The sequence below is a fragment of the Hyla sarda genome, chromosome 1, assembly GCF_029499605.1.
Source record: "Hyla sarda isolate aHylSar1 chromosome 1, aHylSar1.hap1, whole genome shotgun sequence".
Classification (NCBI taxonomy): domain Eukaryota; kingdom Metazoa; phylum Chordata; class Amphibia; order Anura; family Hylidae; genus Hyla; species Hyla sarda.
The window spans coordinates 375,405,496-375,477,584 of NC_079189.1; the positions used below are offsets into that span (position 1 = coordinate 375,405,496).

Sequence of the window (72,089 nt, forward strand, 5' to 3'; positions counted from 1 at the left end):
CTTTTAAAAATCATAACCCTTTAAATTTTCCACCTAAAAATCCATATTATGGCTTATTTTTTTGCGTCGCCAATTCTACTTTGCAGTGACATTAGTCATTTTACCCAAAAATGCACGGCGAAACAGAAAAAATAATCATTGTGCGACAAAATCGAAGAAAAACGCCATTTTGTAACTTTTGGGGGATTCCGTTTCTACGCAGTGCATATTTCGGTAAAAATTACACCTTACCATTATTCTGTAGGTCCATACGGTTAAAATGATACCCTACTTATATAGGTTTGATTTTGTCGCACTTCTGGAAAAAATCATAACTACATGCAGGAAAATTTATACGTTTAAAAATGTCATCTTCTGACCCCTATAACTTTTTTATTTTTCCACGTACAGGGCGGTATGAGGACTAATTTTTTGCGCCGTGATCTGAAGTTTTTAACGGTATGATTTTTGTTTTGATCGGACTTTTTGATCACTTTTTATTCATTTTTTTTAATGGTATAAAAAGTGACCAAAATACGCCATTGACCGTGCGGTTTAATTAATTATATATTTTTATAGTTCGGACATTTACGCACGCGGCGATACCACATATGTTTATTTATTTTTTTTTTTTTACACTGTTTTATTTTTTTTATAGGAAAAGGGGGGTGATTCAAACTTTTATTAGGGAAGGGGTTAAATTACCTTTATTAACACTTTTTTTAAACATTTTTTTTGCAGTGTTATAGGTCCCATAGGGACCTATAACACTGCACACACTGATCTCCTATGCTGATCACTGGCGTGTATTAACACGCCTGTGATCAGCATTATCGGCGCTTGACTGCTCCTGCCTGGATCTCAGGCACGGAGCAGTCATTCGTCGATCGGACACCGAGGAGGCAGGTAAGGGCCCTCCCGGTGTCCGATCAGCTGTTCGGGACGCCGCGATTTCACCGCGGCGGTCCCGAACAGCCCGACTGAGCAGCCGGGATACTTTCAGTTTCACTTTAGAAGCGTTAATCGGCGATGTGTGGTATTAGCCGCGGGTCCCGGCCGTTGATGAGCGCCGGGACCGAAGCGATACGATGCAGGATCGCGGCGCGATCCCGCTTCATATCGCGGGAGCCGGCGCAGGACGTAAATTTACGTCCTGCGTCGTTGAGGGGTTAAAGAGTGTTTCACCAAGCCTCCATTAGCAGCATAGCCAGCATGTTAGCAGCTAGACATCAGGAAGTCCATCAGTAAATGAAGTCAGGATGAAATGAAGTCAATCACCAGCACTGAAGCTGGTCAGTGCTGAACTTAAATAGACACACCCTAAAGGCAATTGGACAACAGAGGCTGAAAAGCCAGAGACATTAACTATTCCCTTACCAGGAAACATAAAAAACTGTTCACACACAGCAATCCAACAGCTGTGTGTGTGAACACAGACCAGTACAGACATGACAGCATGGAGGCAAAACTGAAGAGATGCAGTTCATAGGCCTTGCTCGTATGGATGCGGTTGTGGGTGGAGGGGATCGTAACTCTTGCCTGTTACATAAAAAGTCATCTCTGATTATATAAACTCAAGCTATGGGGCCATTGGGACTCAATTAACGGAGCAAAAGGAATGCAGTCAGCAGATAAGAATAACTGCTGAATATTTTCATCTTGTGTCACAATGCCGCTATTTTTATGTGTAACTATATACTGTATGTCTTTTTGTATTGCTCCAGTAAGAGTTAATGGAATGTTCAGTAGGTTTGTGAATTGGTATCAATAAAGTTAAGTGGTTTTAAGGGTGTTAACTGTGCACTGGACCAGTTGAAGGGACCAGTTGAAGGAGCAGAAGGCTGTGAAACAGACATTGTCTTGCCAGTCTGTCCCTGCTGTATGTGACCTGTCAACGTGGTCTCAATAAATATAGATAGATTCTATATACAAGAAGTGAGTATCGATATATTTTCAGTTCTGCATTTTCATCAATATTAAAAGTATTATAAATGTTGAGTAGATATACTGTCGGAAAGCAAGTTTAAAGTTTTTTCATTATTTTTTCTTTATTTTGAAGATTGCAAGGTTAAGGTAAAAGAAATACCATTTTCTACTTGTTGTGCGTCCCCAAAAATGCATGGTGTAGCCTAACTAGGTATATTTTTTTGTAAGTATTCTTAATGCCATTTTGATAGCATTAAGCCTGTTTTATGTATGTATTTATTTGTATTAAAGGGGAACTCCTATAGCTGGGACCCCCGTTATCTCAGCTGCAGTACTCCAGACATCTGGCGCACAGAGTGAACTTCGCTACGTGCCAGATGACTGGCGATGTCGGGCGGAGGTTCGTGATGTCACGGTCACGCACCGCTGTTGACGTCACGGCCATGCCCCCTCAATGTAAGTCTATGGGAAGGAAGGGGCGTGACGGCTGTCACGCACCTCCCATAGATTTGCATTGAGGGGGCATGGCCATGACATCACAAGCGGGGCATGCCCGTGATGTCACAAGCCTCCGGCACTGCAGCAGAGAGATTGTGGGGGTCTTTTGATCGGGTATAAGATGCCTAGGTGTGGAGTACCCCTTTAAACACATTAACCATTATAGGTAAAAGAACAATTGCCATGTTAGAAACATGAAAACATTGCACTATAAATAACAGCAGGCATGAGACAATTATTATACAATTGAGCCAACTCATAATCTGAAAAGATTTATAATTGTAGTAAGTAATGCTGAAGTGTACATAATAAAAGCTCTGAGTATTTAGCATTATCGCTTTGATAATTTCAATGTTAATATACAAAAAATCCTCTCAAAAAGCATGCACTCCATGAAAAATGTTGTTTTTCTATAAGACATGTTACATTTTAAAGCTGTACAAATCAGTCAGATTAATGCTACAGCATTGGTCAGCATATAAAATAACGTGTCAGCAGAGGACGTGATGTACAGTGTATTGCAGTAACTTGATATTCATAGCACTTTAACACGTTTCCATAGCTACTGTTTTATCCAGATATTGGAGAGGCCGATCTACTTCTTATAAATCTGTCATTCCATGGAAATAAATAAAGAAAGCTAATGATAAGTTCTGGATTATATAATTTTCCTTTTAAATGTATCTGAAACATTAAGCTTAATTGTGAACAAATGCATTCAACTAGATCTTAAAAGCTTTGTTGAAGACATTTTAAAATATTAAAGAACGCTAGTATATTTGTCTTTCTTTGAATCCATTTTTATCATATTTAGAGATGAGCAACTTTTCGAAATCTGTTCAACTAGCAATTATAACTCCATCTGCGCAGTACAATGTGTGCCGAATAATTGAGTAGACTTTTTCATACTATACTTCATAGTTTTTTATATTTTAAAAGTCAAAACTGGGACCATCCAAAATGCAACAAAATTGTCTTTTTTACACCAAACAACATATAAAAAACCTCACATATGAGCAAAGTACTTTGTAAAATATTATGCCCTGTGCAATAAACATTTATAATATCTGATTGGGGTATGCTGTGGACTCCTCAGATGCACCCCCCACAACCTCGACATGTATTTTGACTCTTTGTCCTGAGTCAGTCTTTTGTAGGTTTATGGGTTTACACAAATCCACCTTTTATGCAAACTGGATCCCGAAATTGTCACAGTATGATTAGGACATTAGGAGGAATTTATCATTATTTTTAAAACAGGTTTTTAGGGTGAAAAATGTTTAAAGAATTGCAAAATTATGTGATTGTTTTACATATTTACACCTCCCTCGGCACTGCCCTTGGCAAATGGATGAAGCTTACTGTAAAAGTGGGTGGAACTTCTACAGCCCAGTAGATTTACTATAGTTCACACCAGTAACTGGCATAAACTATAGCGTAGATTTCAACATGCATAGAAAGCAGCTGCAGTGGCAGGTTCTTTTATCCCTTAACGACGCAGGACATATATTTACGTCCTGCGCCGGCTCCTGCGATATGAAGCGGGGTCGCGCTGCGACCCCACATCACATCGCGTCGGTCCCGGCGCTCATCAACGGCCGGGACCCGCGGCCAATACCACACATCGCCACCAAAAATGTGCGGTGTTAACCCTTTAGAAGCGGCGGTCAAAGCTGACCGCCGCTTCTAAAGCGAAAGTGAAACTATCCCGGCTAGTCAGTCGGGCTGTTTGGGACCGCCGCGGTGAAATCGCGGCATCCCGAACAGCTTACAGGACACCGGGAGGGCCCTTACCTGCCTCCTCGGTGTCCGATCGACAAATGACTGCTCTGTGCCTGAGATCCAGGCAAGAGCAGTCAAGCGCTGATAACACTGATCACAGGCATGTTAATACACGCCAGTGATCAGCATGAGAGATCAGTGTGTGCAGTGTTATAGGTCCCTATGGGACCTATAACACTGCAAAAAAAAGGGGAAAAAAAGTGTTAATAAAGGCCATTTAACCCCTTCCCTAATAAAAGTTTGAATCACCCCCCTTTTCCCATAAAAAAAATAAAACAGTGTAAATAAAAATAAAAATAAACATATGTGGTATAGCCGCGTGCGTAAATGTCCGAACTATAAAAATATATCATTAATTAAGCACGGTCAATGGCGTACGCGCAAAAAAATTCCAAATTCCAAAAAAGCTTATTTTTGGTCACTTTTTATACCATTAAAAATGCATAAAAAGTGATCAAAAAGTCCGATCAAAACAAAAATCATACCGATAAAAACTTCAGATCACGGCGCAAAAAATGAGTCCTCATACCGCCCTGTACGTGGAAAAATAAAAAGTTACAGGGGTCAGAAGATGACATTTTTTAACGTATACATTTTCCTGCATGTAGTTATGATTTTTTCCAAAAGTACGACAAAATCAAACCTATATAAGTAGGGTATCATTTTAACTGTATGGACCTACAGAATAATGATAAGGTGTCATTCTTACCTAAATATGCACTGCATAGAAAAGGAAGCCCCCAAAATTTACAAAATGGCGTTTTTTTCTTCGATTTTGTCGCACAATGATTTTTTTTCCATTTCGCCGTGAATTTTTGGGTAAAATGACTAATGTCACTGCAAAGTAGAATTGGTGACACAAAAAATAAGCCATAATATGGATTTTTAGGTGGACAATTGAAAGGGTTATGATTTTTAAAAGGTAAGGAGGAAAAAACGAAAGTGCAAAAACTGAAAAACCCTGAGTCCTTAAGGGGTTAAGAGGTGTAGGTCTCTTCATTAATTCTCCTAATCCAATTGCATCATTACAAAGTCTGCAGTTGCATGGAAATCGTGTCGCTGCAGGAGAGAGTCAGCTGTTCTGGGCTCACCATAGAGAAGGCAGATGTGTTTTTTTTTTTTTTTTTGTTTTTTTTACTGGACTTGACTTCCTAATCATTATATTTACAGCACTCAATGGGGGATATTTATCAAAGTTGTCTATGTCCCGCATCAATATAGACCAAACTACAGAGGGTTAGTCTGGTCTATTGTGCACCTAATTTATCAAATGGCGCACAGCTCTTGATAAATTCTGTGCACAGACTGCATGATCTATGCTTTAGTCTATATTTAAACCTACTCCAACATGGTCTGACATTTTGGCGTACTCTCAGCCTATGCGACTTGTCGCTGAAAAGTCGCTTTTGATAAATTCAGCACCAATGCATTTTTCAATGCATTTCAGTCTAAAATAGACTAGCATGCATCATGTTCTAAAAATCCTCTAGAGCAAAAGTCGCAGAAAAGTCACACATATTTAGACTGCGACTTTCTGTGCGACAAATATAGACAAGAAAAACCAGTCTAAATCCTTTGATAAATCTCCCCCAATGAGCCATAAAGGCCTCCTGATTCCCAGCCTGATGATCATGTGATCTTTTATGACCTTATGGAGAGCACAATATGTAACAAGTAAAAAAACATACCAAATGTAAAAACACAATTAAAAAACAAAATAAATATAATAAGAATAATAATAAAATAAATAAATATAAATAAATAATAATAATAAAAAATATACTATATATCAAAATGAGCATAACAGAAAGGGTATACATTAACAAAGGAGTATTTCAGCACCTAGCACTTTTGGATATTAAGTATATACCGTATTTATCGGGGTATACCACGCACCGGCCTATAACACGCACCCTCATTTTACCAAGGATATTTGGGTAAAAAAAGTTTTTTACCCAAATATCCAAGATAAAATGAGGGTGCGTGTGTGCGCGTGTATACCCCGATATACCCCCAGGAAAGGCAGGGGGAGAGAGGCCGTCGCTGCCCGCTTCTCTCCCCCTGCCTTTCCTGGGGTCTATAGCGCTGCTGTCGGCCCTTTTCACCCCCTGGTTATCGGCGCCGCTGCCCGTTCTGTCCCCCTGACTATCGGTGCCGGCGCCGATAGCCAGGGGGAGAGAAGCGGCGCCGACAGCCAGGGGGAGAGAAGGGGCAGCGGCACCCATTGCCGGCGCCGCTGCCCCGTTGCCTCCCCCCATCCCCGGTGGCATAATTATCTGAGTCGGGTCCGCGCTACTCCAGGCCTCCGTCGTGCGTCCCCAGCGTCGTTGCTATGCACGGCGCGGCGCTCTGACGTCATGCGCCGCGCCGTTCAGCGCATAGCAACGACGGAGGCCTGGAGCAGTGGAGCAGCGCGGACCGACTCAGGTAATTATGCCACCGGGGATGGGGGGAGGCAACGGGGCAGCGGCGTCGGCAATGGGTGCCGCTGCCCCTTCTCTCCCCCTGGCTGTCGGCGCCGCTTCTCTCCCCCTGGCTATCGGCGCCGGCACCGATAGTCATCGGGACAGAACGGGCAGCGGCGCCGATAACCAGGGGGTGAGAAGGGCCGGCAGCAGCGCACTAGACCCCAGGAAAGGCAGGGGGAGAGAAGCGGGCAGCGACGGCCTCTCTCCCCCTGCCTTTCCTGGGGATGTATCGGCGTATAACACGCACACAGACTTTAGGCTAAAAATTTTAGCCTAAAAAGTGCGTGTTATACGCCGATAAATACGGTATATAAATATTTAGATATAAGAATCATATTGACAGTAAGAATCATATTGTCTGTGAACCCGCATCCTATTACTGTCCTCCTTATTGCCATAATACCAAAAATAATTTTAAAAAAATTAAAAAAACACCACGTAGATTATATGATTCTACCAACAATTTTTATTGTTTAAAATACAAAAGCAACACTTAGTAAAATATTACAGGCAGGAATTCCCACTAATTGTGGGGCGTTGTTGCACAGACACAATTGGGTGATATGCATACAATACCTCATATACAACATGGAGATCACAAAAAACTACATTCAGTTTAACAGTGCTATCAAGTATAGCCGGGAGATATAACTATTGTTGTGGCTCAATGCATGTAGTGTACCACAGTTAGTTTATATCCCTGACATTCTAAGGCCAGCATAAACAGGATGTGGTCCCCTGTATAATATTACCATACATTTAGGGCATCATGCATATAATAGTATCTTACCCATGTTAGGTCTGTGCAGTCATGCCTCGCTACCCCTACAGCTGTTTTGGCTCCTGAGGCACGTGAGATGCCAGAGAATCACACCTTAGTCTCCCGGGGTCATCGCACTTCTGCCTCTCATGTGATGCATGCCGCATCATGTGATCAACATGATGTGGGCGGAAGTTACAGTGGCATCCCAAAAGTGACTAGGGGAGAGTAGCGGTGTATAAATGAGCCCCCTGAGGAAGGAGCCAAAACAGCTGTAGGGGTAGAGATGCGAGACAGCACAGACCTAACATGGGTAAGATATTATTATATGCATGATGCCCTAAATGTGTGGTAATATTATACAGGGCACCACATCCTGTTTATGCTGGACTTAGAATGTCATTCCCCATGCTCTACAGGTACAGATGACATGCTCTGTAAATCATACATGTGCAAGCATGTTTTTGCATCTGGCCAATGTAGATGCCTCCTCCCATGGGCTTGCATTGAGGAAGTGGGGCGTGATGTCATGAGGGGGTGGGGCTATGACGTCTCAAGCTCCTGGCGCCGGCTCCAGCGTTCTGAACAATTTGTTTCAAACGCTGATCAGCGGAGTACCCCTTTAAGACAAAACCCCTATCCTTCACTTAAGGGGGTAGGTTAGGGTTAATTTAACTATCATATATTTTTATTTGACATAAAAGTAAAATGTGTACTAAGTTTCATCAAAATATCTCCAGCCATTTAAAAGTTATGCTGGAACATACATTTCCCAAAGACTTGCATGGGACTTTAAATAAAAACACTGACCCTCGCAAATGAGGGTTGGTAAGGGTTAATTTTTCTATCCTATGCTTGTAGTTGACATATAAGTAACGTGTACCAAATTTTATCGAAATATCTTTAACTGTTTGGAAGTGATGCTGGAACATACACACACACATTGGGGACATTTATCGTTTTTCTACACCTTTTTTTGTGTGCTGATAATGTGTTGGAGCACCAGATTTATTACATGGTAAAAGAGCATTTGATAAATTTTGTGCAGGTCACATTTTCTGAAATTTCACTCTTCACACCAAAAAGCTAAGCTAAGTCTGAGCTGGTGTAGTTTAAAGACTTTTTGGTGGTTTTACGCCTAAAAGTCTCAGTTGATAAATTCATTACCACTGCATAAGAGTAACCTTAACAGCTGGTCTGTATGTATGTATAGATTAAATGATACAATCATCATTATGCAAAAATCAAACCATTATAGAACTATTTTAATGGAGAAGTTTTGTCTCTTAACCTCTTAAGGACGCAGGGCGTATGGATACGCCCTGCATTCCAAGTCCTTAAGGACGCAGGGCGTATCCATACGCCCGTGGGAATTCCGGTCCCCACCGCTAGCCGGTTGGGGACCGGAGCCGGATGCCTGCTGAAATCATTCAGCAGGCATCCCGGCATATCGCCCAGGGGGGTCATTATGCCCCCCCATGTCGGCGATGGCCGCAGATCGCTGGACAATTCAGTCCAGCGATCTGCGGCGATTCCGGGTCAATCGGGTCTCCAGTGACCCGGTGACCCGGAATTATTGGCTGATCGGGGCCGAACTGCCAGAGCCTGCAGGGGTGAGGTGGCACTGGTACCACCTCACGATCCCCCTGATTCATCGGCCGGATTACTGGCCGACCAATCAGGGCGCCTGCTGCGGGTATCACTCCCGCACCCGCTCCGCCCCCCTTCCGGAGGACGTGATCGGGTGCGGGAAGACGACCCCGGGTGCTGGGGACCCCGATCCCCGGCGTCCATGTTGGGATCGGGGCCCCAGGAGCGACGGCCGCGGCGAGGGACTGACCTGCGACGGAGCAGCAGCAGGAGGTGAGTGACAGCCTCCTGCTGTTGCTTAGCAACAGCTCCCAGCATGCAAAAAGGGCATGCTGGGAGCTGTAGTTATGCAACAGCAGGAGGCAGACCACCACAACTCCCAACATTCCCTTATGGGCATGCTGGGACTTATGGTTTTGCAACAGCTGGAGGCACATTTTTTCTATGGAAAAGTGTACCTTCAGCTGTTGTATAACTACAACTCCCAGCTTGCACAAACAGCGCATGCTGGGAGTTGTAGTGGTGCATCTGCTGGTGGCATAACTACAACTCCCAGCATGCCCATTGGCTGTCGGTGACTGCTGAGAGTTGTAGTTTTGCAACAGCTGAAGGCACACTGGTTGTGAAACTCAGTTTTTTTTTTACCTAACTGAGTGTTTCACGACCGGTGTGCCTCCAGCTGTTGCAAACTACAACTCCCAGCAGTCACCTTACACCATGCACCGTACATGCTGGGAGTTGTAGTTTTGCAACAGCTGGAAGCACACTGGTTTTGAAACACTGAGTAAGGTCACAAACTCAGTGATACATAACCAGTGTGCCTACAGCTGTTGCAAAACTAAAACTCTCAGCTTGTACAGTCTGTCAGCGCATGCTGGGAGTTGTAGTTTTGCAACAGCTGGATGTCCCCCCCCCCCCCCAATGTGAATGTACAGGGTACACTCATATGGGCGGAGGTTTACAGTAAGTATCGGGCTGCAAGTTTGAGCTGCGGCAAATTTTCTGCAACAGCTCAAACTGCCAGCGAGAAGCTACTGTGAACCCCCGCCCGTGTCACTGTGCCCTAAAAACACTACACTATCCTACCAAAAAAAAAAAAATAAAAAGTAAAAAACACTACGTATACACATACCCCTACACAGCCCCCCTCCCCTCCCCAATAAAAATGAAAAACCTCTGGTACGCCACGGTTTCCAAAACGGAGCCTCCAGCTGTTGCAAAACAACTACTCCCAGTATTGCCAGATAGCCACTGACTGTCCAGGCATGCTGGTAGTTTTACAACAGCTGGAAGCACCCTGTTTGGGAATCACTGGCGTAGAATTCCCCTATGTCCACCCCTATGCAATCCCTAATTTAGGCCTCAAATTCGCATGGCGCTCTCACTTTGGAGCCCTGTCGTATTTCAAGGTAACAGTTAAGGGTCACATATGGGGTATCGCCGTACTCGGGAGAAATTGTGTTACAAATTTTGGGGGGTATTTTCTGCTTTTACCCTTTTGAAAAATGTAAAATTTTTGGGAAAAGAAGCATTTTAGGCAAAAAAAAATTTTTTTTTACATATGCAAAAGTCGTGAATCACCTGTGGGGTATTAAGGTTCACTTTACCCCTTGTTACATTCCCCGAGGGCTCTAGTTTCCAAAATGGTAAGCCATGTGGGGTTTTTTGCTGTTCTGGCACCATAGGGGCTTCCTAAAGGTGACATGCCCCCCAAAAACCATTTGACGCTCCTTCCCTTCTGAGCCCTCTACTGCGCCCGCCGAACAATTAAAATAGACATATGAGGTATGTACTTACTCGAGAGAAATTGGGTTTCAAATACAAGTAAAAATTTTCTCCTTTTTACCCCTTGCAAAAATTCAAAAATTGGGTCTACAAGAACATGCGAGTGTAAAAAATGAAGATTGTGAATTTTCTCCTTCACTTTGCTGCTATTCCTGTGAAATTTATGGGGTACTTCTAATATGAAGACCCTTCAAATCCACTTCAAATCTGAACTGGTCCCTGAAAAAAAGCGAGTTTCAAAATTTTGTGAAAAATTTTAAAATTGCTGCGGAACTTTGAAGCCCTCTGATGTCTTCCAAAAGTAAAAACTCATTAATTTTATGATGCAAACATAAAGTAGACATATTGTATATGTAAATAAAAAAAAAATTATTTTGAATATCCATTTTCCTTACAAGCAGAGAGCTTCAAAGTTGGAAAAACGCAAAATTTTCAAATTTTTCATCAAATTTTGGGATTTTTCACCAAGAAAGGATGCAAGTTACCACAAAATTTTACCACTATAATAAATAAGAATATGTCATGAAAAAACAATCTCGGAATCAGAATGATAACTAAAAGCATTCCAGAGTTATTAATGTTTAAAGTGACAGTGGTCAGATTTGCAAAAAATGGCCGAGTCCTTAAGGTGAAAAAGGGCTCTGTCCTTAAGGGGTTAAAAAGGGAGAATTAAAATAATAATAATAATAATAACAACAAAAATTGCTGTGGCATGAAGGTTGTGAAGAACATAAATGAGAAAAACTTGTAAATTCTAATATTGAATTGAATATACACTGTTTACATGCATTGAGTAAATATTTGAATCAAACAGTATTCATTATAACAAATACAGTATATATGTGAGAATATTGATGAAGATTATTATCTTTTTTTCATTTTGTTTATAAAGGGTTAAAGAACTGTATTTTGTAATAAGAATAAAACAGACAGCAATGTCTCTTCATCCCTCCCACATGTGTAGAAACATCATCTGAACAGTAATTATACTGAACAAAAGCATACACTATTTCCCATAGCTTCTGAAGTCAAGACCCTAATGATAGTTTGGAGATAGCAAAATAAATTTTCTGCACTTACCAGATGTCAGGGGTGTCATCTGAAAAAATACAGGGAGGTGAAATCAGGTTTATGCTTTGTTAGCTCATTTTTCCAAACCATAGGACATAGACTTCCAAAAATCAAGAGACAGGCTTAGACTCCAGATGAGACAGCTAGTGCTAGTTGTATGTAGAATCTGTTTAATGTTTAATTATAAAAACAAATACTTTATATATTTTGTATATTAGATCTGAGTATAGGTGCAGGTCTCCAAGGTGCCATCTGCATCAGATACTTATAGAATTTACCATAGATCGATCAAAATAAGAATGTCAGAATGGAAATACACCTTTAGGGCTAGGGTTACACAGGGCCCATCCGCAGCTTATTTTGTGTTGCGTCTGTGCTAATAGCAGTCATAAGAGGGACTGCAGAGTGAGCAGATTTCGCACTGTAGAAAGCCACGGCTATGAGCAGATACACAAAACTTCCCTCCGCACCTGAAAGCTCGCTCTGCAGTCCTTCCTGCTCTGCCCTGCCCTAAAAGTCTCATAGTTTTATTAAAAGCATAGATGATGGTCTGGCGGAAACTTTATAGGCCAAAAATAAAGCATAACCCTGCAGGGCACTTCAGGCAAATCTGAGTCCTGATCACTTTAGTCTTGGGCAAATCTTGGGCTAGTAAGTTGTGGAGCGATTTTAAAAGATATCCTGCCAATGAACTATCATAAGAGTTACACTTTAAATGATATGGTTGTTAATTTTTTTTGAATATTTAATAAAGAAAACAGCTCCTGAAAATACCACCACTAGGTGTCCCTATACCTACTGGGACACTAACCAGTCCTGCAGCAACATCAGGCTTGTCCATGAGTCATGGATAAGAGAGGAGTCATGGACAAGGTGCCTGAGTAGGTACACCAATCACTTTCTAACACTATGATGAAAAGAGGTATTTTTGTAATAAATATACCGTAGGTGATAGAGGCATAAAAATTAGATGTACATGGTCAGGATTAGGTACTACATATATATTTTTTTTTTTTGGGGGGGGGGGGGATCTTACAGTTATGCTTTAAACAGTTATTTTGGAGACCTCTGCAAATAAAAATAAAAAAAATATATAAAATCATATGTCAATCAATTGCATGCCAAGCCACACATCCTTAGAAAATATTATGAAAATTCTAATTTCCATTCAGATTTTTTCTGTGTGTGAATTGAATTTTATTGAACTCTCAATTATAAAAATTCCAAAAGTCCTCCAGGATCTCAGCCAATACCTGTTTTGGTTAAACTGATATGATTGTGGGCCAGAGGAACAATTTGTATGGAAAGAAGGAAAAGAGCAGATGTTACAGTATATCAACTCTATGACTGATATTTAGCTGATTTATTAAAGTGTTTCTATCAAATTAGGAGCTAATTTTGTGGTATTAAAAATAGAGCCAAAATAGACTTTACTTTGCCTTGCTATTCCCAGCAAGTGGGTTATTTGCAGGAGTACACAGTAGGGTAATTTCTGATAACCCTAGTAAGTGTTATGAAGAATGAGCTCCAAATAATTAAAAAATAAACATGTGCATGATGTGTATTTGATAGAGTTACTCATAAATTGTTTTAATATATGAAAATGTTTAATGTAATGTATAAAAATGTCTCTAAAGATTCCACTTAAAACTTTGGAAGTGTCTCTGAGACAAAGTTTTAACCAGCTGGGGTCTGGGTGAACCCCCACCAATTAGACAGAGCCAGGAGAAGGATGCAGCTAAGCACTTCACTCCCCTGCTTTCTGTGCTCCCCATCCCTCTTCTGGGGACGGGCTCTATAAACTTAGATAGAGATCATCTCCCCACTTTCTGAGTGATGACAAGATGATTTAAGTGTTCTCACTGCTGTTATTAATCGCTGGGCTGATTGCCAGTAGTACACACATACTTTCTCCTTTAGTTGCATAGCCAATCAAAGCACAGGACCACACTTTGTGCTGGGGAATGGTTTATAGTACACTACTTTAGATGGCATGTGGGGGGCGAGGGGTTACTGATGCACTAGATTTTGCAATGTGCTATGTAAGCAGAAATTCAAACAACAACAGCAGCAGTAAAGGGGTTACACTAGGCCCTGAACTTCACTGAAACTAAAGAAGGTGAGAAAAGTAGAAATGTCACATAGACTGTCAATTTTTAAGATCCCATTTTTTATTCTAGGTGAATAAAATAGATGCAGACATTTTCTAACCTAAACCAGGATCCAGCATTCAACATCATATTGAAAAATGGCTGTCATTTTTCAACACATAGAGCCTCCAATTTAGCCAGGTATTTTTAACCAAGTATGTTACCTGTACCCAAACAAGACACTTGGCTTTCCTTCATAAATGTGGACAAGCCTGATTTGTTGTTTACAAGTATGTGGTAAAAATCCCTGCATTTCTTGATGCCAGGTCTGCTAGACAGAATATTATAAAACAGTTAATTAACTGTGAGTCCAGTTATGTAGTATATAATATGACATGCACTATTTGCAAACTATCATATGTCGGAAGTACTAAAAGGGTTCTGAGAATATGCATACAAGGGCACGTCAGGGGTATTGCCAACAGTGACTTCCTGCAAGTACTCAGGAACCAAGAGATCCCATGGATCTACCAACTTGACTGCTCCCTGCCAAAATGACTCAATGATATATGTATTTGTGTATCGCTTTACTAGTGTTTTTAAGTGACTGTGTGAACTGTATCCACCTTCCTACTATTTGAATTGTAAGCTTAATGAATGGAGGCTATGTAGGAGAACAGAAGGGGTTAGTGAAGTGGTTAGCAAGTCTTTTTGACTTTCCTCCTTCTTTTCCCTTCACCCCTTCCCCATCCTTTTTCCTTCAAACATAAAAGGTGGTTCATTTCAGTATCGCTATAGGTTTTGTCAAAGGATCAGCTGATTGAAAACATGTCAAACTTTGTTCCAGATACATAGTTTAATGTGAAGTTTTCTATCTATTTAATTCATCTGCAATAAAGAATAGGATCTTAAGAAGTGGCAGCTTATGCAACATTTCTACTGTCTTGTTAAGAGTGTCTGTGCACCTCCTGCATGTGAGCTGACTATGACTGCAGTCAGGGGAGAGATTATACTGCAGCACTATGAACATACAGCAGTAGGTACAGTACTATTTACAAGGGACAGCTGTAGATCTGTGTAGATCACCAGCAGGTGCACAACCCTGTCTCTCTCCCTTTCCCTTCCTTACTTAATTTGATTTGTCTTGTCTAGAACTAGAAAACAGACATGGGAAAAGACAGATTTTCTCTACCAACAGGCAGTGAACAGCAGTTTGCAGAAGTGAGACCCTTCTCCCTTTTCTGGGATAAGGAGTCCTTTTTTGTACAGTAAGTGATTTAAAAATATATTAGGAATTACATAGGCTTCGAATAGAAGTAAGTTAAAATGACAAAGAGTACAATACAGAAGGAGGGAGCTTGGGGAGAAGTGCATTACAAGCACATTATGAGCCATTACGCCCCCTCCCATAGACTTGCATTGAGGGGGCAGGGTGTGATGTCATGAGGGGGCGGGCTATGACATTGCGAGCTCCCGGCGCCAGCTCCAGCATTCGGAACAGTTTGATCCAAACACTGAGCAGTGGAGTACCCCTTTAAGCTTTGGGGACAGTATCTTGTTTTCTTTAATGAGCCTTTACAGGGCTTGATCAATTGCAGGCTGGGCCACTCTACTAATTGCAGGATTATTCTCGAGACCCTTTAATTTCATCATTGTTGGCCGTACATCCCAGTTTACAAAGGTCAATGTGCAGCCCATTAGATCAACTAATGAACTAGTATTTCCTTGTCCTTCAAGTGATTGCTAGCTCTTTACATGGAACAATTATAGAGAATGAGTGTTCCAATGAATGTTCATTCACATTACCTCATGTAAAAAGCCCTAACGTGTACCTGTCATTTGCAAAAACTTTTTATGTAATGTAGATAATAACATGATATGTATATGTGTAAGATACATTGGTTACATTTTTTGTATATTTTCGGGTGGAAAAATGATGAGTGTCTCGACTGGAAAAAAATACAAGCTCCTGGTTTGTCAAACAGCCTGCTGTGTGAACCAGGAGCGTGTGTCACAGAGCCTCAGTGTACAGAGCTCTGCTTGTCCTCAACGCAAAGAGCTCTGCTTGTCGACCTACAGTTCACGTATTTTGTCTCTGCAGACAGGCACTAGCGGCAGAGACAGCATTTACACTGCAATGCACATTTACACAAGCAGACACACTGAAGCGATGTGCTAGTTGCTGCGCATGCCCGGTGTAATCGCACACATCGCGACCGCTCCCCCTGCTCCATGAGCTAGGCTGAGAGCGGCCGTGATGTGTGAGTATACTGCGCATGCTCGCTGTGACTCAAACATTGCAGTGTGTCTGCTCATAGTGGCGTATTGCCGCTGTTACGCCGAGCGCTCCGGGTCCCCGCTCCTCCCCGGAGCGCTCGCTACACTTCCCTCACTGCAGCGCCCCGGTCGGTTCCACGGACCCGGGGCGCTGCGTTACCACCTCCGGCCGGGATGCGATTCGCGATGCGGGTAGCGCCCGCTCGCGATGCGCACCCCGGCTCCCGTACCTGACTCGCTCCCCGTCAGTTCTGTCCCGGCGCGCGCGGCCCCGCTCCCTAGGGCGCGCGCGCGCCGGGTCTTTACGATTTAAAGGGCCACTGCACCGCTGATTGGTGCAGTGGTTCCAATTAGTGTTTACACCTGTGCACTTCCCTATATCACCTCACTTCCCCTTCACTCCCTCGCCGGATCTTGTTGCCCTAGTGCCAGTGAAAGCGTTCCTTGTGTGTTCCTTGCCTGTGATTCCAGACCTTCTGCCGTTGCCCCTGACTACGATCCTTGCTGCCTGCCCCGACCTTCTGCTACGTCCGACCTTGCTTCTGTCTACTCCCTTGTACCGCGCCTATCTTCAGCAGCCAGAGAGGTTGAGCCGTTGCTAGGGGATACGACCTGGTCACTACCGCCGCAGCAAGACCATCCCGCTTTGCGGCGGGCTCTGGTGAAAACCAGTAGTGACTTAGAACCGATCCTCTAGCACGGTCCACGCCAATCCCTCTCTGGCACAGAGGATCCACCACCTGCCAGCCGGCATCGTGACAGTAGATCCGGCCATGGATCCCGCTGAAGTTCCTCTGCCAGTTGTCGCTGACCTCACCACGGTGGTCGCCCAGCAGTCACAACAGATTGTGCAACAAGGCCAACAGCTGTCTCAACTGACTGTTATGCTACAACAGTTACTACCACAGCTCCAGCAATCATCTCCTCCGCCAGCTCCTGTACCTCCTCCGCAGCGAGTGGCCGCTTCTGGAATACGACTATCCTTGCCGGATAAATTTGATGGGGACTCTAAGTTTTGCCGTGGCTTTCTTTCCCAATGTTCATTACACTTGGAGATGATGTCGGACCAGTTCCCCACTGAAAGGTCTAAGGTGGCTTTCGTAGTCAGCCTGCTGTCTGGAAAAGCCCTGGCTTGGGCCACACCGCTCTGGGACCGCAATGACCCCGTCACTGCCTCTGTACACTCCTTCTTCTCGGAAATTCGAAGTGTCTTTGAGGAACCTGCCCGAGCCTCTTCTGCTGAGACTGCCCTGTTGAACCTGGTCCAGGGTAATTCTTCCGTTGGCGAGTATGCCGTACAGTTCCGTACCCTTGCTTCAGAATTATCCTGGAATAATGAGGCACTCTGCGCGACCTTTAAAAAAGGCCTATCCAGCAACATTAAAGATGTTCTGGCCGCACGAGAAATCCCTGCTAACCTACATGAACTCATCCATCTTGCCACTCGCATTGACATGCGTTTTTCCGAACGGCGTCAGGAGCTCCGCCAGGATATGGACTCTGTTCGCACGAGGCGTTTCTTCTCCCCGGCTCCTCTCTCCTCTGGTCCCCTGCAACCTGTTCCTGTGCCTCCCGCCGTGGAGGCTATGCAGGTCGACCGGTCTCGCCTGACACCCCAAGAGAGGACACGACGCCGCATGGAGAATCTCTGCCTGTACTGTGCTAGTACCGAACACTTCCTGAAGGATTGTCCTATCCGTCCTCCCCGCCTGGAAAGACGTCCGCTGACTCCGCACAAACGTGAGACAGTCCTTGATGTCTACTCTGCTTCTCCACGTCTTACTGTGCCTGTGCGGATGTCTGCCTCTGCCTTCTCCTTCTCTGCTGTGGCCTTCTTGGACTCTGGATCTGCAGGAAATTTTATCTTGGCCTCTCTCGTCAACAGGTTCAACATCCCGGTGACCAGTCTCGCCAGACCCCTCTACATCAATTGTGTAAACAATGAAAGATTGGACTGTACTATACGTTTCCGCACGGAGCCCCTTCTAATGTGCATCGGATCTCATCACGAGAGGATTGAACTGTTGGTCCTCCCCAATTGCACTTCTGAAATCCTTCTTGGACTTCCCTGGCTTCAACTCCATTCCCCAATCCTGGATTGGTCCACTGGGGAGATCAAGAGTTGGGGGCCCTCTTGTTCCAAGGACTGCTTAAAACCGGTTCCCAGTAAACCTTGCCGTGTCCCTGTGCTTCCTCATGTAACCGGTCTCCCTAAGGCCTATATGGACTTTGCGGACGTTTTTTGCAAAAAACAAGCTGAGACTCTACCTCCTCACAGGCCTTATGATTGTCCCATTGACCTCCTCCCGGGCACTACTCCACCCCGGGGCAGAATCTATCCTCTGTCCGTCCCAGAGACTCTTGCCATGTCTGAATACGTCCAAGAAAATTTAAAAAAGGGCTTTATCCGTAAATCCTCCTCTCCTGCCGGAGCCGGATTTTTCTTTGTGTCCAAAAAAGATGGCTCTCTACGTCCTTGCATTGACTACCGCGGTCTTAATAAAATCACGGTTAAGAACCGCTACCCCCTACCCCTCATCTCTGAACTCTTTGATCGTCTCCAAGGTGCCCATATTTTTACCAAACTGGACTTAAGAGGTGCTTATAATCTCATCCGCATCAGAGAGGGGGATGAATGGAAAACGGCATTTAACACCAGAGATGGACACTTTGAGTATCTGGTCATGCCCTTTGGTCTATGCAACGCCCCTGCCGTCTTCCAAGACTTTGTTAATGAAATTTTTCGTGATCTCCTATACTCCTGTGTTGTTGTATATCTGGACGATATCCTGATTTTTTCTGCCAATCTTGAAGAACACCGCCAGCATGTCCGTATGGTTCTTCAGAGACTTCGTGATAATCAACTCTATGCCAAAATAGAGAAATGTCTGTTTGAATGCCAATCTCTTCCTTTTCTAGGATACTTGGTCTCTGGCCAGGGACTACAAATGGACCCAGATAAACTCTCTGCCGTCTTAGATTGGCCACGCCCCTCCGGACTCCGTGCCATCCAACGTTTTTTGGGGTTCGCCAATTATTACAGGCAATTTATTCCACATTTTTCTACCATTGTGGCTCCTATTGTGGCTTTAACAAAAAAAAATGCCGATCCCAAGTCTTGGCCTCCTCAAGCGGAAGACGCCTTTAAACGACTCAAGTCTGCCTTTTCTTCGGCTCCCGTGCTCTCCAGACCTGACCCATCTAAACCCTTCCTATTGGAGGTTGATGCCTCCTCAGTGGGAGCTGGAGCTGTCCTTCTACAAAAAAACTCTTCCGGGCATGCTGTTACTTGTGGTTTTTTTTCCAGGACCTTCTCTCCGGCGGAGAGGAACTACTCCATCGGGGATCGAGAGCTTCTAGCCATTAAATTAGCACTTGAGGAATGGAGGCATCTGCTGGAGGGATCAAGATTTCCAGTTATTATTTACACCGATCACAAGAACCTCTCCTACCTCCAGTCTGCCCAACGGCTGAATCCTCGTCAGGCCAGGTGGTCTCTGTTCTTTGCCCGATTTAATTTTGAAATTCACTTTCGGCCTGCTGATAAGAACATTAGGGCCGATGCTCTCTCTCGTTCCTCAGATGCCTCTGAAATTGAACTCTCTCCTCAACACATCATTCCTCCTGACTGCCTGATTTCCACTTCTCCAGCCTCCATCAGGCAAACTCCTCCAGGAAAGACCTTTGTTTCTCCACGCCAACGCCTTGGGATCCTCAAATGGGGTCACTCCTCTCATCTCGCAGGTCATGCGGGCATTAAGAAATCTGTGCAACTCATCTCTCGCTTCTATTGGTGGCCGACTCTAGAGACTGATGTGGTGGACTTTGTGCGAGCCTGCACTATCTGTGCCCGGGATAAGACTCCTCGCCAGAAGCCCGCTGGTTTTCTTCATCCTCTACCTGTCCCCGAACAACCTTGGTCTCTGATTGGTATGGATTTTATTACTGACTTACCCCCATCCCATGGCAACACTGTTATTTGGGTGGTCGTTGATCGATTCTCCAAAATGGCACATTTCATCCCTCTTCCTGGTCTTCCTTCAGCGCCTCAGTTGGCTAAACAATTTTTTGTACACATTTTTCGTCTTCACGGGTTGCCTACACAGATCGTCTCGGATAGAGGCGTCCAATTTGTGTCTAAATTCTGGAGGGCTCTCTGTAAACAACTCAAGATTAAATTAAATTTTTCTTCTGCATACCATCCTCAATCCAATGGACAAGTAGAGAGAATTAACCAGATCTTGGGTGACTATTTACGACATTTTGTTTCCTCCCGCCAGGATGACTGGGCAGATCTTCTACCTTGGGCCGAATTCTCGTATAATTTCAGAATCTCTGAATCTTCCTCCAAATCTCCGTTTTTCGTGGTGTACGGCCGTCACCCTCTTCCCCCCCTCCCTACCCCCTTGCCCTCTGGTCTGCCCGCTGTGGATGAAATTTCTCGTGATCTTTCCACCATATGGAAAGAGACCCAAAATTCTCTCTTACAGGCTTCTTCTCGCATGAAGAGATTCGCAGATAAGAAAAGAAGAGCTCCTCCCATTTTTTCCCCTGGAGACAAGGTATGGCTCTCCGCTAAATATGTCCGTTTCCGTGTCCCGAGCTATAAGTTGGGACCACGCTATCTTGGTCCTTTTAAAGTTTTGTGTCAAATTAATCCTGTCTCTTACAAACTTCTTCTTCCTCCTTCTCTTCGTATCCCTAATGCCTTTCACGTCTCTCTTCTTAAACCTCTCATCCTCAACCGTTTTTCTCCTAAATCTGTTCCTCCCACTCCTGTTTCCGGCTCCTCGGACATCTTCTCTGTCAAAGAGATCTTGGCCTCTAAAAAGGTCAGAGGAAAAACTTTTTTTTTAGTGGATTGGGAGGGTTGTGGTCCAGAAGAGAGGTCCTGGGAACCTGAGGACAATATCCTGGACAAAAGTCTGATCCTCAGGTTCTCAGGCCCCAAGAAGAGGGGGAGACCCAAGGGGGGGGGTACTGTTACGCCGAGCGCTCCGGGTCCCCGCTCCTCCCCGGAGCGCTCGCTACACTTCCCTCACTGCAGCGCCCCGGTCGGTTCCACGGACCCGGGGCGCTGCGTTACCACCTCCGGCCGGGATGCGATTCGCGATGCGGGTAGCGCCCGCTCGCGATGCGCACCCCGGCTCCCGTACCTGACTCGCTCCCCGTCAGTTCTGTCCCGGCGCGCGCGGCCCCGCTCCCTAGGGCGCGCGCGCGCCGGGTCTTTACGATTTAAAGGGCCACTGCACCGCTGATTGGTGCAGTGGTTCCAATTAGTGTTTACACCTGTGCACTTCCCTATATCACCTCACTTCCCCTTCACTCCCTCGCCGGATCTTGTTGCCCTAGTGCCAGTGAAAGCGTTCCTTGTGTGTTCCTTGCCTGTGATTCCAGACCTTCTGCCGTTGCCCCTGACTACGATCCTTGCTGCCTGCCCCGACCTTCTGCTACGTCCGACCTTGCTTCTGTCTACTCCCTTGTACCGCGCCTATCTTCAGCAGCCAGAGAGGTTGAGCCGTTGCTAGGGGATACGACCTGGTCACTACCGCCGCAGCAAGACCATCCCGCTTTGCGGCGGGCTCTGGTGAAAACCAGTAGTGACTTAGAACCGATCCTCTAGCACGGTCCACGCCAATCCCTCTCTGGCACAGAGGATCCACCACCTGCCAGCCGGCATCGTGACAGCCGCTTCGAGCAGGCACATCTAAAGGCACCACGTAGACACGTAAAATACGCTGAGGATCCGCCCATGTGAACGTATCCTTAAGGGGAAAAAAACGTTGTCACATGACATTGAAAAAAATATCGGTAATTGCTATCGGCTAATACTTAAGAAAAAGTATCGGTACTCATACTCGGTCTTAAAAAAATGGTATCTGGACATCCCTAGTAAATATGGTTATCAAATGGTGATCGGGTGAATATGGTCATACTTTCTTAAAGAAAGAAAAAAAAAGATATAAAGTATATATTTTTCAACTGTACAAAGACATTTTTTAATAAATGGAATGCTTGGTTTGATATGTTAGAAGATCAGCAAGAGGTCTCTTTTTAAGGGCTGTACTTAGTGCTATACTTAGTTGTGCAGTACAATCTTGAGGGCAGTCCGTTTTGAAAATCCAAAACAAACATATCATCCCATCCAAACAATCCTATTTTGAGATGATAAATTGTTCCAAGTGAGCTGCTCAGAACTATATACAATCAACACAGGCTTCCAATTCCATTCATCTATAATCACATTTGGCATACTGTACTTCAAAGTTCTGACTTGAAAACTTGTTTTTCCCAAGTACATTTTCCTTTTATACACTGATATCATCATAAAATAGCTTTGTGCCAAAAACATGGATCATTTATCTAATTAGGTCTAAAATATCTTGCAAATTATGCAGCGGTTCCACTCATCAAACAATGACATGTTGTTTCTGTTACGCCGAGCGCTCCGGGTCCCCGCTCCTCCCCGGAGCGCTCGCTACACTTCCCTCACTGCAGCGCCCCGGTCGGTTCCACGGACCCGGGGCGCTGCGTTACCACCTCCGGCCGGGATGCGATTCGCGATGCGGGTAGCGCCCGCTCGCGATGCGCACCCCGGCTCCCGTACCTGACTCGCTCCCCGTCAGTTCTGTCCCGGCGCGCGCGGCCCCGCTCCCTAGGGCGCGCGCGCGCCGGGTCTTTGCGATTTAAAGGGCCACTGCACCGCTGATTGGTGCAGTGGTTCCAATTAGTGTTTACACCTGTGCACTTCCCTATATCACCTCACTTCCCCTTCACTCCCTCGCCGGATCTTGTTGCCCTAGTGCCAGTGAAAGCGTTCCTTGTGTGTTCCTTGCCTGTGATTCCAGACCTTCTGCCGTTGCCCCTGACTACGATCCTTGCTGCCTGCCCCGACCTTCTGCTACGTCCGACCTTGCTTCTGTCTACTCCCTTGTACCGCGCCTATCTTCAGCAGCCAGAGAGGTTGAGCCGTTGCTAGGGGATACGACCTGGTCACTACCGCCGCAGCAAGACCATCCCGCTTTGCGGCGGGCTCTGGTGAAAACCAGTAGTGACTTAGAACCGATCCTCTAGCACGGTCCACGCCAATCCCTCTCTGGCACAGAGGATCCACCACCTGCCAGCCGGCATCGTGACAGTAGATCCGGCCATGGATCCCGCTGAAGTTCCTCTGCCAGTTGTCGCTGACCTCACCACGGTGGTCGCCCAGCAGTCACAACAGATTGCGCAACAAGGCCAACAGCTGTCTCAACTGACTGTTATGCTACAACAGTTACTACCACAGCTCCAGCAATCATCTCCTCCGCCAGCTCCTGTACCTCCTCCGCAGCGAGTGGCCGCTTCTGGAATACGACTATCCTTGCCGGATAAATTTGATGGGGACTCTAAGTTTTGCCGTGGCTTTCTTTCCCAATGTTCATTACACTTGGAGATGATGTCGGACCAGTTCCCCACTGAAAGGTCTAAGGTGGCTTTCGTAGTCAGCCTGCTGTCTGGAAAAGCCCTGGCTTGGGCCACACCGCTCTGGGACCGCAATGACCCCGTCACTGCCTCTGTACACTCCTTCTTCTCGGAAATTCGAAGTGTCTTTGAGGAACCTGCCCGAGCCTCTTCTGCTGAGACTGCCCTGTTGAACCTGGTCCAGGGTAATTCTTCCGTTGGCGAGTATGCCGTACAGTTCCGTACCCTTGCTTCAGAATTATCCTGGAATAATGAGGCACTCTGCGCGACCTTTAAAAAAGGCCTATCCAGCAACATTAAAGATGTTCTGGCCGCACGAGAAATCCCTGCTAACCTACATGAACTCATCCATCTTGCCACTCGCATTGACATGCGTTTTTCCGAACGGCGTCAGGAGCTCCGCCAGGATATGGACTCTGTTCGCACGAGGCGTTTCTTCTCCCCGGCTCCTCTCTCCTCTGGTCCCCTGCAACCTGTTCCTGTGCCTCCCGCCGTGGAGGCTATGCAGGTCGACCGGTCTCGCCTGACACCCCAAGAGAGGACACGACGCCGCATGGAGAATCTCTGCCTGTACTGTGCTAGTACCGAACACTTCCTGAAGGATTGTCCTATCCGTCCTCCCCGCCTGGAAAGACGTCCGCTGACTCCGCACAAGGGTGAGACAGTCCTTGATGTCTACTCTGCTTCTCCACGTCTTACTGTGCCTGTGCGGATGTCTGCCTCTGCCTTCTCCTTCTCTGCTGTGGCCTTCTTGGACTCTGGATCTGCAGGAAATTTTATCTTGGCCTCTCTCGTCAACAGGTTCAACATCCCGGTGACCAGTCTCGCCAGACCCCTCTACATCAATTGTGTAAACAATGAAAGATTGGACTGTACTATACGTTTCCGCACGGAGCCCCTTCTAATGTGCATCGGATCTCATCACGAGAGGATTGAACTGTTGGTCCTCCCCAATTGCACTTCTGAAATCCTTCTTGGACTTCCCTGGCTTCAACTCCATTCCCCAATCCTGGATTGGTCCACTGGGGAGATCAAGAGTTGGGGGCCCTCTTGTTCCAAGGACTGCTTAAAACCGGTTCCCAGTAAACCTTGCCGTGTCCCTGTGCTTCCTCATGTAACCGGTCTCCCTAAGGCCTATATGGACTTTGCGGACGTTTTTTGCAAAAAACAAGCTGAGACTCTACCTCCTCACAGGCCTTATGATTGTCCCATTGACCTCCTCCCGGGCACTACTCCACCCCGGGGCAGAATCTATCCTCTGTCCGTCCCAGAGACTCTTGCCATGTCTGAATACGTCCAAGAAAATTTAAAAAAGGGCTTTATCCGTAAATCCTCCTCTCCTGCCGGAGCCGGATTTTTCTTTGTGTCCAAAAAAGATGGCTCTCTACGTCCTTGCATTGACTACCGCGGTCTTAATAAAATCACGGTTAAGAACCGCTACCCCCTACCCCTCATCTCTGAACTCTTTGATCGTCTCCAAGGTGCCCATATTTTTACCAAACTGGACTTAAGAGGTGCTTATAATCTCATCCGCATCAGAGAGGGGGATGAATGGAAAACGGCATTTAACACCAGAGATGGACACTTTGAGTATCTGGTCATGCCCTTTGGTCTATGCAACGCCCCTGCCGTCTTCCAAGACTTTGTTAATGAAATTTTTCGTGATCTCCTATACTCCTGTGTTGTTGTATATCTGGACGATATCCTGATTTTTTCTGCCAATCTTGAAGAACACCGCCAGCATGTCCGTATGGTTCTTCAGAGACTTCGTGATAATCAACTCTATGCCAAAATAGAGAAATGTCTGTTTGAATGCCAATCTCTTCCTTTTCTAGGATACTTGGTCTCTGGCCAGGGACTACAAATGGACCCAGATAAACTCTCTGCCGTCTTAGATTGGCCACGCCCCTCCGGACTCCGTGCCATCCAACGTTTTTTGGGGTTCGCCAATTATTACAGGCAATTTATTCCACATTTTTCTACCATTGTGGCTCCTATTGTGGCTTTAACAAAAAAAAATGCCGATCCCAAGTCTTGGCCTCCTCAAGCGGAAGACGCCTTTAAACGACTCAAGTCTGCCTTTTCTTCGGCTCCCGTGCTCTCCAGACCTGACCCATCTAAACCCTTCCTATTGGAGGTTGATGCCTCCTCAGTGGGAGCTGGAGCTGTCCTTCTACAAAAAAACTCTTCCGGGCATGCTGTTACTTGTGGTTTTTTTTCCAGGACCTTCTCTCCGGCGGAGAGGAACTACTCCATCGGGGATCGAGAGCTTCTAGCCATTAAATTAGCACTTGAGGAATGGAGGCATCTGCTGGAGGGATCAAGATTTCCAGTTATTATTTACACCGATCACAAGAACCTCTCCTACCTCCAGTCTGCCCAACGGCTGAATCCTCGTCAGGCCAGGTGGTCTCTGTTCTTTGCCCGATTTAATTTTGAAATTCACTTTCGGCCTGCTGATAAGAACATTAGGGCCGATGCTCTCTCTCGTTCCTCAGATGCCTCTGAAATTGAACTCTCTCCTCAACACATCATTCCTCCTGACTGCCTGATTTCCACTTCTCCAGCCTCCATCAGGCAAACTCCTCCAGGAAAGACCTTTGTTTCTCCACGCCAACGCCTTGGGATCCTCAAATGGGGTCACTCCTCCCATCTCGCAGGTCATGCGGGCATTAAGAAATCTGTGCAACTCATCTCTCGCTTCTATTGGTGGCCGACTCTAGAGACTGATGTGGTGGACTTTGTGCGAGCCTGCACTATCTGTGCCCGGGATAAGACTCCTCGCCAGAAGCCCGCTGGTTTTCTTCATCCTCTACCTGTCCCCGAACAACCTTGGTCTCTGATTGGTATGGATTTTATTACTGACTTACCCCCATCCCATGGCAACACTGTTATTTGGGTGGTCGTTGATCGATTCTCCAAAATGGCACATTTCATCCCTCTTCCTGGTCTTCCTTCAGCGCCTCAGTTGGCTAAACAATTTTTTGTACACATTTTTCGTCTTCACGGGTTGCCTACACAGATCGTCTCGGATAGAGGCGTCCAATTTGTGTCTAAATTCTGGAGGGCTCTCTGTAAACAACTCAAGATTAAATTAAATTTTTCTTCTGCATACCATCCTCAATCCAATGGACAAGTAGAGAGAATTAACCAGATCTTGGGTGACTATTTACGACATTTTGTTTCCTCCCGCCAGGATGACTGGGCAGATCTTCTACCTTGGGCCGAATTCTCGTATAATTTCAGAATCTCTGAATCTTCCTCCAAATCTCCGTTTTTCGTGGTGTACGGCCGTCACCCTCTTCCCCCCCTCCCTACCCCCTTGCCCTCTGGTCTGCCCGCTGTGGATGAAATTTCTCGTGATCTTTCCACCATATGGAAAGAGACCCAAAATTCTCTCTTACAGGCTTCTTCTCGCATGAAGAGATTCGCAGATAAGAAAAGAAGAGCTCCTCCCATTTTTTCCCCTGGAGACAAGGTATGGCTCTCCGCTAAATATGTCCGTTTCCGTGTCCCGAGCTATAAGTTGGGACCACGCTATCTTGGTCCTTTTAAAGTTTTGTGTCAAATTAATCCTGTCTCTTACAAACTTCTTCTTCCTCCTTCTCTTCGTATCCCTAATGCCTTTCACGTCTCTCTTCTTAAACCTCTCATCCTCAACCGTTTTTCTCCTAAATCTGTTCCTCCCACTCCTGTTTCCGGCTCTTCGGACATCTTCTCTGTCAAAGAGATCTTGGCCTCTAAAAAGGTCAGGGGAAGAACTTTTTTTTTAGTGGATTGGGAGGGTTGTGGTCCAGAAGAGAGGTCCTGGGAACCTGAGGACAATATCCTGGACAAAAGTCTGATCCTCAGGTTCTCAGGCCCCAAGAAGAGGGGGAGACCCAAGGGGGGGGGTACTGTTACGCCGAGCGCTCCGGGTCCCCGCTCCTCCCCGGAGCGCTCGCTACACTTCCCTCACTGCAGCGCCCCGGTCGGTTCCACGGACCCGGGGCGCTGCGTTACCACCTCCGGCCGGGATGCGATTCGCGATGCGGGTAGCGCCCGCTCGCGATGCGCACCCCGGCTCCCGTACCTGACTCGCTCCCCGTCAGTTCTGTCCCGGCGCGCGCGGCCCCGCTCCCTAGGCGCGCGCGCGCGCCGGGTCTTTGCGATTTAAAGGGCCACTGCACCGCTGATTGGTGCAGTGGTTCCAATTAGTGTTTACACCTGTGCACTTCCCTATATCACCTCACTTCCCCTTCACTCCCTCGCCGGATCTTGTTGCCCTAGTGCCAGTGAAAGCGTTCCTTGTGTGTTCCTTGCCTGTGATTCCAGACCTTCTGCCGTTGCCCCTGACTACGATCCTTGCTGCCTGCCCCGACCTTCTGCTACGTCCGACCTTGCTTCTGTCTACTCCCTTGTACCGCGCCTATCTTCAGCAGCCAGAGAGGTTGAGCCGTTGCTAGGGGATACGACCTGGTCACTACCGCCGCAGCAAGACCATCCCGCTTTGCGGCGGGCTCTGGTGAAAACCAGTAGTGACTTAGAACCGATCCTCTAGCACGGTCCACGCCAATCCCTCTCTGGCACAGAGGATCCACCACCTGCCAGCCGGCATCGTGACAGTTTCCTTTGGTAACATTTTTAAATTAATGAGCCATCGTTAAAAAATACACCAATTTTATAATATACTACAGATATATTTTAGTCCGTATGTGTCAACAATATATAATTATTAACCTGGATGAATTCATAAGTGTATGCTTTTATTGACAGAAAAAATGAAGAATCTTAAAAAATTTGGCTTTGTTTTTGTTTTGCTTTTCAATGTAGCTCAAGCTGTTATCTTGGCCTAAGGGAGCAATACAGTGTTTGAGGAAGAGCACCAAGATAGGGGACACTAAAACGCAGTACCAAACAGGAAACCAGAGAACCTGTGGCCAGACATGAATAGAAATTATACCATGTCACTGATTTTCAATGGCATCTCAATGATTTTCATTTTTGTGAATATGCTTTTTCTGATGAGGAAAAAAGTGGGAAGAGTAATTATATTCTGAGGCTGTCCATTTTTAAATATAAGAAATGTATGGTACTGCTTCAGTTAGGGTAATCAGTTAAAGTACACCTGTGTTATTTCACAGAAAATAAATAATGCTTATATATGATACTCACTAGGTCATGCAGATTTTTTACATGTCTTTTTTATATGTCTAGCTTCTGTAATTTGCTCACAAATCCCTCTATACTGCTGCTTCCTCTGACAACCACTGCTTAGAAAGTGGCAAGTGTGAGGAAAGCACTGAGCCCGCCCTCACTCTTCATGCATTCACTTTCTTCCTGAGTCTCTTGTGCTGGGTCTCTTTATTTAATAACTGCTGACTGCTGACTTTTTAAGAGACAGAACAGGAGCGAGCGCGGAGGACTGCTAGTCCCTGCCTGTGCTTAAGCTGGGACAAAGATGATGCTGCAGCTGGACAGGATTATGTTCTGGATGGTATGAGTTTTTGCCAAGATGTACAACATGTAAAAAGTTTGTAATTCTGACACTTGTCTTCCTTCACTGTGCCTGCACTAGTTTTTGCTGCGCAGTGTACTTCTTTACAGGATGCCAAATGATGTGTTCCTTGTCCCCACCAATAATAAAAATTAAAATCACTCCCCTTTTCCCTTTTTGCAACAAAAAAAAAAAAAATCTAAACTAAAAAAAAAAAATGAACATATCTGGTATCACTGTGTGCTGAATTGTCAACTATAATGTTATTGATCCTGCATAGGAAAACATTAACCACAAAAAAATCAAGAATTGCTGATTTTTTTGTCTAATCGCATGCCAGAAAAAATGCAATAAAAAGCAATAAAAAAGTCCCATCTACCCCTAAATGGTCCTGATAAAAACTGTAGGTCATGGTGCAAAAAATTAGCCCTCAAAATACTTCATAAATGAAAATATAAGAAAATGTTTCAAAATAAAGACTTTTTTCAAACATTTAATTTATATATATTTTTTTCTAAGTAGTAAAACAAAATAGAAGTACTGACCCATAACATAAAGATCACAGATAAAATTAGTGTCTCACAAAATTGTGCAAATGAGTATTTTTCAATTTCACCCCACAAATATATATATATATATATATATATATATATAGTAAGGATTCCTCTGGGGATAGCTCCGGGATCGTCCTGGACACTGCCACGGGACACGTTTCCATTCAATAAATCCGCAGACAACGGATAATCATGCAAGCCTGGCACCTTGCCAGCTTTATTTAGACAGGTTGCAGAGGAAAAACAAGCATAACGCAGGAACAAAATAAAATCCTAGACCGTCTGGTCACTGACTACACATATCAGCATGCCCTGACTACTAACGGGAGAGCTACCCTCAGCCAGTTAAACATGTGACTCCTGCAACCTGTTACTCACAGTTCACACCACTTCTTTGACCACTCACAGATTCCAGCTGTGTCTCCCCCTACAGCAACATGCTGTTTCCCAGGGTGAGCACAGATTAGACTGGGGCTTCATCTTATATACACCTCCCTTCCCTTCTGCTTCATTACTTAACTTCTTAAGGACATAGGACGTTCTCTAACGTCCCCGCTACCTGGGCTTTAATGCCCAAGGACATTAGAGAACGTCCTGTTGTATTTCCGGTCTCTGCCGCACGCCGGGCAGAGATCGGAAGCGGATGCCTGCTGAAATGCTTCAGCAGGCCTCCAGGGCAAACGCCGAGGGGGGCCTTGCGATCTGCGGTGATACCGGGCTGATCGGGTCTCTGGGACCCGACCGCCCGGTAATTTTGCATGATCCCGGTTGTTACAGACAGCCAGGACCATGCTGGAGGCTAGGAGTGAGGTGGCAAGCCTGCCACCTCCTCCTATCCCCTGCGATCTTTCGGTTAACTAACCGACCAATCGCAGGGGGGGCGGTTACTTCCTCCCGTCCTGCCCGGCCCCTTGAAGTCCGGAGAGGACGGGAGGAAGACCGGAGGACGCGGCGGGGGACGGGGGAGTGCTGGGGCCCGGCCCCGGTACTTAGCTCATCCCTGAAGACCCGGATCCCGGCGATGAAGACGGCGGCGGCGACAGGCGAGTTCCTCTTCAGCTGCGGTCGGGCCCTTTACAGCAATGCACGTCGCCGTGAAGCGACATGCATTGCTGTAATGGGACCCTGTATACTACAACTCCCAGCATGCCCAGCCAGCCCTTGGCGTCTGGGAATGCTGGGAGTTGCAGTTTTGCAACATCTGGAGGTCCACAGTTTGGAGACCACTGTGCCCTTCCAGATTTTGCAAAACTACACATCCTCAGCATGCCCTTACTGTCCAGGCATGCTGGGAGTTGTAGTTCTGTAACATCTGGCCCTTCAGATGCTGCAGAACTACAACTCCCAGCATGCCTGGACAGTTTTGGCATACTGGGAGTTGTAGTTTTGCAACATCTGGAAGGGCACAGATTGGGAACCACTGTATTAGTGGTCTGCAAACTGTAGTCCTCCAGATGTTGCAAAACTACAACTCCAAGCATGCTGGGAATTGTAGTTTGACAACATCTGGCTCTAAAGATGTTGCCAAACTACTACTTCCAGCATGCCTGAGAATGTTTGAGAGTTGTGGTTTTGCAACAACTGGAGGCACACTGGTTGGGAAACATTGTCTGTTTCCTAACTCAGTGTTTCCCAACCCGTGTGCCTCCAGCTGTTGCAAAACTATAACTACCAGCATGCACTGATAGACTGTGCATGCTGGAAGTTGTAGTTTTGCAACAGCTGGAGGTCCACTCCCCCTGTGAATGTACAGGGTACATTCACATGGGCAGGGGGCTTACAGTGAGTATCAGGCTGCAAGTTTGCGATGCAGGAAATTTTGCGCGGCAGCTCAAACTCGCAGCAGGAAACTCGCTGTAATCCCCCGCCCGTGTGACTGTACCCTAAAAACACTACACTATACTATACTAACACAAAATAAAATAAAAAGTAAAAAATACTACATATACACATACCCCTACACAGCCCCCCTCCCCTCCCCAATAAAAATGAAAAACGTCTGGTACGCCACTGTTTCCAAAATGGAGCCTCCAGCTGTTGCAAAACAACAACTCCCAGTATTGCCGGACAGCCGTTGACTGTCCAAGCATGCTGGGAATTTTGCAACAGCTGGAGGCACCCTGTTTGGGAATCACTGGCGTAGAATACCCCTATGTCCACCCCTATGCAAATCCCTAATTTAGGCCTCAAATGCACATGGCGCTCTCACTTTGGAGCCCTGTGGTATTTCAAGGCAACAGTTTAGGGTCACATATGGGGTATCGCTGTACTCGGGAGAAATTGTGTTACAAATTTTGGGGGGCTTTTTCTCCTTTAACCCCTTATGAAAAGGTGAAGTTGGGGTCTACAACAGCTCGTTAGTGTAAAAAAATAAATTTTTTACACTAACACGCTGGTGTTGCCCTATACTGTTCATTTTGACAAGAAGTAAAAAAGCCCCCCAAAATTTGTAATGCAACTTCTCCTGACTACGGAGATACCACATCTGTGGGCGCAAAGTGCTCTGGGGGCGCACAACAAGGCCCAGAAGGGAGAGTGCACCATGTACATTTGAGGTGATTTGCACAGGGGTGGCTGATTGTTACAGCGGTTTTGACAAACGCAAAAAAAAAAAAAAAAAACACATGTGACCCCATTTTGGAAACTACACCCCTCACGGAATGTAATGAGGGGTGCAGTGATAATTTACACCCCACTGGTGTCTGACAGATCTTTGGAACAGTGGGCTGTGCAAATAAAAATTTTTGTACAGCCTACTGTTCCAAAGATCTGACAGACACCCGTGGGGGGTAAATGCTCACTGTACATCTTGTCATGTTCCTCAAGGGGTCTAGTTTCCAAAATGGTATGCCATGTGGGGGTTATTTTGTTGTCCTGGCACCATAGGGGCTTCCTAAATGCAACATGCCCCCCGAGCAAAATTTGCTCTCCAAAAGCCAAATATGACTCCTCCTCTTCTGAGCATTGTAGTTCGCCCGTAGTGCACTTCAGGTCCACTTATGGGGTACCTTCATACTGAGAAGAGATGGGATTACAAATTTTGGGGGGTCTTTTCTGCTTTTAAGCCTTGCAAAAATTTGAAATTTTGGGGGAAACACACATTTTAGTGAACATTTTTTTTTTACATATGCAAAAGTCGGGAAACCCCTGTGGGGTATTAAGGCTCACTTTATTCCTTGTTACATTCCTCAAGGGGTCTAGTTTCCAAAATGGTATGCCATGTAGGTTTTTTTTGCTGTTCTGGCACCATAGGGGCTTCCTAAATGCGATATGCCCCCCGACCAAAATTTGCTCTCAAAAAGCTAAATATGACTCCTTCTCTTCTGAGCATTGTAGTTTGCCTGTAGTGCAGTTCAGGTCCGCTTATGGGGTACCTTCATACTCAGAAGAGATGGGGTTACAAATTTTGGGGGGTATTTTCTGCTATTAACCTTTGCAAAAATGTGAAATTTGGGGGGAAACACACATTTTTGTGAAAAAATATATATATTTTTTACATATGCAAAAGTCGTGAAACACCTGTGGGGTAATAAGGTTCACTTTACCCCTTGTTACATTCCCCAAGGGGTCTAGTTTCCAAAATGTTATGCCATGTGGGGATTTTTTGCTGTTCTGGTACCATAGGGGCTTGCTTCCTAAATGCAACATGCCCCCCCAAAACCATTTCAGAAAAACGTACTCTCCAAAATCCCCTTGTCGCTCCTTCGCTTCTGAGCCCTCTACTGCGCCCGCCAAACACTTTACATAGACATATGAGGTATGTGCTTACTCGAGAGAAATTGGGTTACAAATATAAGTATAAATTTTCTCCTTCTACCCCTTGTAAAAATTTAAAAATTGGGTCTACAAGAACATGCGAGTGTAAAAATGAAGATTGTGAATTTTCTCCTTCACTTTGCTGCTATTCCTGTGAAACACCTAAAGGGTTAAAACGCTGACTGAATGTCATTTTGAATACTTTGGGGGGGGTGCAGTTTTTATAATGGGGTCATTTGTGGGGTATTTCTAATATGAAGACCCTTCAAATCCACTTCAAACCTGAACTGGTCCCTGAAAAATAGTGAGTCTGAAAATTTTGTGAAAAATTGGAAAATTGCTGCTGAACTTTGAAGCCCTCTGGTGTCTTCCAAAAGTAAAATCACGTCAATTTTATGATACAAACATAAAGTAGACATATTGTATATGTGAATATATTTATTCTATTTTATTTGGCATATCCATTTTCCTTGCAAGCAGAGAGCTTCAAAGTTAGAAAAATGCTAAATTTTCAATTTTTTCATCAAATTTGGGAATTTTTCACTAAGAAACGATGCAAGTATCGACAAAATTTTACCAATAACAGAAAGTAGAATATGTCACGAAAAAACAATCTCGGAATCAGAATGATAGGTAAAAGCATCCCAGAGTTATTAATGTTTAAAATGACAGTGGTCAGATGTTCAAAAAACGCTCCGGTCCTAAGGTGTAAAATGGCCTGGTCCTTAAGGGGTTAAAGGGGTATTCCAGGCCCAAAATTTTTTTGATATGTCAACTGGCTCCGGAAAGTTAAACAGATTTGTAAATTACTTCTATTAAAAAATCTCAATCCTTCCAATAGTTATTAGCTTCTGCAGTTGAGTTGTTGTTTTCTATCTAACTGCTCTCTGATGACTCACGTCCCGGTAGCTGTGCAGTTCCTATGGGGATATTCTCCCATCATGCACAGCTCCCGGGAATTTGACATCATCATTGAGCAGTTAGACAGAAAACTTCAGAAGCTATTGAAAGTATTAAGATTTTTTTTAATAGAAGTAATTTACAAATCTAATCAATTGGATAGAGACTCGGCACCACCCTTATTCACACTTAGGATAGGCAATAGCGCAACAGTGCTGTGTTTTTTCCTTGCAACTGCTGGAGGGACTTTGGTGGTGCTCTACGTGCAAACTAAGTCCATACAATGCATCCACAATCAAGAGCAGAGAAACGGAGCAACTCACCACACCAGACCAGATGATCTATGCAAGTGGTACTTTATTCATAAAGCTTCATCCAAAGATGACAAGCAGAGAAGAGTGCACGGGAGACGGGACCGTTTGGCGCCGGAGTGCTTTGTCAGACCAGGATAGTGAGGTCACAGGAAGGGGTGTGCTTAAAAACAGGTAAGTTCCAGTGACGCTGCAGGTAAACCGCAGGTCATTGGTTCTTTACTCTAATACAAAAAAACATTGTAAAACATGTTATACAATTGTTAAAAGCAACTTCCTATCATGTGAAAAAACAGTACTCATGAAGAAATCTTATAATAGTGCACCATACTCCTGTTTTTCATTCAATCCTAGCGGGCTGGTGGCATCCGTCCGGATGATCCACCTGGCTTCTCTTCTTAGGAGTTGTTGGTGTCTATTCACACCTCGGGGAGCGTTATCTATACGTTCTATCCCCGCAAATGTAATTTCGTCGGGGTTGTTATTGTGATGTGCGCGCATGTAGGCGATAAGACGAGGTGCACCCACTCCTGTGGATAATGATTTCAAGTGTTCCCTAACTCTATGGTACAGGGGTCGGATCGTCTTACCTATGTAGTAACGCCCACATGCGCAAACCAAACAATAAACCATGTACTTGGACTTGCAGGTAAAAAATTGTTTAACTTGAATGTCATAGCCACCTAATTTCAACATGCTGCACTTTAAATTGTTTTTACATTGTTTACAATATCCGCAGGTAAAATTGCCTACGGGACGGGAGTCTGTTAACCAATTCGTAATGGATTTTTTATTTTTTCTCTTTTTATTGTAGAAATTTTGAATAGTTGTATTCTTGCGGTGTGTTATTATGGGGTTTGACTCTGTTAAAGTTTTAAGGTCTTCATCTTGTTGTAGCATAAACTAATGTTTATGGATCAATTTTCTAATTATTTCATTCATATTAGTGTTTTTGAAGGTGAATGTGAACCTGTTCCTATTATTCTTATTTCTGTGTGTCTGCAACAGGGTGTGTCTAGGAATTTTATAAACGGTTTTTCTAGCATCTTTGAGTATTTTTTCCGGATAACCTCTTATTTTTAATCTATCCATTAGAGCGTCTGCTTGTTCATTATATTTATCTGAATTATTGTTAATTCTTTTTAGTCTAATCAATTGACTTTTTGGGATCCCATTTTTAAGAAGCAAAGCCAGGTGGATCATCCAGACGGATGCCACCGGCCCGCTAGGATTGAATGAAAAACAGCAGTATGGTGCACTATTATAAGTTTTCTTCATGAGTACTGTTTTTTCGCATGATAGGGAGTTGCTTTTAACAATTGTATTACATGTTTTACAATTTATTTTTGTATTAGAGTAAAGAACCAATGACCTGCGGTTTACCTGCAGCGTCACTGGAACTTACCTGTTTTTAAGCACACCCCTTCCTGTGACCTCACTATTCCGGTCTAACAAAGCGCTCCGGCGCCAAACGGTCCCGTCACCGAGAGGATACCCCCGCATCTCCCGTGCACTCTTCTTTGTTTGTCGTCTTTGGATGAAGCTTTATGAATAAAGTACCACTTGCATAGATCATCTGGTCTGGTGTGGCGAGTTGCTCCGTTTCTCTGCTCTTGATTGTGGAGGACCGATGCTTCTAACCTTTGTCTTCTTCTGGCTTGCGGAACCTCTGCCTCTGCTCCTCAGACTTGTAATCTTGCAGGGGGTTGCTCCTAGCAACGGCTCCTCTCCAACTCACCCGTTGGTTGCCATTGGCAACAGGTTGCCCTTAGCAATGGCATGCCCACATCCTCCACCAAAATGTAAGGATTCCTCCTTGGGGATAGCTCCGGGATCGTCCTGGACACTGCCACGGGACACGTTTCCACTCAATGAACCCGCAGACAACGGTTATTCATGCAAGCCTGGCACCTTGCCAGCTTTATTTAGACAGGTTGCAGGGGAAAAACAAACATTACGCAGGAACAAAATAAAATCCTAGACCGTCCGGTCACTGACTACACATATCAGCATGCCCTGACTACTAACTGGAGAGCTACCCTCAACCAGTTAAACATGTGACTCCAGCAACCTGTTACTCACAGTTCACACTACTTCTTGGACCACTCACAGATTCCAGCTGTGTGCTTCCTCAACAGGGTCCGAGTGTCTCCCCTTACAGCAACATGCTGTTTCCCAGGGAGAGCACAGATTAGACTGAGTCTCCATCTTATATACACCTCCCTTCCCTGCTGCCTCATTACTTAAGAAGCAGGTGAGAGATTCTTCGGGGTGAGCCAAGGAAATACACCCTTACCTTGCCACCTTATCACAATATATATATATATATATATATATATATATATAATTTTTTAATTTTTTGCAAAAATTAGACTGGATCAAGATAGGAGACCACATGTGGTTAATTTATTGTATAATGTAAAACATGGTTAAGTGTAGTGCATCATGGGATAATAATATAAAAAAGTCTGATCTGGTTTCTTTTATCACCAATAACAATGAATGACAGCAATCAAATACCTCTTAAAGGGTTACTCCACCCCTTGAAATCTTATCCCCTATCCAAATGATTGGGGATAAGATGTCTGAGCGCAGAGTTCCCGTCACTGTGGACCCCCACCATCTTGGCTTGGATGTCTGGCGATGCGGGACGGAGGCTGGTGACATCACGGCTATGTCTCCTCAATGCAAGTCTATGGGAGTCTACGGCCATCACGCCCCCTCCCATAGACTTGCATTGAGCGGGGCATGGCTGTGATATCACGAGCCTCTGGCACTGCACCCGATTCTCTAAACGAACGCCGGGTGCAGCAGGGAGAGAGCGGAAACGGGATAAGATGTCTAGGGGTGGAGTACCCCTTTAAACTGTCCCATCTTAGTTTTGTTTTACAGTAAGCCATGTAGTTATATGCTACAATATATGATGTACTGTAGAGATGAGCGAAGGTACATGGATTCGATTTGACAAGAACTTCTCGGCTCGGCGGCTACCTTTAGCCTGCATAAATTAGTTCAGCTTCCAGTGGCTCTGGTGGGCTGGAAACGGTGGATACAGTCCTAGAAGACTCTCTCCTAGGACTGTACCCCCCTTTTCCAGCCCCCCGGAGCACCTGAAAGCTGAACTAATTTATGCAGGCTAAAGTCAGCAACTGCCGAGCCGAGAAGTTTGTGACGAATCTAATCACTGTAACTTTGCTCATCTCTTGTGTACTGGTCAGTAAAACATTCTTTATATCTTTATTATTCTGACATTCAGATTATTTGAGAATGCCAATGGCTTTTCATCAAAGCATGTTCTCCCTGGGATAAAGCTTTGGCTTCTAGATGTAATGCAGACTACCGATTCAACTTGGACACATCGTCTTCAAAGTGTGTTGTTAATACAGAATTGCCAAAAAAATCTCTGGTCAATGTCATATTACTGTTACGGTTACATGTATGAAATAACATATGGAAGATGTTTAAGAAAATCATTAAATTATACAATGTGTTAAAATATGGAGTGCTGCATGACAGGAAGTTATGCTACACTGTATCTTGCACCATAACTAGTTTCATATGGAACACACTGTCTGATCTCTAGTGTTGAGCGGCATAGGCCATATTCGAATTCGCGAATATTCGCGAATATATGGACGAATATTCGTCATATAATCGCGAATATTCGCATATTCGTTATATTCTCGTTTATTTTCGCATATGCGAAAATTCGCGTATGCGAAAATTAACATATGTGAATATTAACATATACAAAATTAGCATACGCGAAAATCCGCATATGCGAAAATTAGCATATGCTCATTTTCGCATATGCAAATTTTCGCACGCCAGTCTCACACAGTAGTATTAGAGCCTTCTTTACACCACACAAGCTGGAAGCAGAGAGGGGTGATCACTGTGATGTGTACTGTGAAAAAAAAAAAAAAAAAAAAAAAACAATATTCGTAATTACGAATATATAGCGCTATATTCGCGAAATTCGCGAATTCGCGAATATGCGATATTCGCGAATAATATTCGAATTGCGAATATTCGTGAGCAACACTACTGATCTCATGTACCTACATCCTACAGCAGTGTTTTCCAAACAGCCTGCCTCCAGCTGTTGCCAACGGCTGTCCGAGCATGCTGGGAGTTGTAGTTTTACAACAGCTAGAGGCACGCTGTTGGGAAAACACTGTCCTATAGTATCTTTCATTTGAGAACTTAATAGAAAAGTCAAAGCATGACCGTTTAGTCTCCGCCATTATTTACTATACTTATATTGTTATCTTCCCTCTATATTTTAAATAATTTTGTTACATAGTTGATCATTTAATTGTGTATTTTCTGATAACTGACAAGTATTAACATTTTTTTTTTTTTGCGGGGGGGGGGGGGAGGGGGATGAATGGGTGGGCTTGACTTCCTCTGATAATCACAGATGATCACCTGGGTTGTCATTAAGACGAGTCCTATAAGGGCCCTTTTACACGGCCAATAAGGCTCAATGAATCGTACAGCCTTTAAATTCATTACTAGACAGGGCGATGTGTGCCATATAGTGATAATTTTTAGCAGGGACTGATTATTGTAAACAAGGAACACTCATTAGCTTGATAATTGGCCCATGTTAAGGGTGTTAAGGTGTACATTTTATCTAAAGTTCTGTCATCTTTAAGGTGGGGGGGGGGGGGGGGGGTCTATATATATTGCCCGTAAAGGAAAAATAGTAATACCAAACAAATTACATTAGCACAAAATTATCCATATCATTGTGCTAAGCATATGGCAGTGGCCACAAAATAATGCTTTGGCTCTATATGTGATAACACAACCTCTTTCCTATTGTTCCTGAGTATTGTAACCATGAACAAGGCTTGAAAAGTCTTAAAGCGATACTTTTATCTTGAATAAATAAAGTTTAAAGCTATAAGCATTTAACTGGAATGTGTGGTGCTCTACTTTTTACCATGGAATATTGTAGTAATTCTTTACTTACATTTCAGCAGCATATTAGCAGTCGGTCAATTGCAGCTATCTCTTTCTATGCCAACCTCTACAATCAGAGACCAGCATTGGAGAATTCCAGCTGGCAGAAGCAGTCTATGATTGATCTCTTCCATCAGGGCAGATGAGTGGGGCATACCACCAGGAATTCAGGACTGTTTCAATGAATCGTGTCTGTCATGAGATGAATGCAAAAAGCAGACTATCTACATGTATGAGTATTTGTATGTAGCTATGTGCATCCGTACACGCACACGAGTGTTGATACAAACATATATAAATCATCTGCAGATTTTCATTTAGAGCCTACTGGAAAAGTTTTATTGTTGTAACTTTTTTCATAAACAAAGCAGAGGATTTGACAGGGATGAAAGGGGTTGTAAGTGAAAAGATAATTAGACTCTTTAGAGAGTGTCAAGAGTCAATAGCTCAGCACCGTCAGCACTGCAGAGTTTTACAGGCTATAATTATATGGCTTGGAGGTGTCGAAAAATTTTGTCAGTTTGTATTTTGCATCCTCCTAACAGTAAAAAAAAAAAAAAAAAATCATAATGCTTTGCAGACAAAAAGACAGCATGAATATTAAATTCTTTTTATTTTTTTTATTTTGTCATTATGTCCGATTTCTGATTCCACAGGCTGAAGTTGTCATGTCGACACTTCTTATAATTATTGAAATGGAAAATCTATATAAATGTCATGTATAAATGAAATCTGTATCAAAATCTATGGGGGGAACATAAGTGAAATACTACATAATAGGAAGAAGATCACATACTGATGATTTATTTAATGTTTCTTGAGGATCATATATACCAATCAACCATAACTGTAAAACCACTGATGAGCAAAGTGAATAACATTCATTATCATGTAACAAGGACACCTGTCGGGGGGGGGGGGGGGGGTGATATATTAGGAATCAAGAGATATATTAGGCTCATCTTGAAGTTGATTTGAAGCAAGAAAAATGGGCAATCTGAGTGACATTGACTGAGGCTGAATAATGATGTCAAGATGACTAGATCAGAGCGTCTCCAAAGTGACAGGATCGCTTTGGGGTAGATAAAAGGGTAGAATATGGATATTGTCCCTTTAAACCAATCAGTGGCTGAGGTGGATACTGGGAGTGGAAAGGTCCTTGTGTGACAGCAACATGGAGATTTCGACAAAAGGGACCAACTTAAAGATAGCGGGCATGGAAGGGGAGAGGGGAGTGTTTTTTTAACTGTGCTCTGAGCATGGCTAAATAGGGAAAATTCACCTTTAAGTTTATCCCTTAAGGACTAAGCCCATTTTCCCCTTAAGGACCAGGCCAATTTTATATTAGCATTTTCGTTTTTTCTTCCTCGCCTTCTAAAATCCATAACTCTTTCATATTTCCATCTACAGACCCATATAAGGGCTTGTTTTTTGAGTGACCAATAGTGTTGCTCGCGAATATTCGCAATGCAAATTTTATACGCGAATATCGCATATTTACGAATTCGCGAATATTCGAGAATATAGCACTATATATTCGTATTTACGAATATTTGTTTTTTTGGGGGGTTTTTCACAGTACACATCACAGTGATCACCCCTCTCTGCTTCCAGCTTGTGTGGTGTAAAGAAGGCTCTAATACTACTGTGTGAGACTGGCGTGCGAATTTTCGCACATGTGAAAATTTGAATATGCTAATTTTCGCATATTCAAAATTTTGCTTATGCTAATTTTTGTATATGCTAATTTTCGCATATGCGAAAATAAAACGAGAATATTACGAACATGCAAATTTAGCAAATATATGACGAATATTCGTCCATATATTTGAGAATATTCGCAAATTCGAATATGGCCTATGCCGCTCAACACTAGTGACCAATTGTACTTTGTAATGAAACTCTCATTTTACCATAAAATGCACGGCGAACCCAAGAAATATTTTTTTAGGGAGGAAATTTAAATGAAAACCACAATTTTGTACATTTTGGAGGGTTTTGTTTTCACACTGTGCAATGTACTTTATACAGGGTGGATTAGTAGGTTGATGTTCTTCGCTTATCTGGTAAGTAAATAGCACTAGGCTCCTATATAATAGAGGTACTGAACAATTACACATACCACTGTTTCCCTCATAAACTGTTTCACAGCCCCCAATGAACTGTACAACTGTGCCCTAATCTACTGTTTCACTGTACCCAATAAACAGTGCCACTGCCTTAATGAACTGTGCCCCGAAGAAACTGTGCTACTGCCCCCAATCGATGTACCACTGTGTCCCTATAAAACTGTGCCACTGTGACCCAAATCAACTTTTCCACTCTGACCCAATAGACTTTGGCATTGTGACCCAAAGAATCTGTGTCACTGTATCCCAAATGAAATGTGTCACTGTGCCCCTAATAAACTGTGCCCCTATTAAGGTGTGCTACTGTAAACCTAATGAATTGTGCCACTGCCCTCTAATCAATCATGCCACTATGCCCCTGATAAACTGTGCCACTGTACCCCCATGGTCATTGTAGTTTTGCAACAACTGCAAAACTGCAACACATGTCAGAGAATATAACCCCTGGGAATACTTACCTGGTTATGTGCTGCTCTACTGCTCCAGCTTTATCTAATCAGGCCTGGACAGAGCAGAATGATGCAGGCAGTGCTAATTGTGCAGCCACATCCTAGGGAATTGATGGGCGGCTGGACATGGAACAGAGTGTACCTTTGCTCTGGCCAGCGCTCAGGCTATTTAATTGTATTAGTGTCTTAAAGCCACCAATATAATGGAATGCAGGGAGAGCAGATGCCTCCTCCCACTGGTAGAGGCCCTGACATAGTACAAACTACTGCGTGCTTGCAGGCCTGGGCAACTGTAGCAGGTTGGGGACCCTTGTTCTATAAAAAGTAGTCGAATTCCTCCTAGTGTTAGATCTGTTTCCTGAGCTTTGCTTTGTCCCTAACATAGGAGTCAGTTTGCTTTGTATCTAGTTTGACTCATGACTACTTAAGGTCAATAGAAACACTTAAAAAAATGTGTGTTGCCACATTCTAAGACCTAAGATTCTAAGTAAAATTCAATAAATCTTTAAATAATTTTATTTGATAAAATGATAAGTAAATGATTACAGTGTGGTCTAAAACATTGGGTTTTTCCCAAAAAAACATTGGGTTTTGCCAAAAGAGGGCATAAAAGTGCATTTCCTGCTGTTCTATAAAAAGGCTATCAGAGGATACTTTTGTGTAGTATACCTCTTGGTGAATGATGATTGACTCCTAAACGTAAACAGTTCATGTGTAGCACCCAATAAGGAAATCACTCACGGATCCGTGAGTGATTGCCCTATTGGGTACTATACATGAACTGTTTATTTTTGTGCTACTTCCCCACATATTTACATTTTGAACAGTGATGCCCTTGAGGAGTTAAGTAAAGCTCCAAAAGCGTGTTGAAAGTCTATTCTACAAGTTGCAGGTTGTGCTAATTGTTTTTATATTTATGACTCCTAGACATAGGCAGATAAAACAAATTGCACACCCCCCCCCCCGCACCCCCAGGCCATCAGAATCCAAGACACATCATTGATATTGGTAGTTTCTACTATAGCTATAAGACAAATTCCTATGTACAGTAACTTACTTTTAAATAATTGTGTGTAGCTTCAGTCAGAAAGGTGATGGGTTGAAGAATAGTTCTCTGGGTCACTGTCTATTGCAGTGTCTGTTGCATATTTACAATGCTGGTAAGGGGTAACTGGTCATAATAAAGAGGTTTAGCGGTAGAAATAAGTGGCTTAGTGCCACATCACTTAATGGAGAATTTTACTAACATTAAACCTGCACTCAATCCCCTCCCCGGGATGCCCTAGGCAGCTGCATACTCTGCCTACCCCTTGTTCCAGCTCTCTCTACAGTGGGATGACATGCAGTATCATCACAAGGCAGGCACCAGTCGAAAAGTGTAAGAACCCTAAGGGTTAATCTGCACTGAGGTCTTTTTTTATTCTGGTTACTGTGGTAGCACCCTGTTCTCTGGATGGTCAGCTGACCTCGTTGGCTTTTCACCTGCTTAGCCCCCTATTTAAACCCATAGTATTTATCCAGTTAATTTTGTTGACATTTTACTCCCTGCACTCATTCAGGCAGGGACTGTCACCGTGGTTGTGGACCCGTCGCATAGGGCGGGTATGCAAGTAGGCAGGACAAGTGGGAGCGATTGAGTTCAGGGCTTCACTCTTCCCTCCTCATACGTGAAATTTTCACAGGCCCACATACCTGCATTTGCCTTGCTCCTGCCATGGAAGCTATGTCTGCTGAGCAAATCAGGGCTTGACTCAGCTGATTAAGGATTTAGCTGAAAGACTTTAGAAAAGTGAGTCTTCTCTGTCTCAGTCAGTATCAGTTCAGACCTAGACTCAGAGACTATGAGATCAGGAACAGTTAATCCAGAGTTTACTAGCTAGAATCCTGGAGTTGGAGTCTGCCCGTACCCAGGTGTCATCTGGTGCTGTCCCAGTTCCTGAGGAGCAGCAATTTAGTCTCCCGAATCATTTTTTGGGTAACCAAAAAATGTTTAAGACCTTCTGTGAAACTTTTAAGTTATACTTTCATCTGAGACCTTATTCTTCTGGCACTGAGGCCCAGAGAGTGGGAATAATTATATCTCTTTTGCAAGTGGGTCCTCAGGAATAGGTATTTTCTCTTGGTCCCGTGGATTCGCTATTTGCGGGATTGTGCAGACCTTAGAAAGTGGTGTGTGGCTTCTTGGTTGCACACCCCAGCTTTGGTTTGTCAGTTTAGTCTGGTATTATCCGACACCTTAAACCCTTAAGGACCCAGCCAATTTTCACTGTAGGACCCGGCCATTTTTTGCACATCTGACCACTTTAATTTAAGCATTAATAACTCTGGGATGCTTTCACCTTTCAATCTGATTTCGAGATAGTTTTTTCGTGACATATTCTACTTTATGTTAGTGGTAAAATTTTGTCGATACTTGCATAATTTCTTGGTGAAAAATTCCAAAATTTTATGAAACAATTGAAATTTTTTTTTACTTTGAAGCTCTCTGCTTATAAGGAAAATGAATATTCCAAATTAATTATATATTGATTCACATATACAATATGTCTACTTTTTGTTTGCATCATAAAGTTGACATGTTCTTACTTTTGGAAGACACCAGAAGGCTTCAAAATATAGCAGCAATTTTCCAATTTTTCACAAAATTTTCAAAATTGAAATTTTTCAATGTCCAGTTCTTTGTGAAGTGGATTTGAAGGGCCTTCATATTAGAAATACCCCACAAATGACCCCATTATAAAAACTGCATCCCTCAAAGTATTCAAAATTACATTCAAAAGGTTTGTTAACCCTTTGTAGACCCAGTTATTGTATTTTTACAAGGGGTAAAAGGAGAGAAATCTTTCTAAAATGTGTAACCCAATTTCTCTCGAGTAAGAAAATACCTCATATGTGTATGTCAAGTGTTCAGCGGGCGCAGTAGAGGGTTCAGAAGGGAAGGAGCGGCAGTGTTTTTTTGGAGAGTGAGTTTTTCTGAAATGGTTTTTGGGGGGCATGTCACATTTAGGAAGCCCCTATGGTGCCAGAACAGCAAAAAAACAAACAAACACATGGCATACTATTTTGCAAACTACACCCCTCAAGGCACGTAACAACGTAACAAGGGGTCCAGTGAGCCTTATCACCCCACAGGTGTTTGACGACTTTTCGTTAAAGTTGGATGTGTAATTTTTTTTTCCACTAAAATGCTAGTTTTCCCTCAAATTATTTTTTTTACAAGGGATAATAGGACAAAATGCCCCCCAAAATTTGTAACCCCATCTCTTCTGAGTATGGAAATACCCCATGTGTGGACGTCAAGTGCTCTGCTGGCGCACTACAATGCTCAGAAGAGAAGGAGCGCCATTGATCTTTTGGGGAAAAAAATTATTTGGAATGGAAGTCAGGGGCCATGTGCATTAACAAAGCCCCCCGTGGTGCCAGAACAGTGTACCCCCCCCACATGTGACCCTATTTTGGAAACTACACCCCTCACAGAATTTAATAAAGGGTGCCGTGAGTATTTACACCCCGCTGGCGTTTGACAGATCTTTGAAACAGTGGGCTGTGCACGGACCACTGTTCCAAAAATCTGTCAGACACCTGTGGGACGTAATGCTCACTGTACCCCTTATTACATTACATGAGGGGTGTAGTTTCCAAAATGGGGTCACATGTGGTTATTTCTTTTTTTACATTTATGTCAGAACTGCTGTAAAATCAGCCACCCCTGTGCAAAAATCACCAATTTAGGCCTCAAATGTACTCCTGAGCCTTCTTGTGCGTCCGCAGAGCATTTTACGCCCAAATATGGGGTATTTCCGTATTCAGGAGAAATTGTGTTACAATTTTTTTTTCCTTTAAACACTTGTGAAAATAAAAAGTATGGGGCAACACTAGCATGTTAGCGTAATTTTTTTAATTATTGTACACTAACAAGCTGGTGCAGCCCCCAACTTTTCCTTTTCATAAGGGGTAAAAGAGAAAAAGCCCCCCAAAATTTGTAGTGCAATTTCTCCCGAGTACGGAAATACCCCATACCTGGCCCTAAACTGTTTCCTTGAAATACGACAGGGCTCCGAAGTGAGAGAGCGCCATGCCCATTTTAGGACTAAATTAGGGATTGCATAGTGGTGGACATAGGGGTATTCTATGCCAGTGATTCCCAAACAGGGTTCCTCCAGCTGTTGCTAAATTCCCAGCATGCCTGGACAGTCAGTGGCTGTCCAAAAATGCTGGGAGTTGTTGTTTTGCAACAGCTGGAGGCTCCGTTTTGGAAACACTGCCATACAATACCTTTTTAATTTTTATTGGGGGGGACAGTGTAAGGGGGTGTATATGTAGTGTTTTACCCTTTATTATGTGTTAGTGTAGTGTAGTGTTTTTAGGGTGCATTCTCACTGGCGTGTTATGGTGAGTTTCCCGCTAGGAGTTTGCACTGCGGCAAAAAATTTGCCGCTGCCCAAACTTGAAACAGGAAACTTACTGTAAACCTGCCCATGTGAATGTACCTTGTACGTTCACATGAGGGGGACAAACCTCCAGCTGTTTCAAAACTACAACTCCCAGCATGTACTGACAGACTGTGCATGCTGGGAGTTGTACTTTTGCAACAGCTGGAGGCACACCTAACCTTCAGTTAGGTTCTGTTACCTAACTCAGTATTTTCCAACCAGTGTGCCTCCAGCTGTTGCAAAAGTACAAGTCCCAGCATGTACTGATCGTCGAAGGGCATGCTGGGAGACGTAATTATGCAATAGCTGGAGGTACACAACTACAACTCCCAGCATGCCGAGACAGCTGTTTGCTGTTTTGGCATGCTGGGATTTGCAGTTTTGCAACATCTGGAGGGCTACAGTTTTAGAGAACACTGCAAAGTGATCTCCAAACTGTGGTCCTCCAGCTGTTGCAAAACTACAAATCCCAGCATGCCCAGACAGTAAACAGCTGTTTGGGCATGCTAGGAGTTGTAGTTTTGCAAGATCTGGAGGGCTACAGTTAGAAACCACTGTATAGTGGTCTCTAACTGCAGCCCTCCAGCTGTTGCAAAACTACATATTCCAGCATGCCCAAACAGCTGTCTGGGCATGCTGGGAGTTGTAGTTTTGCAACATCTGGAGGGCTGCAGTTAGAGATCACTGTATAGTGGTCTCAAACTGTACCCTCCAGATGTTGCTAGGCAACTCACTGGCTTCCGTACGATCCAGCCGCACGACATCGCCGCCCGCAGATCTCCGTCACCCGCTGCCTCCGACGCCCGCCGGGATGGTTAAGTGGACTTCGGCGCCGATCCCCGTCATTTCCCCATCCTGCCCCGCCTATTGTGAGTGGGCAGGATGGGGAAAACTAAAGTTAACCCCCCCACCCCCGATCTGCTATTGGTGGCCGCGTCTAGACCACCAATAGCAGGGATAGGAGGGGTGGCACCCCTGCCACCTCACTCCTATCCCTTCAGGGGGATTGTGGGTGTCTTAGACAACCGCGATCCCCCTTATATTCCAGGTCACGGGTCACCATAGACCCGTAATGACCCGGTAATCGCGCAAATCGCAAGTGTGAATTCACTTGCGATTTGCCGCGATCGCCGACATGGGGGATCTGATGACCCCCCTTGGCGTTTGCACGGGATGCCTGCTGAATGATTTCAGCAGGCATCCCGGTCCGATCCCCACCCGGCACGCGGCAGGGGCCGGAATTCTCCATGACGTACGCCTACGTCATGGGTCCTTAAGTACCAGGGTGTCATGACGTAGGCGTACGTCAAGGGTCCTTAAGGGGTTAAAAGGCATGCTGGTTACTTACCCCTCTCCTGACACCCTTGACCAAGCCATGACGTTAGCTGTCTGTTTATATAGACGTCTACGTGAGCGCAAACGGGAGTGTTCATCTTCCTCTAATCCTCCTCTTTTGCTTGATTCTTTTCCTGACTTTAATAACCAACTTATGCCTGAGGTGGAACCCATGCAGATAGGGTCTTTTTGTACCCCGGAGGAGCGCAGAAGATTTTGCCAACTAAACGGCCTGTGTTACTGTGGGGAGAATCCACAATTCATCACCTCCTGTGTCAAGCGTCCGTGCCCAAGTGGTAAACGTGGTGGTATGTAATGCCTCTCAGAGAACTACGCCTGGCAAAGTTCTTCTGAGGGGCATTGTTCCATCTAGTATACAACCTGATTTAACATTTAAAAGTGTTTAAAGCCTGTTTTGCAGCAGCGTCAGGCTGAGTTTGTGTGTCGCGGCACCATGAGCAATAAGATTGTCGAGAGCACTCATGCGGACTTGCAGTCAGAGGGAAGTAGTGAGATTCCGGAATATGACTGTGAGGACACCAATTAGTGGTGTGATTTGGAGGATGAGAATACAGATGAGGACATTGATGGTCCATGTGTATCCAAGTCAATACCTTTGTACTCAGGTGGTTAAGGGTCCAGTGGCCCCTCTTAGAAGGGGGAGGGGGTACTGTAAGAACCCGAAGGGTTAATCTGCACTGAGGTCTTTTGTTATTCTGGTTACTGTGGAAACGCCCTGTCCTCACTTACAAATTGGATTGTTTAATCCACCAACAAGCACCTGCAGCTCCCATAACTTCCTTGTCCACAATTCAGTCATTGGTGGCACCTTCATTACAAACCCATTTTTACTCATATATGATGTGACAAAAATGATCAGTATTTTCTGTGTTTGCTATTTTTTTTTACGTTTATGTGTAAAAATGTTTGCATTTTTCAGGCACATTGGGGATTGGTGTCGTATAAAATGGGAATTTAATTTTTTTATTAGGGGATGGGTTTTTATATAATTTTAGATTTTTTGCTTATTTACTTTATTATTATTATTAATAATAGTAATAATGATAAATTATTTATTTAACACTTTTATATGCAATCATTAGAGTGCATTAACTGTATAATGCTATGCCAATTGCATAGCTATTTACAGTCTGATCGGTGCTCCACTGATACAGCCTGCCTAAGCAAGGTTGCATTACTGGATTGCCATTATAGCTCATTGGACCTCCGCTATCACATTGTGGGGGTCCAATGAGCTTTCTGCGCTAATCATCACCTGTATCTTGATGTTTTAGCTGCCATCAAAAATGTTGTTGTCACGATGCCGGCTGGCAGGTAGTGGATCCTCTGTGCCACAGAGGGATTGGCGTGGACCGTGCTAGTGGATCGGTTCTAAGTCACTACTGGTTTTCACCAGAGCCCGCCGCAAAGCGGGATGGTCTTGCTGCGGCGGTAGTGACCAGGTCGTATCCACTAGCAACGGCTCAACCTCTCTGACTGCTGAAGATAGGCGCGGTACAAGGGAGTAGACAGAAGCAAGGTCGGACGTAGCAGAAGGTCGGGGCAGGCAGCAAGGATCGTAGTCGGGGGCAACGGCAGGAGGTCTGGAACACAGGCTAGGAACACACAAGGAAACGCTTTCACTGGCACAATGGCAACAAGATCCGGCGAGGGAGTGAAGGGGAAGTGAGGTATAAATAGGGAGTGCACAGGTGAACACACTAATTGGAACCACTGCGCCAATCAGCGGCGCAGTGGCCCTTTAAATCGCAGAGACCCGGCGCGCGCGCGCCCTAGGGAGCGAGAGAGAAGCGAGCGCTCCGGGGAGGAGCGGGGACCCGGAGCGCTCGGCGTAACAGTACCCCCCCCCTTGGGTCTCCCCCTCTTCTTAGAGCCTGAGAACCTGAGGAGCAGACTTTTGTCTAGGATGTTGTCCTCAGGTTCCCAGGATCTCTCTTCAGGTCCACAGCCCTCCCAATCCACCAAAAAGAACCTTTTTCCTGTGACCGTCTTGGAGGCCAGTATCTCTTTCACTGAGAAGACGTCAGAAGAACCGGAGACAGGAGTGGGAGAAACTAATTTGGGAGAGAAACGGTTGATGATGAGTGGTTTAAGAAGAGAGACATGAAAGGCATTAGGAATACGGAGAGAAGGAGGAAGAAGAAGTTTGTAAGAGACGGGATTAATTTGGCACAAGACTTTGAAAGGACCAAGATAGCGTGGACCCAGTTTGTAACTGGGGACACGAAAGCGGACATATTTAGCGGAGAGCCATACCTTGTCTCCGGGAGCAAAAATGGGGGGAGCTCTTCTTTTCTTATCGGCAAACTTTTTCATGCGAGATGAAGCCTGTAAAAGAGAATCTTGGGTCTCTTTCCATATGGTGGAAAGATCACGAGTCACTTCATCTACAGCGGGCAAACCAGAGGGCAAGGGAGTAGGGAGGGGGGGAAGAGGGTGACGGCCGTACACCACAAAAAATGGGGATTTGAAGGAAGATTCAGAGACTCTAAAGTTATACGAGAATTCGGCCCATGGTAGAAGATCTGCCCAATCATCCTGGCGGGAGGAAACAAAATGTCGTAAATAATCACCCAAGACCTGGTTAATTCTTTCTACTTGTCCATTGGATTGAGGATGATATGCAGAAGAAAAGTTTAATTTAATCTTGAGTTGTTTACAGAGAGCCCTCCAGAATTTTGACACGAATTGGACGCCTCTATCCGAGACTATCTGTGTGGGCAACCCGTGAAGACGAAAAATGTGTACAAAAAATTGTTTAGCCAACTGAGGCGCTGAAGGAAGACCAGGAAGAGGGATGAAATGTGCCATCTTGGAGAATCGATCAACGACCACCCAAACAACAGTGTTGCCACGGGATGGGGGTAGGTCTGTAATAAAATCCATACCAATCAGAGACCAAGGCTGTTCAGGGACAGGCAGAGGATGAAGAAAACCAGCGGGCTTCTGGCGAGGAGTCTTATCCCGGGCACAGACAGTGCAGGCTCGCACAAAGTCCACGACATCCGTCTCCAGAGTCGGCCACCAATAGAAGCGAGAGATGAGTTGCACAGATTTCTTGATGCCTGCATGACCTGCGAGATGGGAGGAGTGACCCCATTTGAGGATTCCGAGGCGTTGGCGTGGAGAGACGAAGGTCTTTCCTGGAGGAGTTTGCCTGATGGAGGCTGGAGAAGTGGAAATCAGGCAGTCAGGAGGAATGATGTGTTGCGGAGAGAGTTCAACTTCCGAGGCATCCGAGGAACGAGAGAGAGCATCGGCCCTAATGTTCTTATCGGCAGGCCGAAAGTGAATTTCAAAGTTAAATCGGGCAAAGAACAGAGACCACCTGGCCTGGCGAGGATTCAGCCGTTGGGCAGACTGGAGATAGGAGAGGTTCTTGTGATCGGTGTAAATAATAACTGGAAATCTTGATCCCTCCAGCAGATGCCTCCATTCCTCAAGTGCTAATTTAATGGCTAGAAGCTCTCGATCCCCGATGGAGTAGTTCCTCTCCGCCGGAGAGAAGGTCCTAGAAAAAAAACCACAAGTAACAGCATGCCCGGAAGAATTTTTTTGTAGAAGGACCGCTCCAGCTCCTACAGAGGAGGCATCAACCTCCAATAGGAAGGGTTTAGATGGGTCAGGTCTGGAGAGCACGGGAGCCGAAGAAAAGGCAGACTTGAGCCGTTTAAAGGCATCTTCCGCTTGAGGAGGCCAAGACTTGGGATTGGCATTTTTTTTGGTTAAAGCCACGATAGGGGCCACAACGGTAGAAAAATGTGGAATAAATTGCCTGTAATAATTGGCGAACCCCAAAAAACGTTGGATAGCACGGAGTCCGGAGGGGCGTGGCCAATCTAAGACGGCAGAGAGTTTGTCTGGATCCATTTGTAGTCCCTGGCCTGAGACCAAGTATCCTAGGAAAGGAAGAAATTGGCATTCAAACAGACATTTCTCTATCTTGGCATAAAGTTGATTGTCACGAAGTCTCTGAAGAACCATACGGACATGCTGGCGGTGTTCTTCTAGATTGGCAGAAAAAATCAGGATATCGTCCAGATATACAACAACACAGGAGTATAAGAGATCACGAAAAATTTCATTAACAAAGTCTTGGAAGACGGCAGGGGCGTTGCACAGGCCAAAGGGCATGACCAGATACTCAAAGTGTCCATCTCTAGTGTTAAATGCCGTTTTCCATTCATCCCCCTCTCTGATGCGGATGAGATTATAAGCACCTCTTAAGTCCAGTTTGGTAAAGATGTGGGCACCTTGGAGGCGATCAAAGAGTTCAGAGATGAGGGGTAGGGGGTAGCGGTTCTTTACCGTGATTTTATTAAGACCGCAGTAGTCAATGCAAGGACGTAGAGAGCCATCTTTTTTGGACACAAAGAAAAATCCGGCTCCGGCAGGAGAGGAGGATTTACGGATAAAGCCTTTTTTTAAATTTTCCTGGATGTACTCCGACATAGCAAGAGTCTCTGGGGCGGACAGAGGATAGATTCTGCCCCGGGGTGGAGTAGTGCCCGGGAGGAGGTCAATAGGACAATCATAAGGCCTGTGAGGAGGTAGAGTCTCAGCTTGTTTTTTGCAAAAAACATCCGCAAAGTCCATATAGGCCTTAGGGAGACCGGTTACAGGGGGAACCACAGAGTCACGGCAAGGGGTACTGGGAACCGGTTTTAGGCAGTCCTTGAAACAAGAGGGCCCCCAACTCTTGATCTCCCCAGAGGACCAATCCAGGGTTGGGGAATGGAGTTGAAGCCAGGGTAGTCCAAGGAGGATTTCGGAAGTGCAATTGGGGAGGACCAAAAATTCAATCTTCTCGTGATGAGGTCCGATGCACATTAGAAGGGGCTCCGTGCGGAAACGTATGGTACAGTCCAATCTTTCATTGTTTACACAATTGATGTAGAGGGGTCTGGCGAGACTGGTCACTGGGATGTTGAACCTGTTGACGAGAGAGGCCAAAATAAAATTTCCTGCAGATCCGGAATCCAGGAAGGCCATAGTAGAGAAGGAGAAGGCAGAGGCAGATATCCGCACAGGCACAATAAGACGTGGAGAAGCAGAGTAGACATCAAGGACTGTCTCACCTTTGTGCGGAGTCAGCGTACGTCTTTCCAGGCGGGGAGGACGGATAGGACAATCCTTCAGGAAGTGTTCGGTACTGGCACAGTACAGGCAGAGATTCTCCATGCGGCGTCGTGTCCTCTCTTGAGGTGTCAGGCGAGACCGGTCGACCTGCATAGCCTCCACGGCGGGAGGCACAGGAACGGATTGCAGGGGACCAGAGGAGAGAGGAGCCGGGGAGAAAAAACGCCTTGTGCGAACAAAGTCCATATCCTGGCGGAGCTCCTGACGCCTTTCGGAAAAACGCATGTCAATGCGAGTGGCAAGATGGATGAGTTCATGTAGGTTAGCAGGGATTTCTCGTGCGGCCAGAACATCTTTAATGTTGCTGGATAGGCCTTTTTTAAAGGTCGCGCAGAGGGCCTCATTATTCCAGGATAATTCTGAAGCAAGAGTACGGAATTGTACGGCGTACTCGCCAACGGAAGAATTACCCTGGACCAGGTTCAACAGGGCAGTCTCAGCAGAAGAGGCTCGGGCAGGTTCCTCAAAGACACTTCGAATTTCCGAGAAGAAGGAGTGTATAGAGGCAGTGACGGGGTCATTGCGGTCCCAGAGCGGTGTGGCCCATGACAGAGCTTTTCCAGACAGAAGGCTGACTACGAAAGCCACCTTAGACCTTTCAGTAGGGAACTGGTCCGACATCATCTCCAAGTGCAGGGAACATTGGGAAAGAAAGCCACGGCAGAATTTAGAGTCCCCATCAAATTTATCCGGCAAGGATAGTCGTAGACCAGAAGCGGCCACTCGCTGCGGAGGAGGTGCAGGAGCTGGCGGAGGAGATGATTGCTGAAGCTGTGGTAGTAGCTGCTGTAGCATCACGGTCAGTTGAGACAGCTGTTGGCCTTGTTGCGCTATCTGTTGTGACTGCTGGGCGACCACCGTGGTGAGGTCGGCGACAACTGGCAGAGGAACTTCAGCGGGATCCATGGCCAGATCTACTGTCACGATGCCGGCTGGCAGGTAGTGGATCCTCTGTGCCAGAGAGGGATTGGCGTGGACCGTGCTAGTGGATCGGTTCTAAGTCACTACTGGTTTTCACCAGAGCCCGCCGCAAAGCGGGATGGTCTTGCTGCGGCGGTAGTGACCAGGTCGTATCCACTAGCAACGGCTCAACCTCTCTGACTGCTGAAGATAGGCGCGGTACAAGGGAGTAGACAGAAGCAAGGTCGGACGTAGCAGAAGGTCGGGGCAGGCAGCAAGGATCGTAGTCGGGGGCAACGGCAGGAGGTCTGGAACACAGGCTAGGAACACACAAGGAAACGCTTTCACTGGCACAATGGCAACAAGATCCGGCGAGGGAGTGAAGGGGAAGTGAGGTATAAATAGGGAGTGCACAGGTGAACACACTAATTGGAACCACTGCGCCAATCAGCGGCGCAGTGGCCCTTTAAATCGCAGAGACCCGGCGCGCGCGCGCCCTAGGGAGCGGGGCCGCGCGCGCCGGGACAGGACAGACGGAGAGCGAGTCAGGTACGGGAGCCGGGATGCGCATCGCGAGCGGGCGCCACCCGCATCGCGAATCGCATCCCGGCTGGAGGGGGTATCGCAGCGCACCGGGTCAGTGGAGCTGCCCGGAGCGCTGCGGTAGCGAGAGAGAAGCGAGCGCTCCGGGGAGGAGCGGGGACCCGGAGCGCTCGGCGTAACAGTTGTGTACACTGCATGGTTACAAAGTTAAAAATATTTGGGTCACATTCCAGAAAAAAGTTTTTAAAAGTGTTCAAGAAATCCAGTCTACCCCAAAATGTTAACAGTAAAAACAAAAAATTGAGACATTTAAGGGGAACTCCAATAGAAAATAAAATGTTTTCATATGAACTGGTGCCAGAAAGTTAAACAGATTTGTAAATTACTTCTATTTAAAAATTTTAACCCTTCCAGTACTTATCAGCTGCTGTATACTACAGATATACTACGGATAAATTTGTGAAGTTCTTTCCAGTCTGGCCACAGTGCTCTCTGCTTACACCTCTGTCCGTGTCAGGAACTGTCCAGAGCAGGAGAGGTTTGTTATGGGTATATGCTTCTAATTTGGACAATTCCTGACATGGACAGAGGTGTCAGCAGAGAGCACTGTTGTCAGACTGGAAAGAACTGCACAATTTTCTTTTGAGCATACAGTAACTGAAAAGTACTGGAAGGCTTCAGATTTTGAAATAGAAGTAATTTAAAAATCTGTTTAACTTTCTAGCACCAGAGTATTTGATTTGTTTTCCACTTGTTTACACCAGCATTCCCCTTTAAAAGGGTACTCCGCCTCTAGACATCTTATCCCCTATCCAAAGGATAAGATGTCAGATCGCCGCGGTCCCGCTGCTGGGGATCCCCGGGATCCCCGATGCGGCACCGCACTATCATTACAGACCAGAGCGAGTTTGCTCTGCACGTAATGACGGGCAATACAGGGGCCGGAGCATCGTTACATCACGGCTCCGCCCCTCGTGACGCCACGGCCCGCCCCTTTCAATACAAGTCTATGGGAGGGGGCGTGGTGGTCATCACGCCCCCTCCCATAGACTTGCACTAAGGGGACGGTCCGTGATGTCATGAGGGGTGGAGCCATGACGTCACGCTGCTCCGTCCCCTGTATCGCCCGTCATTACGCACAGAGCGAACTAGCTCTGTGCTGTAATGATAGCGGGGTGCCGCAGCGGGGATCCTGGGGCTCCCCAGCAGCGGGACCGCGGCGATCTGACATCTTATCCCCTATCCTTTGTATAGGGGATAAGATGTCTAGGGGCGGAGTACCCCTTTAACTGTGTCTGTTGATGAAAAAAAAAAGTTATATGGGTCAGACTATAGTGATTTCATTTTTTTGAGTTTCCATTTTTTTAAAGTAATGTTATGTAAATTGGGTAATGCTGTAATCATACTGACATGTAGAATAAAGATAACCTATCAGTTTTATCACTAAAGTTGCTAATTTGTGGGTATTTTTGCTTTTCAATTTTAGACCACAAATATTTTTATTTTTTGTTATCCAATACATTTATAAAAGCACAAATGAACCCACAAAAAAAAAAAAAAAAAAAAAGCCATTTTGTGGCTCTGTAGATGGAAAAAAATTGATGTCTCTTAGAAGCTGGGGAGGGCCACCAGAAATTGTTGTTAGGTGAAGGAGTTAAATGTAAGAGACAGTTAAAAAACAATTGGTTGCAATTGGGGACTGTTTTAAATTTGTTTCTTCTATGGTGTCATTCAGGTACTGGGGGTGGTGGGCACCTAAACTTTGTAGAGGGCATTATCGAAGCAAAGGTCTAATCTACAAAACAACAGGTATCCTCTGATTTATATAGTAAAAGAGACTAACTGCTTCATAAAATGAATCACAATTAGAGACTACATCCATGAAGTGTAGCAATAGATCAGCTATTAAAATAATACACTGCTCTCAAAAAAATTAAGGGGACACTAAGATAACACATCCTAGATCTGAATGAATGAACTAATTGTATGAAATACTTTCGTCTTTACATAGTTGAATGTGCTGACAACTAAATCACAAAAAAATTATCAATGGAAATCAAATTTATCAACCCATGGAGGTCTGGATATGGAGTCACACTCAAAATCAAAGTGGAAAACCACACTACAGGCTGATCCAACTTTGATGTAATGTCCTTAAAACAAGTCAAAATGAAGCTCAGTAGTGTGTGCGGCCTCCACGTGCTTGTATGACCTCCCTACAATGCTTGGGCATGCTCCTGATGAGGTGACGGATGGTCTCCTGAGGGATGTCCTCCCAGACTTGGACCAAAGCATCCACCAACTTCTGGACAGTCTGTGGTGCAACGTGGCGTTGGTGGATGGAGCAAGACATGATGTCCCAGATGTGCTCAATAGGATTCAGGTCTGGGGAACAGGCGGACCAGTCCATAGCATCAATGCCTTCCTCTTGCAGGCACTGCTGACACACTCCAGCCACATGAGGTCTAGCATTGTCTTGCATTAGGAGGAACCCAGGGCCAACCGCACCAGCATATGGTCTCACAAAGGGTCTGAGGATCTCATCTCGGTACCTAATGGAAGTCAGACTAGCTCTGGCAAGCACATGGAGGGCTGTGCAGCCCCTCCAAAGAAATGCCACCCCACACCATTAGTGACCTACCGACAAACCGGTGTAGGATGTTGCAGGCAGCAGAATGTTCTCCATGGCGTCTCCAGACTCTGTCACGTCTGTCACATGGGCTCAGTATGAACCTGCTTTCATTTGTGAAGAGCACAGGGCACCACTGGCGGATTTGCCAATCTTGGTGTTTTCTGGCAAATGCCAAACGTCCTGCACGGTGTTGGGTTGTAACCACAACCCTCACCTGTGGAAGTCGGGCCCTCATACCACCCTCATGGAGTCTGTCTCTGACCATTTGAGTGGACACATGCACAGTCGCCTAGTGCATGCACAGTCGCCTAGTGCATTATCTCAAGGTATCAGTAAGATTATATATAAGGTGGTTAATATTGTGCTCACCTTGAGCGCAATAAATATGCGCATATCACCCCGGGGTACAGACGAGTAGAGGTATCCGGGGGTGCTGCGAAGCCATAGGAAGGTGGAAGCCAGTGCAGGGCTATCCACAATGCATGCAGTCGGATAAGTAGAAAATCTCTCTTTAGGTGCTGCTTCTCCCAATGGATACACTCAAGTCCCTGTGGCCTGCTGGAGGTCATTTTGCAGGGCTCTGACAGCGCTCCTCCTGCTCCTCCTTGCACAAAGGCAGAAGTAGCGGTCCTGCTGCTGGGTTGTTGCCCTTCTACGGCATCCTCCACATCTCCTGTTGCACTGGCCTTTCTCCTGGTAGTGCCTCCATGCTCTGGACACTACTCTGACAGACACAGCAAACCTTCTTGCCACAGCTCACATTGATGTGCCATCCTGGATGAGCTACACTACATGAGCCACTTGTGTGGGTTGTAGACTCCGTCTCATGCTACCACTAGAGTGAAAGCACCGCCAGCATTCAAAACTGACCAAAACATCAGCCAGGAAGCATAGGAACTGAGAAGTGGTCTATGGTCACCACCTTCAGAACCACTCCTTTATTGGGGGGTGTCTTGCTAATTGCCTATAATTTCTACCTGTTGTCTGTTCCATTTGCACAACAGCATGTGAAATTGATTGTCAATCAGTGTTGCTTCCTGAGTGGACAGTGTGATTTCATAGGAGTGTGATTGACTTGGAGTTACATTGTGTTAAGTGTCCCCTTTATTTTTTTGAGCAGTGTATATATTTGTAAAGGCAACCTATTGAATCAGTCTTCATCATGACCTCACAAATGTCATTGAACAATTTAACTGTTGATTGAGGAATGTGAAGTGTTCTAATGGCCTGTATGTAAATAGTGAAGCGAAATGTCTGTTGAATTGCTTTTTGTGTTTTAGCATTACAGTAAATGGCTCACTTAATGCAATGCCTAGCATCTTCAGCATGGAAGCACAGCCTCTAAGAGCTAATTATCACTTATTCCAGAATGTAATCGTTGTCCTTTTCAGATTTATCCAAGGTGACAGGTGATTTTTATTGATAGACAAAACATTAAAAGAAAGCTCAGATTCCTTGACAACCATTAGGATAAGCAGTGCATGGAAATGAGTAGGAAAAATGAAAACACTAAAGCACAAAGCAAATGCTGAGTATAATAAAGAGAGACTAACGTATGAGTACTCTGCATATTCTGGCCAATAGATGTCACTGTTTGCAACATAATATTCTCTCTGTACTGTTATATACCAAAGTCATCCTCTCTCACTCTCTGTCTCTCTCTCTCTCAGTAGATATAGTTGATCCAACCATGATACAGGTTACATCTCATTCTATGTGGACCCATAATTTCTATTCTGTGTGAAGATTAGACCCTGGGGAACTGTCCCAAATACAGTAATGTGCAAAACTATTTCTCATGCTTTTGAATGGTTTTATCATCTCACCTTTCCCCCTAGCATAAGGTTGTGCTTAAAAGGATTATCCAAGATTAGAAAAAAAAAGATTTCTTTCAAAAACAGCACCACACCTCTCCTCATGTGTGGTATTGCAGCTCAGCTTAATTAAAGTGAATTGTTATACCAAGTTGTAATACTATACCCAGCCTGAGGACAGGTGTGGTGCTCTTTTTGGATAAAGCTAGATCTGTTTTATTCCTGGATATTCCTCTTAGGGGATTATTTTATATGGTGATCATAAGGGCAATGATGAGAGTAGTAGTCCCTAATGTCTATGTCACCTGTCAATTTTTTTTCAAATAAAGCTGTTCCGGCTTACAAAGCCCAGGAATGAGACATGAGGTGTATAAACCATGGTAAAAGATGCAATATGTACTTCACTTTACTCACTCTCTTGGTGCCAATCTATGACATGACTTCCTTTTTGAAGTTTAAATGAGCACTCTCATTAAAACTAATTTTTGCTATAGCACTCCTTATGGTAAGTAAAAAAGATTTCTACTATACTTTGGTTTAAAAAAAATGAAGTTTTCTATGTTTTATTTGTGCTTAAAAAAGCTCAAGAGCACATTTCCCCCATCTCATACACAGACTTAGGACCAAGGTCCAAACACAGGAAGTGCAGCCTGGAGTGCTGAGGGGTGTGTGTCCAACCAACAGCATATGGCAGTTAAGAAGTGTGAGAGGAGCTATGATTGGATGAGGCTGGACACACCCCCTCAGCACTCCAGGCTGCACTTCCTGTGTTTGGACCTTGGTCCTAAGTCTGCGTATAAGACTTTTTCTTTTTTTTAACAAAGTATATTAGAATTATGTTTTATTTACCATAAGGAGTGCAATAGCAAATATTATTTTTAATGAGAGTTACCCTTTAAGCAATGTCGAAAATAAATCCTTGCTGCAGTACTGGAAAAAGACTTTAAAACAGTGACTTTTGGGTATAGGACAAACTACATTGGGCTAGCTAAAGTTTGTGAGACTCTGGCAAAAGCTAGACCCAGATTACCTAGAACTGGTTTAGGTCTAGCTCTTTCACCGTTTCAGAAACTGCTGCCTAATCTACTGGGACTTTCATACAATAGTCCAAAAAAGAGAAAATATGCAGAGATATGGGCAGGCTGGTTCGAGATGATGGAAAGGCAACAGCAAATCAAATAACATCTAATTACTACCAAGGTATGCAAAATATTATCTTTGAACCTTGACGCAGATGGGCTACAGCAGCAACAGACCACAACAGGTGTTACTCCTGTCAACTGAGAACATGAAACTAAGACTACAATTTGTACATGTTCAACAAAATTGGACAATAGCAGATTGCTCCATCTGCTTCCAGCTGCTACAGATGGCAGGGTAAGAATTCGAAATAAACAATATTAAGCATGGATCCATCCCGCCTTGTTTCAATGGTTCAGGCTGGTGATTATATTGTGATGGTGTGGGAGGCATTTGCACACTTTAGGCTCCTTAGTACCAATTGAACATCATTTAAATGTGGCAACTAACCTGAGTATTGTTGCTGAACATCCCTCTATGACCACAGTGTACCCATCTTCTAATGGCTACTTCCAGCCTGATAATGCACCATGTTGCAAAGCTCACATCATCTCATACTGTTTTTTGAACATGACAATGAGTTCTCTGTACTCCAATGGCCTCCGCAGGCCCCAACTTCTTTGGATGTGCAGCTGACACATCTGCAACAACTGTGTGATGCCATAATGTGGACCAAAATTTCTTAGGAATATTTCTAGCACTTTGAACATAATAGGCAAAGATTAAAGAAAAGTAAGCAGATAATAATAATACAGGTAAAGATAGAAAAGGGTGCTAGCAGCTGTAAATTACATTATATGTAAAGAACAGGAGCTTTTTCAGCGTCATGTACAGTACACTAAGTGTTCCAGAACAGTAAAATGGTGCTGGCACAGTTAGATGGTTTCAAGTTACAATGATTCCCCACCCATAAAAAAACAGGAGTTGTGACAGCCATCTGCACCTCCTGGAGGTGGGATATTTAAATCTCCTTTGTTCATTTAATTTTAACTCATGATTGTGGCTTGTCCCTCACCTACAGTGATAGTTTTGCCAGTGTTTCAGACCTTCTGCTTGTGACCTGACCCATTTTCTGCCTAGTGATTCTGTAATGCATTCCCTCCTGTTACTGACTTCGCTTGCCTGATCTCTCTTGTGTGTTTTTCTTCTTCTTCCTTTGGTATTCCTGCTCTTGGCTTGTTTTACAATTAAAGGAGTAGTCTAGTGAAAAGTATCTTCAGTCCTCAGCGCAGTGTGACAATCCATGCACACGTAAGAAGAAAAAAGACCGGACCGGAGGACTGAACAGCTGTAGTGGAGCTATGGGGGAAAGGTGGAAGGTGAGTTAACGTTTGTTTTCTTTTTCTTTTTTTTTTTTTTTGCAGCCCGGGCACAACGGACCGAAGATACTTTTCACTAGACTACTCTTTAACTCATTACTTCCTGAATGTGTTCCTGACATGTCTGAGCATTGCCCAGTTGAGAGTCTGCTTTTTAGAGCCGATTTTCAAGTAAGCTAGGACAGAGGTTGTGGGTGATACCTGGGCTGCATTCTTCATTGCCAAACTTGACATAATCACAAGCCTTAACTTTTCCTGCATCTCATGGACAACATGAAAGCTTTGGTAAACCAAATGCAGGGACTTATGCAATTAGTCTAGGATTTTGCTGAAAGAGTAAGTTAACAGGTATCATCTCAGTTTTTAGGCTTTAGTGAGCCTCACGGCTACCACTCCTAAACCTCCAGTTAAATTTCCAGATCACATTTCAAGGAATAGGAAAAAGTTTGACATTTTCTGCGATGGATGTAAACTTTATTTCTGGTTAAGACCCTACTTGCCGGTTTCTGAGACTCAAAGGGTGGGCATAGTTATCTCCTTATTTCACAGAGCTCCCCAGGAGTACCTTTCTCGGCCACCTAATACTCCAAAACTTGGGTCAGTAGAAAGTCTGTTTACAGCTCTGATTTCCCTGTATGATGAACTGAACTAGACAGCATTAGCAAATTGGTAGCACTGAGACAAGGTCGCAAGCCAGTGGAAGAGTACTTTTCTGAATTTAGAAATTGGTGTGTAGCTTGTAAATTGAACCATTCTTCTCTATGTTCTCCCTTTAGGTTGGGGATTATTTGACTTCCTTAAGGGCATGAAAACTACTTAGCCTAATTGGACATTGGGGAGACAATTTGGTAAAACCTGTGTATCCTCTAAATTGATGGTATCCATTAATACATGTTATGAAGACAAGATTGTTTCTGTTTTTGCTTTTGTAGAATCAGGATCATTGGTGAATCTGGTGGACTCCCAATTTGTCTTCCCTGGTTTCACCTATGTCTAAATTGTCTAACCTCATAAGGATTGAAGGTATTGATGTTACATCACTGGCATAAGGACTCTTTGAGTTTTGTACAACTGTAATTAGCTTATGTGTGGGATTAATCCATCTTGAATCTTGTTCCTTGTACAGAATAATCTGTCTGTCAATGTTGTTCTGTGTATTCCCTGGTTAAGACTCTAAAACCCCATATTTGGTTTGGTTTTCTTGTGAATTGGTTAAATGTCATGTTGCGCCAAGTCTTTGTCAATCAGTCTAGCCAGTCTCGGTGCACAGCAGAACCATCTGCCCAAATGCTGTATATGCAAACTTTTTCTGATATTTTTTTCTTTGGATGCGCCACTGATTTGCTACCTGGTTGTAAGTATCCTAGGGGAAGAATGTTTAACCCCTTAAGGACTCAGGGTTTTTCCGTTTTTGCACTTTCGTTTTTTCCTCCTTACCTTTTAAAAATCATAACCCTTTCAATTTTCCACCTAAAAATCCATATTTTGGCTTATTTTTTTCGTCGCCAATTCTACTTTGCAGTGACATTAGTCATTTTACCCATAAATGCACGGCGAAACGGAAAAAAAAATCATTGTCCGACAAAATCGAAAAAAAAACAGCCATTTTGTAACTTTTAGGGGCTTCCGTTTCTACGCAGTGCATATTTCGGTAAAAATTACACCTTATCATTATTCTGTAGGTCCATACGGTTAAAATGATACCCTACTTATATAGGTTTGATTTTGTCGCACTTCTGGAAAAAATCATAACTACATGCAGGAAAATTTATATGTTTAAAAATGTCATCTTCTGACCCCTATAACTTTTTTATTTTTCCATGTACAGGGCGGTTTGAGGGCACATTTTTTTGCGCCGTGATCTGACGTTTTTATCGGTATGATGTTTGTTTTGATCGGACTTTGTGAACACTTTTTATTCATTTTTTTAATGGTATAAAAAGTTACCAAAATACTCTTTTTTGGACTTTGGAATTTTTTTGCGCGTATGCCATTGACCGTGCAGTTTAATTAATTATATATTTTTATAGTTCGGACATTTACGCACGCGGCGATACCACATATGTTTATTTTATTTTTTTTTACACTGTTTTATTTTTTTTATGGGAAAAGGGGGGTGATTCAAACTTTTATTAGGGAAGGGGTTAAATGACCTTTATTAACACTTTTTTTTTACATTTTTTTTGCAGTGTTATAGGTCCCATAGGGACCTATAACACTGCACACACTGATCTCCTATGCTGATCACTGGCGTGTATTAACATGCCTGTGATCAGCATTATCGGCGCTTGACTGCTCCGGCCTGGATCTCAGGCACGGAGCAGTCATTCGTCAATCGGACACCGAGGAGGCAGGTAAGGGCCCTCCCGGTGTCCGATCAGCTGTTCGGGATGCCGCGATTTCACCGCGGCGGTCCCGAACAGCCCGACTGAGCAGCCGGGTCACTTTCAGTTTCACTTTAGAAGCGGCGGTCAGCTTTGACCGCCGCTTCTAAAGGGTTAATACCGCACATCGCCGCGATCGGCGATGTATGGTATTAGCCGCGGGTCCCGGCCATTGATGAGCGCCGGGACCGACGCGATATGATGCAGGATGGCGGCGCTATCCCGCTTCATATCGCGGGAGCCGGCGCAGGACGGAAATATACGTCCTGCGTCGTTAAGGGGTTAAACTCTCAGGTCCTGAGAGGTCAGTAATGAAGGAGTACATTCGAGAAAGTATCCTTAAAGCATACCTGTCAGATCCAACAAAAAGCATTTTTTAAATATATCACTCAGTACCTAATTCTGACCATGTCTATCTAATTTTTATGTGTCTAGCACCTTTATTTTATTTTTTTATTACACTTTTAATTTAGCTTACTAGTCTGAATTCCTCTGAAAGGCAGGGGGCGTGGCCTCACTGTGCAGGTCTCCGCCCCCTCCCTCAGTATGCTGTCTGCTCACATCTCCCCTGGCATTAGCAAAACTACAACTCCCAGCTTGTCCTCATTGACAGTAGCAAGACAAAAAAAGAGAAAAAAAGGACACGCGCCCCTAGTGTAATACTTCCAGATCTTAAGGTAAGGGAAGGGGTTAATATTCCACTTACCGAGTGGTGTTGCGCTATGGGCACAACACCTAGATGAGCATGAATTTATTTGTGGTGTGCTGGATGCAGCCTGGATCCTCCGGTATCAGCGTAGCTGGCCAGTATGCAATGATATCAGGAACAGGAAAAGAAAGATGATCCTCAATAGGCGCAGTTTACAGCAGTGAAGAAGATTTCAGTGATCATTCATTATTCATGTTGAAGTTTATTGAGCACACAATAGCAACGTGTTTCTTGCCCGGATCGGGCACTTCCTCAGGCAAATGTGCATGTACAGACATTAAAATGGCAGCAACTTAAATAGACATAGATACGCAACTTATCAAAGGTCGAATCAATTAAGCTATTCAGGAACGCTAGTAACTAGACTAGCCGTAGTAAGAAACATCAGTAGTGACATGGTGGTTTATGCAAATTACATAAAATTAACCAACTTTATACTAGGAAAAATTGTATTTAAAAAGAAGAAATGAACAGTAATTAGAAACAATGAATTTGCAGCTTTTAATACTAAGCTGCAGTTCACTGGTTAGAGAGTATCACATGTGGTCAAGTGTTGGCCAGGATCTGCTAAAAACTCAGAGAGCTCGCTAGGTAAGTAATCAGCAGAAGCCCTATATTAAGCAGCAATGGGCAAATCGCTATTTTATTACATGGTGGGTTTCACCCACCGCCGCTGCATAAATCAGCTCTGCTGTCAGCAGGAGCGCTATGCATATCGTGGCGGAGTTGAAAGGGGGCGGGTGTTCTACTTTCACTTTGACGGATAGCACTTCACAAGGAGCGCTATGCATACCGCAGCGGGGTTATAGTTAGGTGGTTTTATTTAGTGGTACTATGACAGGTGATTGCATAGTCAACCTGCCAATAGTGTCAGTAATCTGGGATATCAGAAGCGGGACCAGGATCATGAATTACCCGATATAGGTATATTGCTGCTATTGATAGATCACATACAGCATTTAGATGAATAGAAAGCATGTCAGGTACAGGACCGGGATCACGGCTAGTCCAATATGGGTATATTACTGCTCTTATTAAATTGCATGTAACGTATAGATAGTTAAAAACCAAACTAATATCAAATATTTATATGAAAAGTAGAATAAATATTATTACACTGGAGATGGCTGGATTATTGAATGCCGGACTAAAGAGAATAAGCAGTGAAGCTCTACTAGATATTAAATTCTATCAGAAATGAATAAAGCAAATTCGGGTGGATGTTGCCAATCATCCCTACCAATGTTGGGATAAGGAATGGTATATAAATTGTAGGACTGAAAACCATTGCTTATAGGAGATCTGTTATAACAATGACCAGATAATGATCACAGAAAAAATTACTAGGGATGGTAAATAATAATAATTAAAATATGGCAGATATTCCAGCAATGGTTATTTTTTATATTTGGATAAAACTCAGTAACTCAAACAAGGCTGGTTTTATTATAATTACTGGGAGGATTTAACACCAAAATTAATATTAATGGATACCCCAGTGTTGATAAAATAAAAATAAAAATTTATAAGATATAAAACTATAATTGAATAAAATGGCACATTCGCAAGGGTACTAAGATAAAATTAAATACACATGGTGGGATCCCTTAAATAAAATCAGATATAAACAGCATGTTTATACACACAGAATAGCATATATGACCCATATTAGAGTTCAGAACCCGATGTGGATCTATGTTCCTAAATAATAAAATAATTACTACACTGTGCGTGCATAATGAAAATATAAATATAGATATAAAGGAACAATACTCCTTATACCAGATGGATGTATTGCACATAACTGGCTAGGAAGATGGAGAGGAGCTACACTAAAACAGTTTCCGATATTTCATTAAGTCCCAGCGGTTGCAAGGAATTGCATTTGTAGATCCAAAAGATTTCCAGGCTTTTTAACATCTCAAATCGATTGGATCTATATTTTGGTACATGATCTATAGGGGTCACTCTGAAGGTTTTTATTTCTTTGTGTGTCATGTTGCAGTGCCTAGATAGGCTGTGCAGCATGAAACCTGTTTTTATATTGAACCTATGTTTGTTAATACGGTTTCTCAGCTTGATGGTGGTCCTCCCTATATATTGGATCCCACAGTGGCATTGAATGAGGTAGATAACATACTCTGTCTCGCATGTAAGGTGGTACTTTATAGGAAATTTTTCTCCAGTGGAATGGGAGATAAATTCTTGTTGTCGGTGTGTAATCTCTTGACAGCACCTACATTTCTTTTTACCCCATCTATAGCTTCCCAGTGGTCTAGTTTCTAGTTTCTTTTGTTGGTGCTGTTTTAATTGGCTAGGCGCCAATACATTTTTTTATAGACGGGGCTTTACGGGGGCGTGTACCAACAATTAAAAGGCACCGCTATGGGGGCCAAAGTAGCCCCCTCATATGCAAATTTATTTATGGGGGCTTTTGAAACCCGACACATCGGGGGCAAACAGAATATTGAACAGCACCTGATCTTACATGCGAGATAGAGTATGTTATCTACCTCATTCAATGCCACTGTGGGATCCAATATATAGGGAGGACCACCATGAAGCTGAGAAACCGTATTAACAAACATAGGTTCAATATAAAAACAGGTTTCATGCTGCACAGCCTATCTAGGCACTGCAACATGACACAAAGAAATAAAAACCTTCAGAGTGACCCCTATAGATCATGTACCAAAATATAGATCCAATCGATTTGAGATGTTAAAAAGACTGGAAATCTTTTGGATCTACAAATGCAATTCCTTGCAACCGCTGGGACTTAATGAAATAACTGAAACTGTTTTAGTGTAGCTCCTCTCCATCTTCCTAGCCAGTTATGTGCAATACATCCATCTGGTATAAGGAGTATTGTTCCTTTATATCTATATTCATATTATTTTATTATGCACACACAGAGTAGTAATTATTTCATTCATTTATGAACATAGATCCACATTGGGTTCTGAACTCTAATATGGGTCATATATGCTATTCTGTGTGTATAAACATGCTGTTTATGTCTGATTTTATTTAAGGAATCCCACCATGTGTATTTAATTTTATCTTAGTACCCTTGTGAATGTGCCATTTTATTCAATTGCAGTTTTATATCTTATTAATTTTTATTTTTATTTTATCAACACTGGGGTATCCATTAATATTAATTTGGGTGTTAAATCCTCCCAGTAATTATAATAAAACCAGCCTCGTTTGTGATCATTATCTGGTCATTGTTATAACAGATCTCCTATAGGCAATGATTTTCAGTCCTACAATTTATATACCATTCCTTATCCCAACATTGGTAGGGATGATTGGCAACATCAACCCGAATGTGCTTTATTCATTTCTGATAGAATTTAATATCTAGTAGCGCTTCACTGCTTATTCTCTTTAGTCCGGCATTCAATAATCCGGCCCTCTCCAGTGTAATAATATTTATTCTACTTTTCATATAAATACTTGATATTAGTTTGGTTTTTAACTATCTATACGTTACATGCAATTTAATAAGAGCAGTAATATACCCATATCAGGCTAGCCATAATCCCGGTCCTGTCCCTGACATGCTTTCTATTCATCTAAATGCTGTATGTCATCTATCAATAGCAGCAATATACCTATATCGGGTAATTCATGATCCTGGTCCCGCTTCTGATATCCCAGATTACTGACACCATTGGCAGGTTGACTATCCAATCACCTGTCATAGTACCACTAAATAAAACCGCCTACCTATAACCCCGCTGCGGTATGCATAGGGCTCCTTGTGAAGCGCTATCTGTCAAAGTGAAAGTAGAACACCCGCCCCGTTTCAACTCCGCCACAATATGCATAGCGCTCCTGCTGACAGCAGAGCTGATTTATGCAGCGGCAGTGGGTGAAACCCACCATGTAATAAAATAGCGATTTGCCCATTGCTGCTTAATATAGGGCTTCTGTTGATTACTTACCTAGCGAGCTCTCTGAGTTTTTAGCAGATCCTCGCCAACATTTGACCACATGTGATACTCTCTAACCAGTGAACTGCAGCGTAGTATTACAAGCTGCAAATTCATTGTTTCTAGTTACTGTTCATTTCTTCTTTTTAAATACAATTTTTCCTAGTATAAAGTTGGTTAATTTTATGTATTTTGCATAAACCACCATGTCACTACTGATGTTTCTTTCTACGGCTAGTCTAGTTACTAGCGTTCCTGAATAGCTTAATTGATTTGACCTTTGATGAGTTGCGTATCTATGCCTATTTAAGTTGCTGCCATGTCTGTACATGCACATTTGCCTGAGGAAGTGCCCGATCCGGGCAAGAAACACGTTGCTATTGTGTGCTCAATAAACTTCAACATGAATAATGAGTGATCACTGAAATCTTCTTCACTGCTGTAAACTGCGCCTACTGAGGATCATCTTTCTTTTCCTGTTCCTGATATCACTGACAGTAGCGGAACACAAGGTGACAATTGGAGGATTTTTCCTCCAGCTGTGAGCCCTGCGCTCACAGCTGTCAATCAAGGAAGTGTGTCCATGACATAGGTGAGAACTCATGGACACAGCAGGACTAGCATGTGTCCAAGCAGGCAGGGGGGGGGTCAGTTGTTTGACTGGCTTTTTCAGTATGAAATACTGAAAAATTTTTAATAAAAGCAATCGCAAAACCTATTGGTTTTGTATGCTTTACAACATATCAAAAGTTTTTGTATCTCACAGTTCCCATTTAACCTCTTCAGGACGCCGGGCGTATGCATGTGCCCTGCATCCCGAGTCCTTAAGGACATACTCCCGTGGGAATTCCGGTCCCCCCCCCCCTGTGTCGGCGATCGCAGAGAATCGCATGTCAATTCAGACATGCGATTTTCTGCTATTCCGGGCTGATTGGGTTTCTGGTGACCGGATCACCTGGAAAATGGGGATGATCGGAGCTGTCAGTGACAGCCCCGATCATCCTGAGGGATAGGAGCGAGGTTGCAGTACTGCTATCTCCTCTTATCCTCTGCCATTGGTCAGAACTGATTCTGACCAATGGCAGCGCAGGACAGTGGGTTGCTATGGCAACCCCCCATTTTGCCCACCCCTGGATGTCGGGCAGAACGGGGGGAGAAGATGGAGGCCGGTACCTGAGAAGAAGATGGCCTGGGACCACAGATCGTTGCTGGAGACAGGCGCAGGTAGTGAAACGGCGGTGGGGGGGGGGAGGAAGGGGGTAGTAAGCAATATTTACTGCTGCCCTTCCTAGTGGGTGCCAAACTGCAACTCCCAGCATGCCCAGACAGCCAAAAGTTGTAGTTTTGCAACATCTGGAGGGTCACAGTTTGGAGACCACTGTTACAGTGGTGCCCAAATGGTAGCCCTCCAGATGTTGACAAACTACAACTCTCAGCATGCCTAGACTGCCCAGGCATGCTGGGAGTTGTAGTTCTGTAACATCTGTCCCTTCAGATTTAGCAATTTTCATGAAATTTTTGCTGCTGTACTTTGAAGCCCTCTAATTTTTTCAAAAAGTAAAAATATGTCCATTTTATGATGCCAACATAAAGTGGACATATTGTATTTGTGAATAAAAATAAAATTTATTTGGAATATCCATTTTCCTTACCAGCAGAGAGCTTCAAAGTGAGAAAAATGCAAACTTTTCAAAATTTTCATGAAATTTGGGGATTTTCAACAAAAAAGGATGCAAGTAATGACGAAAATTTATAACCGAAATAAAGTAGAATATGTCACGAAAAAAACAATCTCAGAAGCAGAATATTCAGTAAAAGCGTTTTACAGTTATTAATGCGTGAAGAGATGGTGGTCAGAATTGTGAAAAAGGGCTCAGTCCTTAAGGTGAAAAAGGGCTCAGTCCTTAAGGGGTTAAAAGTCATATTTGTCACTCTGGTTCTCCTTTTGGAGCAGGTTTATTTTTTATGGGAAAGATTGAGGTGTGCAACCTTGTATTGACTATGGACAGCTTAAAAACATAATAGTAATAAATCAATATGCCTTGATATTCATTCAAGACTTGTTCAACCAGATTTTAGGGGTTCAATCCTTTTCAAAATTAGATTTAAAGGGGATATACAACCTCATCCGTATCAGGAAAAGAAAGGAGTGATATTCTCTTGGAATTGTGATTCTCATATTCAACATGTCCGTTCTGTGATGCAAATTTTGAGAGAAAATCACCCCTTTCTTTTCCTGATACCCCCTTTAAATCTAATTTCGAAAATGATTGAACCCCTAAAATCTGGTTGAAATTCAAAGAAATTCAAAGAAAATCAAGAAATGTGTATTTGGGGTATAAGAGGTACCATTCTTTTGGCATATTCTTATTGGCTATGCCCAGCTTCCTTAACCCCTTAACGACAATGGACGTAAATGTACGTCATGGTGGCATGGTACTTAACGCACCATGGCGTACATTTACGCTCCGTCATCACCGCGAGCACCGGAGCTACCAGAGCTATCAGCAGCCAGGGATCGCGATCGCGGATGTCCGCCATTATCCCCTCAGATGCCGTGATCAATACAGATCATGGCATCTGTGGCAGTGCGGTACTTTGAATGGATGATCGGATCGCCCGCAGCGCTGCCGCGGCTATCCGATCATCCAGCATGGCGGCCGGAGGTCCCCTCACCTTGCTCCGGCCATCTTCCAGGGTCTTCTGCTCTGGTCTGAGATCAAGCAGACCAGAGCAGAAGATCACCGATAATACTGATCAGTGCTGTGTCCTATGCAGAGCACTGAACAGTATTAGCAATCAAACAATTGCTATTGATAGTGTCCTATGGGACTATTAAAGTGTAAAAATGAAAGTAAAAAAAGTTTTAAAAAAAAGATTTAAAAAATTAGAAAAATCCCCTCCCCCAATAAAAATGCAAAATGTCCTTTTTTCCCATTTTACCCCCATAAAGTGTAAAAAATAATAATTAATACACATATTTGGTATCGCCGCATGTGTGAATGTCCAAACTATTAAAATATAATGTTAATGATCCCGTACGGTGATCGGCGTGAACGTAAAAAAAATACGCTAAATTTCGGCTTTTTTGTCACATTTTATAAAAAAAAAATATCTATACAAAAATAAATAAAAGTTTTATATACACATATAAGGTATCAATATAAAGTACAGACCATGGCGCAAAAAATGAGCCCTCATACCGCCGCTTATACGGAAAAATGAAAAAATCATCAAAAAAGAAGGATTTAAACATACCTATTTGGTTAAAAAGTTTGCGATTTTTTTTAAGAGCAATAATAATAGAAAAAGTATACAATCATGGGTATCATTTTAATCGTATTGACCCACAGAATAAAGAACACATGTTATTTTACCGTAAATTGTACGGCGTGAAAACAAAACCTTCCAAAATTTGCAAAATTGCGGTTTTCTTTTAATTTCCCCACAAAAAATAGTATTTTTTTTATTTGCGCCATGAATTTTATGGTAACATGAGTGATGTGATTATGCAGGACAACTTTTCGTGCAAAAAACAAGCCCTCATACTAGTCTGTGGATGAAAATATAAAAGAGTTACGATTTTTAGAAGACGAGGAGGAAAAA

At 44.0% G+C, this 72,089-nt stretch overlaps 1 long non-coding RNA gene across 1 annotated transcript; it reads left to right on the top strand.

Moving 5' to 3' along the window:
* Positions 1–15,100: 15,100 nt before the first annotated feature.
* On the top strand, positions 15,101–28,836 carry LOC130307897 (uncharacterized). Its single transcript, XR_008857003.1, has 2 exons — positions 15,101–15,217; positions 28,500–28,836. It is a non-coding gene; the product is annotated as an uncharacterized LOC130307897 (long non-coding RNA).
* Positions 28,837–72,089: the final 43,253 nt, after the last annotated feature.